The sequence below is a fragment of the Salvia miltiorrhiza genome, chromosome 8 (genome assembly GCF_028751815.1).
Source record: "Salvia miltiorrhiza cultivar Shanhuang (shh) chromosome 8, IMPLAD_Smil_shh, whole genome shotgun sequence".
NCBI lineage: Eukaryota > Viridiplantae > Streptophyta > Magnoliopsida > Lamiales > Lamiaceae > Salvia > Salvia miltiorrhiza.
The window spans coordinates 16,848,389-16,920,477 of NC_080394.1; the positions used below are offsets into that span (position 1 = coordinate 16,848,389).

At 36.2% G+C, this 72,089-nt stretch overlaps 4 protein-coding genes and 1 long non-coding RNA gene across 8 annotated transcripts; 2 read left to right on the forward strand and 3 right to left on the reverse strand.

Moving 5' to 3' along the window:
* The first annotated feature begins 14,018 nt into the window (after positions 1-14,018).
* LOC130998132 (uncharacterized) lies at positions 14,019-17,657 on the forward strand. Its single transcript, XM_057923565.1, has one exon. The coding sequence runs from the start codon at positions 14,019-14,021 to the stop codon at positions 17,655-17,657; it is 3,639 nt and encodes a 1,212-aa protein (XP_057779548.1).
* Positions 17,658-27,180: 9,523 nt separating this feature from the next.
* On the reverse strand, positions 27,181-32,906 carry LOC131001468 (uncharacterized). The gene is made up of 5 exons (XM_057927859.1): positions 32,537-32,906; positions 32,355-32,423; positions 32,149-32,231; positions 31,818-32,020; positions 27,181-27,421 (listed from the first exon to the last, which is right to left on the reverse strand). Exons 1-5 carry the CDS (start codon positions 32,863-32,865, stop codon positions 27,353-27,355), a joined length of 753 nt encoding a protein of 250 aa, XP_057783842.1. The 5' UTR covers positions 32,866-32,906; the 3' UTR covers positions 27,181-27,352.
* Positions 32,907-39,795: 6,889 nt separating this feature from the next.
* On the reverse strand, positions 39,796-41,774 carry LOC131001470 (uncharacterized). Of its 3 annotated transcripts, none has more exons than XR_009093943.1 (3): positions 41,317-41,774; positions 40,061-40,267; positions 39,796-39,981 (listed from the first exon to the last, which is right to left on the reverse strand). It is a non-coding gene; the product is annotated as an uncharacterized LOC131001470 (long non-coding RNA). The 3 variants fall into 3 exon arrangements; XR_009093942.1 differs by having other exon boundaries at positions 39,797-39,981; positions 40,061-40,236; positions 41,317-41,599; XR_009093944.1 differs by having other exon boundaries at positions 39,798-39,981; positions 40,061-40,229; positions 41,317-41,599.
* A 5,110-nt stretch (positions 41,775-46,884) lies between these two features.
* On the forward strand, positions 46,885-48,071 carry LOC131001471 (E3 ubiquitin-protein ligase RING1-like). The gene has a single exon (XM_057927860.1). It carries the CDS (start codon positions 47,261-47,263, stop codon positions 47,906-47,908), a length of 648 nt encoding a protein of 215 aa, XP_057783843.1. The 5' UTR covers positions 46,885-47,260; the 3' UTR covers positions 47,909-48,071.
* A 7,460-nt stretch (positions 48,072-55,531) lies between these two features.
* Positions 55,532-58,056, reverse strand: LOC131001472 (transcription factor bHLH94-like). 2 transcript variants are annotated; one of them, XM_057927861.1, is made up of 4 exons: positions 57,773-57,958; positions 57,266-57,644; positions 56,469-56,846; positions 55,532-55,865 (listed from the first exon to the last, which is right to left on the reverse strand). In XM_057927861.1, exons 2-4 carry the CDS (start codon positions 57,611-57,613, stop codon positions 55,770-55,772), a joined length of 822 nt encoding a protein of 273 aa, XP_057783844.1. In that variant the 5' UTR covers positions 57,614-57,644; positions 57,773-57,958; the 3' UTR covers positions 55,532-55,769. The 2 variants fall into 2 exon arrangements, with proteins under 2 accessions (XP_057783844.1, XP_057783846.1); XM_057927863.1 differs by having other exon boundaries at positions 57,266-58,056.
* Positions 58,057-72,089: the final 14,033 nt, after the last annotated feature.

Sequence of the window (72,089 nt, forward strand, 5' to 3'; positions counted from 1 at the left end):
TCGATGAATTCACAATTGAATCGTTAGTGTTGGTTGTGAATTCGAGTTTTAAAGCTCGAACTCACAACTAGTTTTGGTTGTGAATTCGAGTTTTAAAATTAGAATTCACAACCAATTTGATGAATTCACGACTGAATTGCTAATGTTAGTTGTGAATTTGAGTTTTAAATCTCGAATTCACAACCAAATCTATTGATAGTTGTGAATTCAAGTAGTCGTGAATTTGAGTTTTAAAACTTGAATTCACGACTAACAATATTTCTAATTGTAAATTCACGTGAATTTACGACTAACACTATTTTAGTTGTGAATTCAAACTTTAAAACTCAAATTCACGACTACTTGAATTTACAACCAAAATAAATCCTGGTTGTGAAATGCGCGGATTTTTTAAAAGATAATTTTTTAAATTTTTATATGCAAGGGTAAAATGGTAAGTGTGGGTGTTTTGTAATTTTTTTTAATAGGTAATTTTTAAATTACAATCATTATAAAGAAATGTTGTAATTGATTACTCTATTCCCCATTTTTGGGTCAAGTTCACGTGCATCTTGTAATTTTATAATGATTGTATCTTGCTAGTAGGGATGACAATTTATCCGCGGGTAATGGATACCCGCAAAAATCCGAACCTATTAGGATGAGTTTGAGAGACATTTGATATCCACGGATAGTTTCGTGGTTGCAATTCACTATCTATTTAGTTCGTGGGTATGAATTTGGATACTTTTTTTTTTTTTTTGATAAGGAAAGTAAATATTATAGAACGAAAAGGCACCAGTAGTACCAAGAAGATTACAAAATCATCGGGGATTCATCGTTCGACATCCACCTATGAATCCCAACTCCATCATTAACAAAACCAAAAATTCTACCCCAACTCCACACTCTAGCTTTGATTTCTCCAAACAAGTTTGCACTCTCCCATCTTTTGTTCTCAAATCTACTCTCATTACGCATTTTCCAAATAAGCCAAGTAGTACAACACCAAAGTGCCATCAAGAGCTTCTTATTTCTTTTCCGGCCACTCAAACTAGTAAAGAACTGAAAGTGCGAGGACACGTCATATGGCTGCGCCATGCTAACTCCGAGCCATTGAAAGATTGCTTCCCATACCTTTGAGGTCTTTGGACAGTGGATCAACAAGTGGTTCGTGGATTCCTGCCGATGAAAACAGGCGTTACATCCCACCTCGACTTCACACAACATCACATTTCTTCTCAAGAGATTGTCACACGTCGGAATTCTGTTCTTCAAAATTCTCCATGCGGTAAGCTTGACTTTGTTTGGAATAGGGATCTTCCACACCTTCGTACTCATATCAGTTTCCTCCACCGCCTCCGTAGTCTCGTTTGCTTGATCTTTAATAGCTTCATAAGCGGACTTGGTTGTAAAGCCTCTCCCGATGTCGCCACTCCATGTCCATCCGTCCTTGTTACCTGCACACAGATTAGTACCAGAAACAAGGCTAAGCAACTCCGAAACTCCTTCCCTCTCTCTCTCAAATAGCTCTCTTCTCCACCTTAAATCCCAACACCATCCAGTATCAGTCCATTCCCCAACTTCACAGATTGCAGCTTCTTTATTATCACTCAACTGAAAAAGTCTAGGAAAAATAAACTTCAACGGCTTTTGTCCAACCCACCACTGACTCCAGAATTTAAAGGTCTTCCCATCCCCCACCTTTGGCTTCAAATTTTGAACAAACCAAAAATTGCTCACCCCTCCCGCCGCAGAAACGATCTTCGGCCACCACCCATCTCTAAATCTACCTTTCCCCGTGTTTTCCAGACCTGTCTCTCCCCACTCAACCTCACCATAAATGGACCTAACAATTTTAGCCCAAAGCATGTCCCTTCCAGTAAGGTACCGCCACAACCATTTAACGACAAGTGCCTGATTAAACCACTCAATATTTTTAAGCCCCAAGCCTCCTTCATCTTTTGAAGCACAAAGCACCTTCCATTTCACCCAAGCAATCGCACTTTTACTATAACCCCCTCCCCACAGAAAATTACCAAGTAAAGCATTTAGAGAACTCACAATTGATTTTGGTAAACAGGTAAAAGAGAGCTGGTAAATCGGTATAGATTGAAGCACAGCCTTCACCAAGGTCACTCGGCCCGCGAGAGAGAACTTCCCATTTTTCCACGAATCGATTTTCTTTCTCACCTTCTCAACCAAGTACTTCCAATCAGCAACCTTTTTGCCCTTGCTACCCACTTTAATACCGAGGTAATTGAAAGGTAAGGAGCCTACATCACAACCCAAAACAGCCGCCATCCTCTCGATCTTATCCTCCTCGATCCCAACTCCGAAGAGACAACATTTTTTGAAATTCACGGCAAGCCCTGACAGTAGCTGGAACACTCTGAGAATCCTTTTAACTGCCACTGCATTTCTTTCATCATCCTCCATCAAGAAGACCGTGTCATCGGCGTATTGGAGGTGCGGAATTGAAATGTAATCATTTCCTACCTTTACCGGCTTAATCAGCTCCTTCTCAACAGCTCTCGTGATCAAAGAGTGGAGCCCCTCCGCTGCAATAAGAAAGAGAAATGGGGACAGCGGATCCCCCTGCCGTAATCCTCTTTCTAAACACACCTCACCAGATGGAGATCCATTCACCAAAATATTCGTCGTCGCCGAGGAGATACAACCTCGGATCCATTTCCTCCATAATGGTTCAAAATCCATTCTTTCAAGCATTAAATCCAAGAAATCCCACTCGACGGAGTCATATGCTTTCGCGAAATCCACCTTGAAGATAATCCTCCCTTTTCTCTTCTTAGTAGCCTCCGCGATTACTTCATTTAGAACCACGACCCCATCAAGGATGTAACGGCCGCCAATGAAGGCACTCTGATTATCCGAAATAACTGAATCCATGACCTGTTTCATCCTATTCGCCAAAACCTTCGCAATGACTTTGTAGAGGCTACAAATAAGTGAAATAGGCCTAAACTCCTCAGGTGAGCAAGCTCCTTCTTTTTTAGGAATGAGAACGATGAATGAAGAGTTACATCCCCGAGGGATTTTGCCATTGGAGTGAAATTCAGTCATCACCTTTAAAAAATCTTTTTTGATAATCTCCCATGACGCTTTCCAGAACTTGAGGTTAAAGCCATCCGGTCCCGGGCTCTTGTCACCGTCACAACTCCAAATGGCCTCTTTAATTTCTGATTCTGAAAAAGTTTTGATCAGCTCCGCATTATTCGCTGCAGAAACTTTCCGAGCAGTGAAATCTCCCGATATCATAGGTAGGACGCGCGGCATCTTCTTGAAGTGATTCTCGAAGAACGTTTTGACGTTCTCCTTAATGGTCTTTGGATCCTCGATCCAGCAGCCCCCAACATCAAGCCCTGCAATTTCATTCTTCTTTCTTCTCCCAACAATTGCTTTGTGATAAAAACTAGTATTCAGATCCCCCTCCTTGACCCATTTGACTTTCGCCTTTTGTTGGAGAAGACTACATTTTTCTTTGGATTTAAGGAAAATCTTTGCTCGTAATTCATTTCTCCTGATTGTCTCACTCTCCTCAAGACCAAAGGTGTCATCAAAAATGTCCAGCTCCTGAAGTTCATCCTTAAGATCTGTCAATTCGTGCTCAATGTTGCCATAAATCCTCAGATTCCACTCTTTCAACGCACTCTTCACCAATTTCAATTTCTCTTTGAACACAAAGCAGCTCCATCCTTCAATCTTAGCTTCATCCCAAGATTTCCTTACCAACGCGCAAAAATCTGGGTGGGAGAGCCAAGAATTGAGGAACCTAAAAGGTTTGGGTCCCCAGTTCTTGGTTTTTGTAGTCAGGAAGATCGGACAATGATCCGACACTGATCTCTGAAGCCCCCTTCCGACTGTGTCCGGCCATTCCTGCATCCATTTCTCGTTGACCAAAAATCTGTCTAGTTTGCTCTTACATCCTCCACCAGGTTGATACCACGTAAACTTTCTCCCCTGTGTTCTGATTTCCAGCAGATTACTTTGCCGAATAAAAGCGTCAAAAGACCTTGCATCTGCTTGATTAAAGACAGCACCTTTCCCCACCCTTTCTCCCGGATCACGCACTGCGTTGAAGTCGCCAAGAAAACACAGGCAAGAGTCTTTGTTTTGAAGAGCAATGAGCTGTAATGTATCCCACAAAGATTCCTTTTCGGTGGTTCCCATGGGCGCATACACATTAACAAAACAACAATGCAGGCCTCCTTGTAGCCAAATCCCATTAACAATAACAGCCCCCGTCACGTTCCATTTACTAGTTGCCACAAACTTATCCTTGTTCCAGACCGATAGTATTCCACCCGATCTGCCTTCTGACTCCCTCACAGCCCAATCAAAATTACTCCTCCCCCACCACTTATCACACATTGAGGAACAGAAAATTTCCATTTTGGTTTCCTGAACAAAACAAAAATCTAAAGCATTTTTCCTAACCAATTCTCCAATATCACTCTGTTTAATGGAACTCCCCAAGCCTCTAATGTTGTAAGATAAAATATTCATTAAAAACCTGTTTCAATATCACCCACGACCTTCGGATGTCCTGCCTTTGCTCTTTGCTCCTTCAATTGCTCGATCATGACCGCGTCTTGGTGATTGCTCGACAAACCCAACTTCTTGGCAAAGAGCCATGTTCTTGTATCTTCATCTCTCTCCGAATTCTCCCAATCCGCCTCAGTAGATCGCGAGCCGCTTCCATTCTTGCCCATCTCACCCTCTGATTCAATATCAGCAATGAAATTACCCCAAACTTGATGCTGATTTTCGGTGGCTTTTGATTTCTGAGTTTTCTTCCTCGAACCTCCTCCTCGTCTGTTCGTCGTTCCTTTCTTAGAAACAACCCCCGCAGTGAGAGAATCTGGTACCCTCGAGGTATCGCACTCCTCCCCCTCAAGTTCATTTTGAAATTCCTTCTCTTTCTCGTTTCTACTCCCTTCATTGATCTCTCTGCATCTAGCCTCTGGCTCATTTGAAGGCGATTTATCAGTCCCTTCGGAGGAAACCCGCTGGACTTGGCTTCCTTTATCTGTGTCAGAGTAATGTGAGAACGGGCCATTAGTTTCCACATCCTTCCCCTCGAGTTCCGAGATGCCGTTTTTTTGAGTAACCGAATCGTTTCCTTCACCGTCCTCTGTTTCCGACTCGACGATGAAAGCCTTCGCCGGAGACTGTGAGATATCTTGTAGCGAACATTCTGAGTCAGCATCTTCATCCAAAGACCACACCTCCTCCTCCGGGGAAACGAAATTATAGGGCATTTCTTCCACCCGGATTTGGAACGAAGCACCGTCAATTTTACATTTCAGTATGTTTCCGATGGAGTTGAACCCAGTAGACATCTGTATAAAAGCCACGTCCAGCCTCTCTTTCGTTCTTGTTTTTTCTTCAATTTTCAGAAGCAACCCGAACCTCGCGCTTGCCGTACTGAAGAAACGGGAATTCCAAACATGTAGCGGGACTCCGGTCCATTTAGTCCAGACAACTCTTTGATAGTTGATATCAACAGATTTCCAAGGCCTCCACCACTGCAACCAGAAGTCTCTCCATTCGTTAAGCTTATTGAGATTTTCCTCAGTCGTCTGCTCGTTGCTGCTTTGGATTAGGACCATGTTGCCACCGAGGGAGTTCAGCTTAAAACAACCTGCGCATTCACTATTTATTTCCTCTCGAACTTCCTCCCAGAGAAACTCAGATTTAATATAACCTGTAAAAGCCCCATTAAGCCAAACCAAGTCTTCTTCCGTCGTCTGGAACTGTAATGTTTCATCATCAAGTTCTTTATCATCTTTAGCACATGTAAGAGCTTCCTTAAAGGAGACACCTGCTTGCCTATTATACACCTTCATGGTGCATGGCTGTATCTGTTCCAACTTCTTTTCTTTGACGCTATTCTGCTCATTCCTTCTCTTCTCATCAACCCTTTCGAATTTATGTTTATAATCCCTTTGGAATTTAGGCTTATAAACTCTAACCTTATAACTGCTAATCCAAAGTTTGTTCAGGTCCACCAGTAAAGTCTCAGACCTCTCCACCTTTTCAAATCGAACAAAGCCGAACGGTCTTCCCCAAAGATCTCTCTTCCTTGGGCAATATACATCCACCGTCTTCGCAACCGTCTCGAACTTACGTCTGAGAAAATCAAGGCTGCAATCCTCTGGGATGTTGTTAAGAAAAGGTTGTAGTGTCATCACGTTCATTTGAACTCCAATCTCTCCTCCCATTCAAACTGCTCCGATTCCAGCTTCTTGCCTGTTTTCTCTCGACATGTTTTGGACCAATCCCTCTTCTTCTCACCACTCTTCACTCTCTCTCGCTCTCTCTAGGCTCCATTTTAGAGAAAATCACCTGTTTTATGAAGTAATCAACTACAACGAACAAACACCAATCTAACCAAACAACTGTAAGATAAGCTCTGTCCTTAAACTTTGCTAATTTCAGTTCAAGTCTTGTCCATTCGTTTCAACATGGTACATTCAATTCATTACAATTGTCCTACAATACATTCAACCCCAACAACAACCCATCTGCTTGAAAACCTTCAAGGTAATTTGCTGTCTCAAGTACTAAATTCAGTTCGCATCCATATCAACTGCACATCACCCGAGATAAGGAAGTAGAACTTAGCTTTTGAATAGGAAGGGCTGACTTGCGTATCTGGACGCTGATCTTTCATAAAGAGTCGGTAGGCCTGGCTGAATGCGCGTTCTCGCCGGACTTGAGGGCTGCGTTGGGCCTGGAGGCGTGGTCTCGCCGGAGTGGATAGTCTCGCTGGTCTGGAGTCGAAGGTATCTACCGCAGGTTTCGCCGGAGAAAGGTGTCGCCGATCTGGAGTCGAAGGCAGACTACTTCTGGGCGGCGGATCTGTGGGCGGATCTGGCTGATAACTATGCGCGGTAGGGGAGGGCTCAGCCTAGAGGACGTGGCCGGCAACGACCTCAGGGCGGCGGATCTGGACGCTGATCTTTCGTAAAGAGTCGGAAGGCCTGGCTGGAAGCGCGACCTCGCCGGACTGGAGGGCTGCGGTGGGCCTATACAGCGAGCAACCTTTGATTGGGAGACGGCGGTGGCTGACTGCAAATCCTCGGCGGTGGCTTCAAATCTAACCTCAAATCGGACTTCGAGACGGCAGTGGCTGCTGGCGTCGGACGGCGAGCGGCTGCTGGCGTCGGGCGTCGGAGGTCGGCACCTCCTCTGCAGCGGCGGCGAGGGGTTGGCGGAGGTGGATCTACACAGCGGCGGCAGATTGGTCCAAACGCGGCAGTGGCTGCTGGCGTCGAACTACGAGCGGCTGCTGGCGTCGGGCGTCGGAGGTCGGCACCTCCTCTGCAGCGGCGACGAGGGGTTGGCGGAGGTGGATCTACACAGCGGCGGCAGATTATGAATTTGGATACTTACTATCCATACCCGCGAAAATACCCGCTAATTACCCGTGAAATACCCATCAATTACCCGTTAAATTAATTAAATTTTATTTCGTGGGTATCCAATGGATAGCGGGTGGCGGATACCCGATGGGTAGCGGGTTCGTGGATACCCGACGGGTAGCGGGTATCCACGGGTGACGGGTTTGGATACCATTTAATATCCATGGATAGTTTCGTGGTTAAAAACTACTATCCATTTAGTTCGTGGATATGGATATGGATAGTCATTATCCGTACCCGTCGTACCCGATTGACATCCCTACTTGCTAGCTAGATTTGTTTCCATTACGGCCTCAACCCAAAGTTGTTCCTCATATTAATTTCTGTTATATGAAAGGCCAACCAGGCCTTCTAGCGATAATGTTAAGATATTTAAAGATTCTCATCTGTGAGTAGTTAATTTTTCTATAATTGTAAGTGGTATTGTATATTTCCACTTTTTATGTGATTGTATTTTCGTCTACATACAGTGTAACTATTTCACAATTATATGATGTTGAAGTTCCGCCTATTTACGGATTGTATAGTTGATTATATTCAAATATCTCTTATAATTCTAATTTTTAAAAATATATATCTATATATCAAAGGGAAATAATCTATCTTCCATTCTTGGTCGAGTTCGTCTCATTAAAAAGCAGACGCATGATGAGGTTGAGCCCTCGTCCCTATCTTTTGTCCCCTCCTCCAACTCAAAGGTAAAAGTAACTAAATAAAGCTTATAAATTAAAAGATCTTCCTCAATACACACGAACTTATTGTCAAGTTGTCAACATATTTTCCAAAATGATGAAGAAGATGTCCTACTTTGTTAGTGAAACTTAGCAATTTGATATCTCTTGCCACGTGAAGGACTTTTCCATCACTTTCAACTTTGGATTTGTGTCACCATTTCCACTACATCAATAGTAGGTTGCAGGCCAAAAATTATGATATTTTCAATTGCAGGAAAAAAAAACCACTCTCACACACAGATAATTGTGGGACGTTCCAAACCCTCTTAATCCCATGGACAAGAAAATCATACTCCCCCTGTTTTAATTTTCTTTTAGTATCCACTTAAAAATGACACGTGTTTTAATAAAATGGTTGAATGTATAAGTGAAATAAGAGTCTCACTTTTATGAAAGTGTTAAAGTGATTTAAGTGGATTAAGAGTCTCACCTATATTTAAGAAAAATGGAAATAATTACCAAAATATGAGACGGATTAAAATGGAAAGATGAATACTAAAAATTGGAATGATTGGAGTATTATATTAGACAAATTCTATACACAAATTGAAAAAACTATAAGGTCATCAAAAAGGATTATTTTTTCCCAATTTTGCTTCCACGAAATAATTACGTACATACTTACATATAAACACAAATGGACAAATGTATAACAGTATAAGCTTAACTTGCCTAACTTAAAGATATCAACATGATTTCAAGTAGCAAAACAAAGCAGTCAAAAAGACAAAATACTCAGGTAGGGCAGGTAACTATTCAAACTTGTTTTAATTTCTTTTTCTAAATATTACATCCTTTATCTTTTTCATAAAAAAATTGTAGGCTATTATAAATAAACATAGATTATTTAGAATACACTTTGAGTATCGGTGATACTCAAGTTTTGTAGTTGTCATTATGTAGACAAACATAATTATCTCCGCTTCTTTTTTTTCTTAAGAGGATCAAAATTAGTAGTAGATGTGTCACTTGCATGAAGTTGGAGGGACTCCCGAATTGATATTTGGATTAGGATAAAGAAGGTGTTCTTGATTGGAAATTTTTCGTCGGATGAATTCGACGAAGAATTATTGGAATTTTTGGAAGAGGAGTTAGAGGAAGACATTGTTGGAAGTGGGCATGAGTGTGAAAAATGAAAGGGAGTGTAGTATGTATTTATAGAAGACAAAAAAAGAATGGGAAAAAAAACAACACAAAAGAGCCATTGAACGGCAGAATGAAAAAGTGGAGAGAATAAAAAATTGGGCCGGTTTTTTTTTTACCGTTTCAATTTTATTTTTATTTTCTTTATTAATGAAATTAGGTTATTGGGCTTTGAATAGCACGCGCCCAACCATTTCCTCATGCGCAGCGCGAGCCAGGGGGAGATCCCGAATCGGAGGGAGGTGGCACAGTATTTGGGGGGAGGGGGGCGTGGCCTGGGTGCGCACCGACCTCCACGCCCGCAACTACGGATGCTATAAGTCCTTTATATATATATAGTCCATGCACACAAAGTTTTCAACAAATAAACCGCTTGATTGTACAATAAATAGCACTTGAATTCTAGTGTATTACATGTGATGTCCCACTTAGTTTCAAATTTTTAATTTTTATTTTCTTTTATCTTTTTTTTTTACAATCTAATTTTCATATATTTTTAGTTTAATTTTATACTCTCTGCGACCATGAATGAACTTCATATTTTTTCTTTATGGGAGGTCCACAAAAAATCTCCCTACTTATTTTTGGATTATATCCCACCACTTATAAATACTCCATTTACCTTTACAGCATGTTCTTTTTACTTGATAAATTTATAATGGAAAAATGAGTATTTAATATCAAAAGATTCTCCTTTTAAATGTCTCAATTTATTTTCTTTTCCCTCATTTCTTACAAAAAGATAATTCCATCATTTCTCATTCATTTTTTTCACTTCAAGGAGGGATAATATTATCCCCCATTTTTGGTGTGATAATATTATCCCTTCATTTTTAGTGTGATAATATTATCTCTCCTTGAAATATTAAGAGAGGAATAAAAAAGGTGAAAGTTTCTTTTGTAGTAAATGAAGGAAAATAAATGATGCATTTAAAAATGGAGAATTTTTTGTTATTCTTTATTTTCTCATAATAAATTTATCAACCAAAGATAACACACCCTTACTTTTCACTTTTTCACAACTCTCAATATTAATTACAACTCATTTTCACTACTCTCAATGCGCTCAAAGAACATTTCCTCCACTCTAATACACTCAACAATCTTTTCTTAAAATCTGTGTCACTCTATCCTGGGAAGTTCATGGACGAAGGAGGAGTGTATTCCATCCAAAGATAACACACCCTTACTAGGATTTATTCCATCCAATTAGAGTGTATAATTATATTTAGGGATAATTTCTATAAATTATCAAATTTTCACCAAAGTCCGATCTTGCATACAAACTTTAAAGTTTGGCGTGGTAAGTACTGAATTCTCGATTCAATATAAGTTTAGCATGGTAATTACTACCCTCTTGATTTTGAGCTTGCATACCAACTTTAAAGTTTTGCATTATAATCACTAAAGCATTGACTAATTTTATTTTTCTGCCAATTAGGATTTCAACCAAATTTATTGTTTATATGACTAGTATAATAATTGATGTCGTTTCTGCTGATCCTATGAAAATGAAATTATAAACGGCAGTACAATACATCTCTCTCCTCGATGAAACTTTTCTCTCAAGAACAGTAACTCACCGAAATCTTTCCCACCGAAAGCTCGTTACTTTCGGTCTGCTTTCCAACCTTCTCCGACGAAGGTCGGCGTGCCGTTTCCGTTCACGTCTGCTCTAGATCGGCAACAAGCACGACTCGGCCGCTGAATGATCTGCCAGCTCTGGTCTCGCACCAGCTCCTGCAAATTCCCGTCGATCACTCCCTCTCTCGTGACCGTCTTCTCCGGCTAGCTCAGCTCCAGTCCGGACGGCAGACTGTCTTCATCAGCCGGTGCCCCCCGGTGTGCACGAGCGTCTCCTTCCAGGTGTCTATCCGGCGGCGTTGCAAAAGAGCGCATCTCCATCGCCGCCGCTCGGACCGCTCCGCCTCCTCCGGAAGCACGCTGCTAGCCTTCATCAGTTCGGCTATCTGGCATTTAAGGTCCGCCCAGCCCGCAACAGCAGGCAGCAGGTTTGAAGACAGATCTGTGAAAATTGGAAACACTGTAGATGGTTGACTTGTATCGGTCATTGTCCAGAATCCGTTCCGGTCTTCCAGCCGGCGCCGCATCTCTACGATCCGTCAACCGCCTGTAGCCAGCGCCTCTCTCATTCCGATCATGTCCTCCGGTGATTTTTCCTCGATCGACAGGGGTGGCCTTAATCTGCCCCAAGTGTCGAACAACTTCACCAAAGCCTCTACTGACGTTGCTGGCCCAGCTTTACCAACCTCCAAGGATAACACTTGTTTGCCGAGTGTTTCAGCGCAGAAGAATCAGCAGCCGCTGCTTGGTTCTTCCTCTTCTACCGCGAAAGCTGTTGGAATGGTGTCCTCTTATGCTCATGTCACGGCCCCCCAAAGGGTCAGGAAGCCGGACTTACCGGCACATAAATTCCACGCGCTTCAACCCTTTGCTCAAGGAGGACATGGCGTGCTCAAAGTTCCTCGAGAAATCCAGAATTTTCAAGCGTCAAAATTCCAACACGCGCTTATTGGTCGTTTCATGATGAATAAGGGTGAAAAACCTAGGACCACTAGAGAACTCAAGGCGGAATTACAATCGTTGTGGGCGATTAAATCTCCTTGGTTTCTCATGCCGATGGGAAGAGGATTCTATACTTTAAAGTTCCTAGATAAGGAAGATAAGGCTACCGCTAAACGACATGTGATCTGGGATCTTCATGCAGGTTCGATACGTCTTCGTGATTGGGCTCGCTGTTTTAACCCCTATAAAGAATCGTCCTCCTTGGCTCAAGTTTGGGTGAGAGTCTATTACCTGCCGGTGGAGTTCTGGCATCCGGAGGTTCTTTCGGGCATTGGTCGATGGTTGGGACAACCGTTGAAGATTGATGGTACGTCTATTGATGATGAAGTAGCTCACTTTGCTCGTATTTTAGTGGAAATTGATCTCTCTCAACCTCTCCCGGAATTCATGACTATCGATGGAGGCGAGTATTTTTTTAACATTGAATTCAGTTATGAATATATTCCTTTATATTGCACTAAATGTAAGATAACTGGACACTCGCCGGACAAGTGTCGGTGAGGAAAAGCAGGGAAAAATGTTGAACCTGAGGCGAAGATCATTAGAGGCCCGGAATGGCAGGCTGTTGTGAAGGCCAAGAGTAAGCAGCCTCTCGATGGAGAGGTAGCATCTGACTCGGAGTCGGAAGATGGAGCTAAGGAAGCGAGTGTTACTTCGCCCAAGGAGTTTACAGGGCCGGATATTTTGGAAAATTTGTGTAACAGGAGTTCGGAGTCTAAGCACAATCAACTGGGGTCCCAGGATGGTAACAGATTCGTAATCCTCGAAAATTCCTCGATTCAAGAGGATTTGGTGACTAACAAGCAGGATACCATTATTAAGAACACAGAGGGGGACATCGACTTGAACACTGCTTCGGATGAAAATAATTATAATCAAGGAATGGGATCTCAACAACAAGAGAAGGGTTGGGAATTTGCTGCCACTAAACATATTTCTCTGGAGCATAGCATAGAACAGATGGGACATGCTACTGATAAGAGGGAATCTCAGCAGCCTCTTTCGGTGGAACTTTTCACCAAACAGCTAGGGGGCGTCAATTTAATGACGGCAGAAGGATCTATTTTGCAGGTTGATGGGGAACAACGGATAGAACAGTTGGGGGACGTCTCGAAAAAGGTGTCAGCAGTCTCGCACCAAGCTTCTCTTCAGGTGGAGCAAATGAACGAACCATGGGGGGACGTTACGGAGAATGTGGCAGCAGGCTTGATTCAGGTTTCTCTTCAAGAGGAGAGACATGGGAGGGATCGCGAAACCATTACTCAGCAGACTGCGCAGAGCACTCTTGCTCATTTTTCGGCTGACCAAACAAGCAAGGAAAAGAAAATTCTTGCTATAGAAAATGATATTAAAGTGGAGAGGTTAAAGAATGAGGTCTCAGGATCAAGCTTATCTAAACGTGGCAGAGGGCGTCCTCCCAAGATTGATCAGAATGCGCGCAATCATAATAAGGTTCTTCTTCTTCAGCAAGAAAGTATCAAAAATCGTCTCCGGAAGGCAGCTGATGCTGGGCATCAACCACTTGATTATATTGTTGATTATCAAGAGTCGGAGAGTTTGCAGGCTATGGACAACGTAGCAAACAAACGGTGGGATAAGGAAGCGGAGCTGGGGTCTTCTCAGCCCAGAATCAATCAATAATTCTTATGAATTTTTTGGTTTGGAATGTCCGAGGCTTTTCGGACGATTCTAAATCTCTTCTTAAGGAGCATTGTCGTTCCTTTTTGCCTTTACTTGTAGGCATTATTGAGCCTAAGAAAAGTCTTCAGAAAGTTCGCCAGAGCTATTGGAGATCGATTAATTTGGTCCCTCGACATCAAAATTTTCGACAGCCTCGGAGACCGAACATCTGGTTGCTCACTAGTCCGGATGTCCAGACCACGATTCTGCTCTCCTCGGATCAAGTCATTATTGCTGATTGTGTTTGGCAAACATACTTTTTTAGAGTTGTTGTTGTGCATGGTGCGAATTACCACGTTACTAGACGTGCATTGTGGACTGACCTTCTTTCTTTTGTTGATGGGAACACGGCTTCAACGCCGTTAAGGGAGCGCATGAGCGACGTAGTTTGGCGGCGCCTTTGAGAAGTTCTTGCAGCGAGTTTTGCGACTTCATCGAGGCTTCAGATATGATTGAATCTCCTTCTTCTGGCATTCGCTTTACATGGTCTGGTCGGATTTTACTTCCTCGGCATGTGGAATCTATATTGGACAGGGCGTCTTTCTCTCCTGGTTTTGCGAATTTGTGGGCTTCGATTAACACCCATGCGCTCCCAAGACTTACCTCTGATCACTCTCCCTTGATTTTCCAATGCAGCGATGAGATGGGTAAGGGGAGACGATTCAAATTCTTGAATATGTGGACTTCACACCCTAACTTTCTTGAGCGAGTAGCGTCTTCTTGGGATGCTGCGACTGACATTCGCTGTCCTATTTTTAAAATCATGTTCAAGCTCCGTCGTCTCAGAAATGACCTCAGGGCGTGGAATAAAGATGTGTTTGGGCAGGTGGATATGCAGATTAATTCTGAGCAAGTCTCGTTGCTCGACGTGCAGAACAGGATTTCTGACCATGGTTACACAGACATTCTTTTTGAGGAGGAGGTCAGTCATCAAGCTCGGTTGTCTTCTTTCCTGGCCAGGAAGAACAGTCTTTTACAACAAAAAAGTCGCGCGCACTGGCTTTCTGACGGAGACCGTAATACTTCTTTTTTCCATCGTGCTATTCGCTTTCGAAAGCAAAGTCACAGGATTGAGCACTTGAAGATTGCCGATGTTGTCTCGTATGATAGGGGGAATATTCAACAGCATATTATTGATTTCTTTTCCTCTCTTTTTAAAGATGAAAGCCCCAGTAATGTGAACTGGGATATGCTGGAAGGTATTATTGATCAATTTGTGTCTGAGGATCAGAATGGGAAGCTCACGCATATACCTGATGATGAGGAGATTATGGCTGCGGTTTTTAGCTTGGATGCGAATAGCTCGCCGGGTCCGGATGGGTATTCTGGGAAGTTTTTTCAGAGCTGTTGGAGCATTATACGACTGGATATTCTTTCTGCGGTGCGTGCTTTCTTCCTTAATTCTTATCTGCCTGCAGGCTGTAATGCTAGCATCTTAATTTTGATCCCAAAAAAGGATGTGGTGGAGACGGTGGCTGATTTGAGACCTATCATTCTGTCAAATTTCTTCTTTAAAATTATTTCCAAAATCCTCGCTTCCAGATTGGGGGAAGTGGCGGCTGTTGGGGTGTCGCCAAACCAATTTGGGTTTATTGGAGGTCGTTCGATTCATGACTGTATCATGCTTGGCTCTGAAGGTTTTAGCTGCATGAATCGCACGGGCAAACGATCGAATATGGCGTGCAAAGTGGATATTCGCAAAGCCTTTGATACTATGCGCTGGGACTTTATTCTGAACGTGCTCAGGGTTAACGGTTTCCATGGAAAGTTCATTGAATGGATTTCCATTATTTTCAGCTCCGCCCGGATTTCCATTCTTTACAACGGGCAGCTGAGTGGCTACTTCGCTTGTTCTATGGGAGTTAGGCAGGGTGATCCACTCTCTCCTATTCTTTTTGGAATTGCTGAGGATGTTTTGAGTCACTTATTTCTCAGTTGTGTGACTTCTCGTCACATTACTTCCATGGATTTCATCAGAAAGGCCTCTTATCCAACTCATTTGTTTTATGCTGATGACATCTTGATTTTCTGTAAAGCGTCGATGAAAAACGCTCGCAAAATCAAAAAAATCTTGGATTTCTATGGTGATATTTCGGGACAAATTTGTAACCCTACTAAGTCTCACGTTTTCTTCGGGAGGGGCGTTTCTTCCATTATGAAGAATCGTGTGATTAGTGAGCTTGGCTTTGCAATGGGATCTTTGCCGGTTACTTACTTGGGAGTCCCGATTTTCGCTGGGCGCATGTGTGCTTCTTACTTGATTGGTATTTATGATAAGATTGTCAATAAGTTTTCAAGTTGGAAGGGGCTACACTTTTCTATGGCTGGCAGAATTTGCTTGGTTCGTTCTGTGATACAAAGTTCGGTTACACACTCTATGATGATATATAGATGGCCTAAATCCCTCATCTATAAACTGGATAGAAAGTGCCGCAACTTTATTTGGTCGGGACATGTAAACAAAAAGCCTTCGTGCCCGGTGAGCTGGTCTAGGGTGTGCGCTTCTCGCTCGGAGGGTGGCCTCGGGGTTAGGTCTTTCTCGGCCATGAATAGAAGCTTCTTGATGAAGATGGCCTGGAAGCTTGTGCAAGGCCGAGAATTCGCCCCTGCGATCATGGCGACTCGCTACTTGTCGAATTTTGGGTATGCTAAGATGTTCTTGGCTTCTTCGCCATTCTGGACTGGCGTGAGGGAGCATGTGAACTCCTTGGTGATGGATTCTTATTCCTATATTGGCACTGGAGAACACATTTATTTCTGGCATGACGATTGGCTGGGTTACAAGTTGGCGGACAAGCTTCATATTCCGCCTTTTATGAGAGACTTCCTGCAGCAAGCTGTGAGTGATTACTTCTATGATGGTGTTTGGCATTTCACTCCGGATTTTATTATTCAGTTTCCTGATCTTGTGGTGGATATTTTGTTGCTTCCAATTGGGGAGGAGAGTGACACTCGCTTCTGGAAACCTTCTGTTAGTGGGGAGGTTTCGGCCTCTCTTGCCTATGTTTCGCAGTCTCCGCATTTTCCCAAAGTTCTTTGGGGCACTTGGATTTGGGAGCGTTTTATTCCTGATAGAAGATCTCTTATCACATGGCGGATTCTGCATTTGAAGATGCCGACTCTGGATGGTCTAATCAAAAGGGGCATGCACGGCCCCAACAGATGTGTGATGTGTGGGTTGGCTGAGGAGTCTATTGACCACTTGTTCTGGAATTGCAGTGTTATTCGGCAGACTTGGGTGGTTTTCTTTGATTGGTTTGCCAAGTCGCAAATGCTGGACTGCTTGGATATTCATACCATTTTGGCTGCTGCATGGAACACGGATTTCAGTCCGTTGGTTCGGTCCTACTGGAAAGCTGGAGTGATTAATTTTATTTGGAAAATTTGGGACTGCCGCAATCAAGTGACTTTTAATGAGGCCAGTTTCCATCCAAAATTGATTATTGGGTTCCTGAAAGTTGTGTTTAAGGAGATGGATTCCAATTTCCCTAAGCTTGGGCGTTCTCATAACTCTTGGCAGGATTATTTGGTGCTTAGGCGAATTGGGGTTGCTATGCGCGCTTTTGCGCCCCCTTTGATGATTGAGGTTCACTGGTGGCCACCGGCGGGGCAGTGGATTAAAGTCAATACTGACGGTTCGGCGCTTGGGAAACCTGGAAGCATTGCCGCGGGCGGTGTATTCCGCGATAACTGGGGTGCGGTTCGCGGTTGTTATCACTATAAAGGGGGTTCGGGGTTCGCTTTTGAAGCGGAGCTTTTCGCGATCATGCATGCCGTTCGAATTGCGAATTTTCGTGGTTGGCACTGGCTTTGGATTGAAGCAGACTCGTCTTATGTTGTCCAGCTTCTGCATTCTCGCTCTTTGAATGTTCCTTGGCGATTTCTCCCGCTATGGAAACAGACTTTAAATTGGCTTTCAAATTTTCGACTTCAGATCTCGCATATTTTTAGAGAAGGAAATAGTGTGGCGGATATTATGGCTAATCATGCCCGGATCGAAGGGTGGTGGCCCTTTGCTATTGAGGATATAAAGATTGCGGTGTCTTTAGATATGGTGACTCATAGTCGCGTTCGTTTGAAGAATTGATTACATGGGGCTGTTTTGGATTGGTCTATTGGAGTGGTTGATGCTCGGTTGGTTTACTACAGCGTCTTACCGACTGAGGTTCAACTATTTTTTCTTTTTCTTGGATGACGGCGACGGGCTCTCACCGGCCATCATCTTTGTTGCTTTGCGTGTTCTTATTTCGGTTGTGACTTTTTGAGCCGGGATTGTTTTGGGACGATGGTTAGGCCGGAGTTTCAGAAACTTTCCTTTCCGCTCTTCTGGTCGTGGTCTTTGTCTTTTGACGAGAACTCTTTTTCTTTTTCTGGTTTTTCCCACGGGGTTTTCCATGAAAAGGTTTTAATGAGTCTCGGCCCTTAGTCTGCTTTTTTGTGCTTTCAAGGGTTTCTTTGTTCTTTTTCCCCTTTTCCCATTTATAATAAAATCGCATTTTAATAAAATTGATGTCGTTTCTGCTAATTGAGTAACATGCGAGAACGACAATACCACGTAGATTATTTTGTTAGTCATGTGAGGTAATAAATTTGGTTGGAATCCAGATTGGTAGCAAAATTTAATTAAATCAATATTTCAGTTATTATCACGCCAAACATTAAAGTTTGTATGTAAAATCAGAAATTGATGAAGGTTCAAAAAATTTCTACACAATTGACACTTATTGTTATCATTTAATTTCTTTATTTGTTAATAATTTATTATCAGAGTTGATTCAAAGTTGAGATATATAATTATTTAAAATAAAAATTAAATATAATTTATAATATTATAATAAATTTTATGTTTATAAAAATTTTATTAATAATAGATATAATAATTAAAAAAAATAAGATTCGCATACAAAACTACAAGACATTGAATCTCATCTTGATGAATTGGTGTTTAGTTCAACCTTAATTTTTTTTTTCCCGCGGTGTGCCCATAAATTACTCCCTCTGTCCACCAAAAATAGTCCTAAAGGTGAATGACACGAGTTTAAATAAAGGGGTTATTGCCAGAAAATACATATACTTTGTCAATTTTTTGGTTTATATCATGACCTTATAATTTGGCCAGAAAATACATCAATTTTCAATTTAATTGGAATTATAACATGACTTTATAGTCTGGCCAGAAAATACACCAAATTTCAATTTATTCTCAATTATAACATGAACTTATTTAGATTATTTTTCATCATAGATGTATTAATATTTATTGTATTTATATTAAATTGATTGATTAAACCATTTTAGGCGCAGATCAAAGATTAAAAGAAAACGTCATAAAGAAATGTCTTGTTTTGGTTTAAATGTCCCAAATAATAACATAAGTGGGTCTTTGTATAATTATTTACAAAAGGGGTTGTTTTTTGAATTTTTAAGAATTAAGTCGTGTCAAATTTGGACAACAACGAAAGTTGGTGTATTAAAATGTAAAATCCTAACTTCGCGTCAAATATGGATTTTTGGCAAAGTTTGTGTATTTTCACGCAATTATCCCTAAATTAAAAGATCTTCCTCAATACACACGAACTTAGTGTCAACGAAGATGTCCTACTTTGTTAGTGTGCAGGTGCATATCAGAAACTTAGCAATTTGATATCTAGCCACGTGAAGGACTCTTCCATCACTTTCAACTTTGGATTTGTGTCACCATTTCCACTATATCAATAGTAGGTTGCGGGCCAAAAATTTATGATATTTTCAATTGCAGGAAAAAAAAAAAAAACAATAAAAAACCACTCTCACACACAGATAATTGTGGGACATTCCAAACCCTCTGAATCCCATAGACAAGAAAATCATACTCCCTCTGTTTTAATTTTCTTTTAGTATCCACTTAAAAATGACACGTGTTTTAATAAAATGGTTGAATGTATGAGTGAAATAAAAGTCTCACTTTTATGAAAGTGTTTAAGTGATTTAAGTGGATTAAGATGATTACTAAAAATTGGAACGAGGGGAGTATTATATTAGACAAATTCTATGCACAAATGGGAAAAACTATAAGGTCAAAAAGGATTCTTTTTTCCCAATTTTGCTTCCACGAAATAATTACGTACATACTTACATATAAACACAAATGGACACATGTATAAGCTTAACTTGCCTAACTTAAAGATATCAACATGATTTCAAGTAGCAAAACAAAGCAGTCAAAAAGACAAAATACTTAGGTAGGGCAGGTAACTATTCAAACTTGTTTTAGTTTCTTTTTCTAAATATTACATCCTTTATCTTTTTCATAAAAAAATTGTAGGCTATAAAAAATAAACATAGATTATTTAGAATACACTTTGTTGAGTATCGGTGATACTCAAGTTTTGTAGTTATCATTATGTAGACAAACATAATTATCTCCGCTTCTTTTTTTTCCTTAAGAGGATCAAAATTAGTAGTAGATGTCACTTGCATGAAGTTGGAGGCAAGATGCATGAAAAAAAAACTCCGGAATTGATATTTGGATTAGGATAAAGAAGGTGTTCTTGATTGGGAATTTTTCGTCGGATGAATTCGGCGAAGAATTATTGGAATTTTTGGAAGAGGAGTTGGAGGAAGACATTGTTGGAAGTGGGCATAAGTGTGAAAAATGAAAGGGAATGTAGTATGTATTTATAGAAGATAAAAAAGAAGGAAAAAAAAAAACAACACAAAAGAGCCATTGAACGGCAGAATGGAAAAGTGGAGAGAATAAAAAATTCGGCCGTTTTTTTTTACCGTTTCAATTTTATTTTCGTTTTTTTATTAATGACATTAGGTTATTGGGCTGTGACTAGCACGCGCCCAACCATTTCCTCATGTGCAGCGCGAGCCAGGGGGAGATCCCGGATCGGAGGGAGGGGGCACAGTATTTGGGGAGGAGGGGGGCGTGGCCTGGGTGCGCACCGACCTCCGCGCCCGCCACTACGGATGCTATAAATAGTCCAAGCACACAAAGTTTTCAACAAATAAACCGCTTGATTGTACAATAAATAGCACTTGAATTCTAGTGTACTACATTTGATGTCCCACTTAGTTTCAAATTTTAATTTTTATTTTCTTTTATCTTTCTTTTTTTTACAATCTAATTTTCATATATTTTTAGTTTAATTTTATACTCTCTGCGTCCATGAATGAACTTCATATTTTTTCTTTATGGGAGGTCCACAAAAAATCTCCCTACTTATTTTTGGATTATATCCCACCACTTATAAATACTCCATTTACCTTTACGGCGTGTTCTTTTTGCTTGATAAATTTATAATGGAAAAATGAGTAATTAATAACAAAAGATTCTCCTTTTAAATGTCTCAATTTATTTTCTTTTCCTTCATTTCTTACAAAAAGATAATTCTATCATTTCTCATTCATTTTTTTCACTTCAAGGAGGGATAATATATATCCCCCCACTTTTGGTGTGATAATATTATCCCTTCATTTTTAGTGTGATAATATTATCTCTCCTTGAAATAAAAAGAGAGGAATAAAAAAGGTGAAAGTTTCTTTTGTAGTAAATGAAGGAAAATAAATGATGCATTTAAAAATGGAGATTTTTTTGTTATTCTTTATTTTCTCATAATAAATTTATCAACCAAAGATATCGCACCCTTACTTTTCACTTTTTCACCACTCTCAATATTAATTACAACTCATTTTCACTACTCTCAATGCGCTCAAAGAACATTTCATCCACTCTCAATACACTCAACAATCTTTTCTTAAAATCTGTGTCACTCTCTCCTGGGAAGTTCATGGACGAAGGAGGAGTAATTATTAACTAGGATTTATTCCATCCAATTAGAGTGTATAATTATTTTTAGGGATAATTTCTATAAATTATCGATTTTTCACCAAAGTCCGATCTTGCATACAAACTTTAAAGTTTGGCGTGGTAAGTACTGAATTCTTGATTCAATATAAGTTTAGCATGGTAATTACTACCCTCTTGATTCTGAGCTTGCATACCAACTTTAAAGTTTTGCATTATAATCATTGAAGCATTGATTAATTTTATTTTTCTACCAATTAAGATTTCAACCAAACTTCTTGCTGATATGACTAGTATAATAATTGATGTCGTTTATGCTAACCGAGTACCACGCGAGAACGACAATGCCACGTCAATTATTTTGTTAGTCATGTGAGCTAATAAATTTGGTTGGAATCCAGATTGGTAGCAAAATTTAATTAAATCAATATTTCAGTTATTATCACGCCAAACATTAAAGTTTGTATGTAAAATCAGAAATTGATGAAGGTTCAAAAATTTCTACACAATTGACACTTATTGTTATCATTTAATTTCTTTATTTGTTAATAATTTATTATTAGAGTTGATTCAAAGTTGAGATATATAATTATTTAAAATAAAAATTAAATATAATTTATAATATTATAATAAATTTTATGTTTATAAAAATTTTATTAAAATCATAGATATAATAAAAAATAATAATAATAAGATTCGCATACAAAAATACAAGACATTGAATCTCATCTTGATGAATTGGTGTTTAGTTCAACCTTAATTTTTTTTTCCACGGTGTGCCCATAAATTACTCCATCTGTTCACCAAAAAATAGTCCTAAAGGTGAATGACACGAGTTTAAATAAAAATGATTATCGTATTAGACCCACTTAAAAAGAAGTTTCCAAAATGGTTAATTATATTGTGAGTGGAGTAGGGCCCATCATGTGATAAATAGTTTTCAAAAATAAAAATGAACTAATTTCTGTGTACATCCCAAAATAGTAAAAATAGACTATTTTTTTTGGACGGAGAGAGTATTATATTCCAACACTTTTCATTTATTATATTTAAGTTGTTAATTTTAAACTCACATGAATGTATTTTTGGGGAAACCAATACACTATATTCATTTAACGTAGATTACAAAAATATACTCCCTACGTCCCATAAGAATGTATAGGAATAAAAATATATCAATCCAGGATGTATAGGAATAGGAATAGTAATCGGTTCCTTGATAGTTGTTGTAATTGGCCAGAACAAATAAAAATATAAGCAACAGTAAATGTGCCTTCCGAACTTGTTTATCTATTTGAAACTCGTATAACAAAGTAGAAGGCAAAACACAGTAATTAAAGGTGGCACTTGTCTTCGGGTCGAGTAGGGAGCATCAATGTCGACCCCCTTTGCGTTCGAATATGCTCCCCTATTTATAAAGGCGTAGTAAACGCTAGGGCTTGGCCCATGCATCTGGTCCTACAGCTTAACAAATAAAGTTGACGGATTTTGTTTTCTTCTACGTATCGTTGAGACATCTCCATACTTTGGCAAGTCCTTGCTCTAGATCTTCCTAAATTAAGAAAGGAAATGTATCTTGCCTTCTTTTTCAGTCAGTTGATGGAGTGCGCCGATTTGCCCAGTTTCCGCCCAAAGTCCGCAGCTCTCTTTTGCGTCGCCTTCACCTTCTGTCTTCACCCCGAATCAAATCCATATCTTCTCCTTAGGCTCCGCGCTTGAATACGATTGGATCCCGCATGGTACTTGGTATGGGCAAAAGGTGCACGAATGTTGTGCTTATGAATGATTTCAAATCCTTGCCTCTCTTGCGAAATGCAACTTGTTCTGCCCAACATCCTACCTGCATGCCATGTGCCCCAAGATTTGTCATCAAATAGAGAATAATAACACAAAAGAAAAAAATTCGATCTAGACTTAAACATAGAATCAAAAATAGCATGAAAAACATGCTTGTCACTTACACATTTCTAACATATTCATACTTGTGTAAAACATATCACAAAAAATCAAGCAAAACCAACAACATCTAAGAGTATTTAAATTTATTCGCTATAAAATATGTGTATTTATAAAAGATGATATTTTTTTTCTATACAACTTAAGAGTCAAGTTTTTTCTACCTAGTAAACACTATAAATATTCTTCAATTCACTCGAATTTAGGGTCAACGTCTTTTCCAAAATGATTTAGAAGATGTGCGCCAGTTTGTTAGTGTGTAGGTGCACGTCAAAACTTAGGCAATTAATATCTTTTGCCATGTGAAGGACTTTTCCACTACTTTCAATTTCAACTATGAATTAGTGTCACCAATTCCACTATCAATTAATAAAATAAATATAATAGATTTTTCTTTGGAAATAAAATAAATAAAATAGTTAACTATATCGTAGTGTGTTAAAATCGCGAAATGCATCAAACATTTATGAAATGGAGTGTTTGGGCCTTAGTGATACTTAGTGTTATTACTCAAGTATTTGTACTGATGAGGCTTTTTACTTTTTGAGGCTCGACCCATTAGATTTAGTTCCAAATAACTGAACTACGTTATAGTTGGGTTTATTATTATTATTAATTCAAAATTTACAACTAAACAATGTCAAATCGACAATAAATATGGAGCTTGTGTGTGCAATTAAAACACCACACTAACATTTTGAACTTCGTTTGCGAAGAAATCGAACTTTTTACGGACTAGTCTTTTTTTATGCGCCGCTTTACCCTAAAAGCAAAATGAGCTTTGCTCTTCTGGGTGCTAGGCGCTCCCGCAGGCACCAAGCGGCAGACTATGATACGCGGAAGAAATAAAAAGGCTTTTCAGCTTGATCCGATGAAGAGGGGATTTCAAACAAAGAGAGGGTTATAGCCCTACCAATATGTAGAGTAGCTCGGTAATGAATAGCCCAGCCTCCCTTACCATATTTGTGAAATGAAGCAACCGAAACCCTATTTTCTTTGCTCTTTGTGAACCTATGAATAATGTTATCATGCAATTAAAATACCAACAATGTTATCAGTTACAAATGTATTTTTCATGATCGCGCGCGATGTGAAATTTTAAAAATTATTAAATCTTTAAAAATATATATTTACTATTTTTTTATTTTAAAAAGGCATAGAAAGTTTATGTGTACACTTTGGGATAAGTAGGTGGATGAAATAGAAATAATATTATGTTTTCAAAACGAGAAATCAAATATCATTATAAATAAAGGAAAAGAATCATATTGAAAACTTTCCGTACCCACTTCCTATAAACAAAACTGATACTCAAATTTGTAAGTATTATAAAATCATCAAATTTTTGCTGAAAATGAACGCCTCAATTTGTGAATTGTGTACAATATAAATATTTTAATACCCATATATATACGATTAATAAGTTTTTACAAAAATAATGTCTCCCAGTGTATCATAGTCCATAGATGCTTAAAAAAAATAAAAAATCAAAGAAGATATCTGCAACTGCAAGTGAAAGCAATGAGCAAACAGAGCGCTATAGCTCCACAGCATTTCTTGCCACAACTTCCCTCCTCAGAATCTCTCCTTTCTCTCTCTAACATCAAAACTCGAATCTCAAGCAGATTAAGCCACTGCCTATGGGCGAAAAGAATCATGGAGTCGTCCACGAGCATTCCCGACAGCGCCTCATTGAAGTCGGACAAGATCCTGAGCTGCCTCTCCGCCTCCGCCGCGCGTGTCTGGGAGCGATGCAGAGCCTTGAGAATCTCCAACTTGTCGTCTTCATTATGTTGGTAAATCGATGACATCAAGACGAGCTTCGTAGGAGGAGGTAAATCGCAGTTTTGCATTAGATTGGGTGCTGCCATTGGTGAGTGATTCTGATATTAATTTCAGCCGTTGTTCAATTTGTGTGTTTATAATTACAAGATCATGGAGTAAGATATATTAGGTGCTTAGATATGCGAAATTGAATGCCTTTTCTTGCCGCTACATTGGCTTCCCTTCCAAGGAAAGCAAGGAATTAATTGTGTAAACTAAAGTAACTTGCTTGTGAAATGATCTCGGAAAAAAAAAAATTGTGTAAACTAAAGTTAAAATTGTTTATTATTCGTTCAAAAAAAAAAATTGTTTATTATTGCGCAAAATTTGGAGAGTAATTCAACATTATGTTTTAAGTAATTTGTTTAGCTTGAAATTTGTGCTTTAGCAATGAAAAAAATTAAATAGGCATGTTATAAAACATTTTGTATATTTTACAAAACTAAATTTATCTATTATATTCTTATTATATATATATATCCACTTGAAAATATCAATAATATTTTTATTTAGATTAATTTTTAAGAATAATTTAGTAATTAGAGAGAAATGAAGCTACATAGAAAGAAAAAGAAAAATTAAAAAAAAATCTTGAAAAACACAGGCTGCAGGCTCACGGACTGTGCCTCTTTAAAATCTTTTTGACAAAAATAACACCAAAGAAGAAAAAGAATACCCATATAAGTAAATAAATAAATGAAACAGGGAACAAAATTTTGAATAACAACAGAGTCAAGACAAGGTAAATAATAATTCTTATAAATAAATTAATCTTCAAAATTGTGATAAGATTGATCTCTTCTTTTACATATAAGATTTATCATTTAAATTCAATTATTTTATGTGCATCATAAATGGAAAAACGCAACCGAGCTATTTTCCTTTCTAATGTACAACTCCAACTCGTGTTGGTCGTTCCCAATTAGAGGTGGCCCGACCCGGCCCAGCCCATTGCCAAATTTTGATTGGGCTGCTAATTAGCAAGCTCATTGTGGTCCAGCCAAATCCACCTATTAATTTGTTTTCTTTAAATTCTATTTAAATTAAATTAATTAGTATCAATTAAATTATCAATTCACAAATAGAGTTATAAATAAAATAAGAATCATATTATTGTATGTAAAACATAACTATAAATAAATGAATACTCGATAATAGTTGTTTACTAAACAACACTTCTAAATATTTAAACAAATCAAAGTCTTAATAGTAAATTGTAAATATCATCAACAAACTAAAGATTCAACATCAACGACATTTGAGTTGTATAATCGTATTTCTCCATCTTCTTGCACATCTATATTATAATAAAAAATACAAATGTTAAATAGTTTAATACTCTCTCCGTCCCACTTCAATAGACTCATTTTCCTTTTTAGGTAAAAAAGTTGTACTTAATTAGTGTGTAACTTTCCTACTAAAAAATAAGTTTTCTTAATCTCCGTTCCAAAAAGAAATGAGCCTATTGGAGTGGGACGGAGGGAGTAAAAATTAATCACAATTGAAAAATAAGTATATTAAATTATAAGTACAAACATTAGTAGTTTAATGAGTGATTCTAATTTTGATTAATTTTTTTATTGTATAATTAATTAAAAAAATGGGTCAACCAAAAGGCCCTAAAACGTCAGGGTTAAGCCCAATCAGCCCAGCGAGCCGATTAAGCGGGCTTTTTAGGCCCAATTTTTTTTGGACTTCTAATTTAGCAAGTCCAACCCCACCCTAAACTTGGGCCGGTCTATTGGGCAAGGTCGATATTGCCACCTCTATTTCCAATAGAAAATACTCCATTTCATTTTTCTTGTTCTATTTTTTTCGGCACATGGATTTTAAAAAAATGTAAATTAATTAAAAATGGTAGGTTTCATATCGATCGAAGTCTTAATTATAATTTTTTATAAAATCGGGCAAGAAGAATGAGACGGTTCAAAGATGAAAATGAGACGAAAGAATGTGTGTGTGCATGTGTTGGGGGGGGGGGGATCATTTGTTGGTCGTTTCATGAGTCAAAATGTCAAATTATTATTTGGTCGTTTCATGAGTCAACTTATGAATAATAATTGATTCTTGAGCAGATAAATTATGTGCTAGCCGAATTCAAGTTGAACAACATAATAACTCGCAAAAATAATTAAATGAAAAAGAAAAAAAGGAAGAGAAAAGAGAGAAGAGTGTTTAAGTCGGTTATTTTATAAATCTTGATCGAGTGGCTACTTGTTCGATTGGACTTTACCAGCTTGTAGCCGCTTTGCTTCTATCTCTTCCTCCATTTGTTTTACCTGCAAAAAATAGTAAAAATAACATTCTAACGTCAATAAATTTTATTTTATTGATTTGGTATTAGTTATTTACTTGGATGATTTATTTCATAACTATGCGCACGATCGATTGGCAACGGGGCAGGAAGAAAGTTTAATGTCGTGTCCAATACTCACTCAAATAAAAATATCAATTGCAGTTTTGACAATTTAAAGGGAGTACTGATAGCTGACTTAAAAAAAGGGGATAGATATATAGCTACTTAAAAGAAATCATCAGCATGTGGTTTCTTAATTGCTTATTCAATAGTGAATCATCGAACTCGATCCATCATTCAAGGGTATTTACCTTGCACGATTAATAAAATGTATAATTAAATATTTTTATCTTTAAATTAAGATTAATTTAATTTTACATTTTTAATTGGATATGTATCAAATAAAACTATCTCAAATCATAGAAGCTATGAAAATCCTTGAGATATTTCAAATTTTCAATATATCTTAGTAAATAAAGATGGGGCATGCACGGCGACATCATTAGTGCCGAGCACAACGAGGAGGCCTATTGATCATAAAGCAGGAAAGCGAGACGAAGGGAAGGACAAGAAGGTGAAGTCCTCCACTGACGGGGACAAGGTCAAATACTTCAATGAAATGGACCGCGTCGCAAAAAGCATCAAGCTCTTCAACAACCCTCAACGGAAAGATCTCGATTTTCAAATTCTCACACAACAAAAAAACGCCTGAATATCGGCGAAATTACCGGCGGCGAACTTCCCGCCGGTAATTACCGGCGGCCCAACGACGCCAAAACAAGGCGGGTCGTTTTTTTCGTTTACCGGCGGCATTTTCGCCGCCGCTAATTAGCAGAGGCGAGCCGCCGGTATTTATAAAATAATTTAATTTAACTTTAAATTTATATAATTTGCAGATTACCGGCGGCATTGCCGTCGGTAATTAGCGGCAGCAAAATACCGCCGGTAATTCTGTCATTAAATATTTACAGATCCCCTTTCAAGCACAGATCAAATTCCCCTCAAACCCCCCCCTCCCTCCCCCCTCCCTGCCGCACCTCCAACCCCAGTCGCCGCCGCCGAGCCACCGCCGCCGGCCAACCACCCTGCAGGTATTATTTCTCTCTCTTTCTCTTTAATTATCTCTCACTTTCAAATCTCATTTTATTTCTTTAACATTTCAGTTGAACGACGCCGCGCCGCTGCCGACACTACAAGAAAATGCGGCTCTAACGACCGAAATTTCGGTCGTTAAAACCCAAAAATCGGTCGTTAATATTTTTAACGACCGTTTTTTTCGGTCGTTGTTTGCATCGTCGCCCGAGTTTTAACGACCGTTTTTTCGGTTGTTAAATTTAACGACCGATTTTTTATTTTTAACGACCGAAATTTCGGTCGTTAAAAAGACAAAAAAAAATAAAAAATATAAAAAAAAAATTATTTTTTTTATTTTTTTAAATAACGACCGAAATTTTATTTTTAACGTTCGAAAATTCGGTCGTTAAAAATTAATAAAAAAAATATTTTTTTTTTCGAAAAAAATATTTTTATTATTATTTTTTTTTATATCTTTGTATCCCACAAGTATTTTTAGTGTATTTCTAATGTATTTTGACCTTAATTGCATGCCATTTGACGAACTTCCCAGTAGGCCACCCATCTTACTTGTGCTTTAAGTCAAGCACGCTTAACCTTGAAGATCCTTTCGAGTAGTCACCAATAGAGAACACTCGTATTATTGATATATATAGTACCTATTAATTCATTTAAACTCTAATTCAATATAAAATATCATTAATCATTCATAACCTTATAATATGTCGAGATAATAACTAAGATTTGTGGTGTCGGCGAAACATTGACGATAAATATACGATCGAATTTAAAATAATAAAAAAATAATATTATCGTAATTAAAAAAAGAAAAGAAAATATGAGTATGAAAAATAACAATCAAATATACAACAAAATCAATATTAAATCAACTAATCAATATTAACAAAATTAATATTTGAAAAATAATTTTATTATTTTAAAATAATAAAATTATTAATATTTTGAAAATAATGAATCTAATAATTTAGAAAATCTAATAAGTCTAATAATTTATTATTATTTGCAAATAATATCACATTTTTATTAATAATCAATATTATCTATTTTTATAGAATAATATTATGAAAATAACAATCATTTTCAAAATATTCTCTATAATTTGAAAAAAATAATTAAATAGAAAATTAATAAAAAATAATTAAATATTTATATATAATCAAAAAATAAAAATAAATAAAAATAAAAATGAAATTTAAGATTTTTAAAATTGAAAAAATAAAATTAACGACCGATTATTCGGTCGTTAATAAATAAAATAAATAAATAAAAAAATAAAAAAAATAAAAAATAAATAAAAATAATTTTAACGACCGAAAAAATCGGTCTTTAAAAAAAATATTTTTTTATTTAAAAAATATTAAAAAAATAATAAAAATATAAAAAATTAAAAAATAATTAAAAAATAATATTAACGACCGAATAATTCGGTCGTTAAAAAAAATTATTTTTTTTTAAAAAAATTATTTTTTTTTAAAAAAAATTATTTTTTTTACAAAAAATATTTTTTTAAAAAATATATATATATATATATATATATATTAACGACCGAATTTTTGGTCGTTAAAATTAAAAAAATAATTAAAATATAAAAAAATAATTTTTACGACTGAAAATTCGATCGTTAAAAAAAATTAAATAAAAAATATTAAAAAAATAATTAGCGACCGAATTTTCGGTCGTTAAAAAATAAAAATAAATAAAAAATAAAATCGGTCGTTAAACGGTCGTAAATCGGTCTTTAAGGCCGCAAAATTAACGTCCGAAATTTTCGGTCGTTAATTTCGGTCGTTAAACGCGTGTTTTCTTGTAGTGCGACACCGCCATCGCCACCGCTCCACCGCCGGCCACTACCGTACGCTTTCGTTCTCGTTATTTGAATTATTTATTAATTATTTTGTTAGATTAAAATTAATATTAATTAGATTAATTTTAATTAATTTATAATATTTGAAGTATGATTAATTAATTTAAAATTTGTTTTTTAATATTATTTTGTTAGAATCTAACTAATGTTAATTTGATTAATTTTAATTAATTTATAATATGTGAAGTATGATTAATTTTAATTAGTTAAATTAATTTTAAATTTGTTTTTACAATCTAATTAATAATTTGTTGGAGTTTGATTAATTTTAAATTAAAGTTCGATTAATTATAAAGCATGATTAAATTAATTTTAAGTATGAATTTGTTAGAGATTTATTTATGTTAAATAATTTTGTTAAATGAAGTATGATTAATTGAATTTTAAGTATGCTAGTATGTGTTTATCATGAAATGATATGATATTATATATTGTGGGATAGATTTAATCAATTTCTTAAGGATCTTCTCCCTTTGGGATAGAAATTGATTATTTCTTAAGGATCTTCTCCCAACAAATGATTGTTTTAAATTTTATTACTTTATTTTTTATTGCTTTATATGTATTGTATTATTGCTTCGACATTGGGGGGCCGGGTAGACCTAGTATAGGCTTAGTAAATTAGGACCACTATGGTCACTATAGCTGCTGGTAGAGTCGAGCACTTGGTAGTTAGGATAGTGGGGTTATCAACGATTTTTTTGTAGCGTCAACGCAGACAAATCAAATATGGATGCGTGAGAATCGACAATGCACAATCACTGCTCGAGGAAGTCATGAAGCGTAAGGACTATTGGTGTAATTTTATTTTAATTAATGCAATATTTTTTTTATTATTATAATTTTATTTTAATTATTTTATTTTATTTTATTTTAATTAATGTAATGTTGAAATTTTTAATCTTTATGAAAATGAAAATTTTAAAGCTCCTTTTTTTTAATAAAAATTTTTAAAGCTTCTTATTATAGAGCGAGGCTCACCCCTTTAGAGCCCTCAAAGGGGCTTCCACCACTAAATCGAAGTCCAATAACAACATTCGAAGTAGTCCTTTTTTTTTTTTTTAGAGCTGCTAAAAATATTAATAGAAGGTAGTTGGGGTCTTTAATTTTCACTCACATGTGATGGGCTGAGGGGTCATAAAGACTTGGAAAAATGGCGGTTTAAATTAAAACAGATGGTCGGGTCAATTATATACTAATGTTTGTTATGCATTTTACAATTATAAGAGTATGCCCTATTTATACTTTTGTGAATGTATTAAGACATGATTAATGTAAGAATTAAAACGATGATCAAGTTCAAGAAATCAAACAATTTTAGCTGTCCAGTTTTTCTTAACAAGTAGTAATAATGAATTGAAGAAATTGAGAAAATCTAACGTAGAAAATATTAGTGTGGAGAAGAAGAGTTGAATGGTACCTTGTTTACAGCATCTTCAGCTTTTTTAGCTTCATTGGCTGCCTTCTTAGCTAGTTCATCGAATGACTCCAGGGCTTCCCTCAGCTTCGAATCTTCTGGAAGCTTCTCCTCCACCTCCTCCACGATCTTCTCCGCCCTCTCCGCCACCTCCTCCACCATCTCCGCCACCTCCTCCACCACTTCTACCGCTTTGTCGATCTTGCCTATATACATAACATCCACCAACATACACATAATTAATTAATTACATCGAACTGCCCCGCCCCCATCTTTACTTTACTCAAAAAGTCAACTAAAATATATATAAGATTGCGAGAAAAAATTGCCCAACTTTTGAGGATTGCGAATAGGCCTCCTTTGTATCCTACAGCTGGTAAAATTACTGTCAGCAGTATTCCGATCAACCATTTCTTCCTGCAAATTAACACAAAACAAATTAAAGAAAAGTTTATTAGGGTTTTCTTAAATCAAACACACACACACACACACACACACACAAAATAAATAAATAAATAAATGAAGGAGATGATGAAGCACCATGAAGACGAAGGATTGTTTGGAGAAGCTGAGGATCTGACTTGTACACTGCGTGGCCTCGAAATACCTCTGAATTGGATAATTCCATCAAACCAAACGCGCCATATATAATTAGCAGTTACGTATGATATATATTTCACAGTATAAAAGAAATAATTTAAAATATGAGATCCATGGCTCACGTTGAAATGATCCCATATTTAGCACTAGACTTCAAGAAATCACGAGTTTGATCGAATTTTGGGGCACGTTTGATCGGAGGCAGGGGATGAAACTGCGACGAATTTCGAGTATTTCTGCAACTGACATGGCTGCAGCTTAAGTAGTAGTAGCTTGGTGAAGAACTTAAAATTTTAGCTGACATTTTATTTTTTCTTGTATCGAATTTGGATTTGCTGACCTCTTTATTGATTACTAAAGGGTCTTTGATGAATAGAATGTGTGATGAAATTGTTGGTGTGAAGTTGGTTTGTGTACAATAATTGAGATGTCTAACTATGATAGGGAACATATTATATATTCTGTCATTTTCTTGGTTTAATTTACTGAAACTTCTATAGATGGATCTGAATGAATTGTTTGCATTTAAAATCACGTGTTCTTCTGGTGTGAATTCGCGGACGGGCTTCGGGGGCCCGTCAATGATCATCCGGCCCATATGGTACATCCACACTACCGGGCTCCCGCAATCCGTGATCGAATCAATCCAGCAGTTTTATAATCTTGTGGTTCAATAAAGTAGTATTCTCACCCTTTCTAAAAATTATGGTCTAAAGGAAATTATATGAGTTCTAAGAAAAAAAATATAATTGTATTTTAAGTGAAGATTGACTTTAACATCTTTTTGTAAATAGTGAATGGAGAAGTTTGTGAGGTCATTTTCAGAGAAAAAAAGACCACAATTTTAAGGGACGTACCAATATGGTAACAAAACCACAATTTTTAGGGATGAAGAGATTATGTTAGAAAATAACACACATGAAAAAAAAAGAAAAAAAGAAACAACAACAAACTAAACTGATTGCAAGATAAATTTGTCATTCTTTTCTCAAATAGAAATAACTAGTTCAGTAAAGTATTTAGAACATGTACAATGGGGCTCGAGCCCACCCTCAACGAGCCCCATAGTGTTGTCGCGCCCTCGAGCTAGGCATGAAGGTGCATGCCAGTTAAAAAAAATCGATTTTAAATTCGATGTTTGTTTGTTTAATTTTTTTTTCTTTCTAAAATAGCGGTTGCGACGATAGATTGTGTGTTTATTACTATTTTCATCTGTCCACAAAGTAATCATTGTACAAATCACTATTACATACTTCATCCGTCCATAAAGATTGTGTGTTTATTACTATTTTCGTCCGTCCATATTTTTCCTTTTTTAGAAACCTTCTTTATACTTTAAACGACATTTACACTCAATATTTTACAAAATATTCACCATTTACTTTTACAATTTGGTGGCCCAATACTATCATTTAACACTAAAATCATACTCCCTCCGTCCACTAATTCAAGGCCTAGGAGGCAAAATACGGGTTTTAAGAAAAAATGTATTTTTATTAGTTGAGTGGATAAAGGGATCCACAAAGTGTATTATTTATTAGTTGAGTGGAGAAAGGGACCCACAAAGTATATTGTTTATTAGTTTAGTGGAGAACAATTATATTGTTTATTAGGACCCACAATTAAAAAATGAATAAAAACTTACTAAAAATATATAGGCCTTGAGTTGGTGGACGGACTAAAAAGGCAAGTAGGCCTTGAATTAGTGGACGGAGGGAGTATCATTTAACTTTTTTTATTAAAACACGTGTCATCCACTCCACCACATACTCTTTGTGGACGGAGAGAGTATTAGATACAAATAAATATTCAAAAATAATTGAGTATATTTAGTAGATAATGTGGAAAATGGTAAACAACATTCAAAAGATGTATAGTTTAACAAATGCCTCTATATAATTTACAATTATAATCAAAAGGGTTAATTGCGTGTAATATCACAAACTTTGAAGAAAATTCATTTTCCCCACAAACTTTAAAAAATCCACAAATTATCAAATACTTTCAAAACTGTTCAAACTCCGCTTGTCAACTATTATTATTATTACAAATCTACCCTGTATTCATACAAATTATATAAAGACTCCCACATATGTTCAATATTCGTACAAAATTAAAAAAGAACCCCAACATGAAATTATTTTAGGCAAAATTACCCTCATGAGTTCTCTACAATTATAAAGCAATTTTATAAAATCACAAATATGGCCCAACATGTTTCTATATCACTTCAAAATTAATCTAAACATAAACCAACTTTATACCTTTAGTCGAAAACCGCTTCTGGAGTCAGTTCTTGTTGCGTTTTACAGACCGTCTGCCCATCCGAGGCTCTGTCCAACCACGCAATCGCAAGAGATGGTTGCAACCTTCTTCCTTCAGCAGTAACTTTCGAATTATCCAGAAGCTATCACCCTTGTTTTACGGATAAATCCAACCACACACTCCCAAGAGATGGTTAAGCGATGATTTCTTCTGAAAATTTTAAGTCTCAACGTATAATACTTTGTTGGAAAATGAAAGAAAAATATGTACTTAACCGGAAAGTTGAGCTAAAACTGAACGTTTATGGAGGAATTATAAAATACTTAATTTATTACGTAATATCTCCCTCAGGGAGGAGACCAACGTGTCTAGCTACTCATTAGTAGCAAATACTTGTATATATAAAATTAAAAGAACTAAAACTAAAACTGAAAAATTTGAAAACTAAAATTTCAAAAATACAAAGATAGGTTTCTAGAGAGAGTGTGTGTGTAATGTGAAGTTGGGTTGATTCTTCCGATCCTCTTTTTCTCTAGAGCTCGCCTTTTATAGAGGTCTGATGCCTTCTATAATTCTTAGTGGCTGGCTTCGGATTCCCTTTCTTCGTGGTCAACTCATGGATGTGATTGCCACCTTCTTTTGTCGTCCATTATTGTTGACACAACTTAATGCCTTCACATGGGACTTGATGGGCAGGACCCTTCTTTTATCTCTTTGTGATAATTGCTGGTAGGGGCCGACTGCTTTTTCCTCCACTCAACTTTGTTGTATGCTTTTGGTAAGTGGTTTTCCTGTTGTTTTACCCCACTTTTGTTATTTTCTTCAAGTGTGGTGATCCGTCCTTTTCTTCCACCCACTCTTGTCGTCTTCTTTTTGGTGAGTGGATCTCCTGTTGCGAGTCACATGACTTCCTTTTCTTTATCGGGCATCTTACTTTTTTGGTGCCCGTGGTGCTCGTCCACGCAGAGTCTTGTGCTCCTCATACTCGTCGGACCGAAACTTTTTCTTATCGGGTTTCAGAAGGAAACCTTTGGCAAACTCCGGTTATTTCTGCGTGGGACATTCCATGCAGACGTGCTCATTCCAATGGCCCAAGTGAGCCATATTGCAAAACTTGCGACGAACCTCTTTGCTCCCTGCGATTTTGTTTTGCCAAAGTGTTAGCATTTTTTCTTCAAATGCTTTCTCGGCATACTTGGTAGTAGTTCCTGTCATGGTGTTTAGCAGGAATGATCCCAAACTCGAATTCTGAGAGAACTTGAATCTGTACTTTACTTTGTCCATCTTTGTGAGACAGACCCATAATCCTCATGCTTGCCTTGTGGAAATTTGATCTTCCGTAAATGTGGTGACAATAGAGGACTGATGATCGGGAGCTTTGATCCAGTTCAAGGCTTGATTGTCGGGCCATCGAAGCTTTATGAAATGAAAAGCCTCGTGGTTGCCCTTCCCTGCAGGTTCTGGTGCTGCACAGAAGAAATACAGTTCCAAAACATCCCCTCGTTTGAGGGACTCGCTATTTGCACAGGCGTCATAGACTATTTCTTGGATCCACCTCGGTAGACCCTTGATTTCGTTGAACGCTGGGAAAATAGTATAAACTGAGGCCAATGCCCCAAATTCATACCATTCCTTGACATCTTGTGGAGGCCAATGCCCAAAATTCATACCATTCCTTGACATCTTGTGGATTGGCTCTCGTGGTCATCCACACTCGAGGATATTTTTCTCCGACATCAACTCGGCTATTTCTCGGATTAATGCCACTTCTTATGTTGAGTTTCTTCCATCTGGACTGGTATACCTGCCAACTTGGAGATACTTCAAAAAAGTCAGTATCGGTCTTAGATTTGCCTGTCGTTTGCCTAAGGCTGATCTCTTCTTCTTTTACCCCAGAGGTGGTGGATTAACATGATGATTCAGGGTGTGACCCATTTTCATCATCTTTTTCTTGAGTTTCCGGCTTGGAAGCTATAGCCTCAGAACTTGTACTAGGGGTACTTGAATCCCCCACTACAAGTAATCCGTCCTGTACGGTAATGTCTACTTTAATCAGAGGTTCTCTGATTGCGCGAAGGAGTGGCCTGTGGATTGCATCATGAAGATCGATCATCTTCTTAAGGCAGACTTGTATTCGGTCAGATACCTTGGCTTCGTCAGCCGACTGTATCCTTCCTGCTTGTTTGGCATGGAGTACATGTACACTCTTGCCATTCTTGTAGTAGCATTTTCGTATTTTCACGGAGCTGCCCCTAACTTGTTGTGATGGCTTCAACCTCAGTTGGCTCCATCTCTTGTTAGGAAATCTGCAAGAACATTATCATCATATTTCAAAACGACAATATCAAAGATATAATATTGACATTCAGCTTGCCATCTTAATAATCTAGCCTTTTCAGGTTTAGATTCAATTTTCTTGGTTAAGAAAGCTTTAACGTTAGTGTTATCAACTTTCAAAACAAATTTCTTAGCAAGTAGAAATAGCGGCCATTTTTTAAACGCTTTTCTGACTGCATAGAACTCTTTCTCATTGATGTGCCATTGCACAGCTTCACTATCGGAGAAGAGGCCACTGCAGTATCTGCACGGTTCTTCTCCATATGGGGTGATCTTGGTATGGATGGCTGCCCATCAGAAATCACTCGCATCTGTGTAAAGGACCAGGTCGTCCTCATCTTGTGGTATTGAAAGCTTTGGGAGATTCTTTCAAATCTCTTTCAGCTTCTTCATACCCTCACGATGTCCTCCTTTCCAGATGAATGGGACATCTTTCTTTAGTAAGGGACTAAAGATTTTTCTGTGTTCTGCAAGGTTTTTAATGAACATCCCTGTAAAGTTGATAACTCATAGAAAGCTTTGGAGCTGCTTCTTTTCTTTGAGATCCTCTGAGAAATTCTGGACCTTTTCCACAATATGTTCCTGTAGAATTATCCCCGTCTCATCGATCTCAATCCCCATAAATTCCATCTTCTGAGTTGCCACGACTGCCTTCTTTTCAGACAACACCAATTCTTCCTGTTGGCAAACATCTGCAAAAATCTCCAAATGTTTGACATGTTCATGAATATCTTTTGATGCAATTAAAATGTCATCAATATAGACAAACATGAATGAGGAATAATCATTGAATAGATTATCCATCTTTCTTTGGAATATCTGGGGTGCATTAGCTAGCCCCATCGGCATGACATTCTAGACGTAATGTCCTTGTGGAGTTGAGAAGGTTGTGAACTTCTTACTCCCTTCCTCCATGCGAATCTGGTAAAACTCTGACTTGCAATTAAACTTTGAGAATACCTTAGCATTGTTCTCGGCTTGGGATGAAATACCCATCAAACTCTAGAATGTCATTAATTTCTTTGTAATTAATAACCAATCTAGGTTTACCTCTTTTGATCTCACCATGATTTCTTACCAAAAATCCGAAACTACTGTAAGGCGAGTTTCTTGGCTCGATCAATCGCAAATCAAGATGTTCCTTGATTATGCTTTTCATACCTTGCTGATCTTGAGTGTTCATCAGGATTGGTCTGAATCGCACAAATTCATGCTCCTTGCCGGTTTTAACCTTCAAGGTTGCTTTGAGTTGGTTCTTGTCCCACCATGCCAAAGGATCCTCATGATAGCATTTCTGGATTCTCCTTTTGACGTCGGCTATGAACACTTGTTCTTCTTTCCTAATATCTTTGTGTGATATTAAGGAGTCTTTAAGGATTTGAGTTTCTTCTTCAGAGAGATCTGGAAACTCCTTGATTCTGCATTTGAGCAGAACATCTTCAAACCTTCGTTGATCCTTCATCTGTGGACGCCGAAGTTTGCCGTTATTATCACCATGCTTGCTGCGAAAGCTGACTTGCATGATTCGATTGAATGCTCCTTCGAGTCTTTTCACAATGATTTTGTGGTCACATTGGTTGTGAACACAAGCCTTCTGGCTTCATTGTCCTGTGTAAACCTCTTGAAGGTTTACAGAAAATTATTTCCCAGCAATATATTTGCCCTCGTATCATGGAAATAGATTGGTGGAGTCTTGACCTTGTACCAAGGTGTTTGTCCTGCTCATCCGATCAATATTTTTGTCTGTTTTACTCTTTTTGATAGAAACAAAATCTTCTTGGAAAAATCCATTCCCGTAATTCGAGGTAGTTCTTCTTCAACGTCTGTTGGAAAGACCCCTCGTTTTGCTGTGCAGATTCCTGCACCTGAATCAATGTAGGCAGCAAAATATTCTGCCTTAAATTTCTCGTATAACATCCCAATAGAGATGTAAATTGAGAATGGACTTGTCATTCGACCAGCAATTTTTTTTTCTGTCGATTGTAACTTTCATTCATCATTCTTTCCTTGACCACGGTAAATATTTGTCAAGGAAATTTCATCCAAGTATTAGGACATCAACTTCTTGTCCGGCTTTGCCTTCGATTTCGATCTCAAAGCCTCCAACCTTCAAAGTCCCGAAATATCGGTTGCTTTTTGGATTTCTCAAGTAATACAACGTATTGCAGGGGAACTGATTCTCCATCTTAGTTGTATCAAATCTTGTGGCAACATCTCTCACTACTACAAAAACGCTCATAGATAACGGATAAAATCCGTTATCTATGACCCCAAAAAACCGATAAGTATAGTGGTGATATCTATGATACAGTCATACATAACGGTTTTTTTACCGTTATGTATAATAGTATAGATAACGGTACGATGCTCATACGTAACGGTACATAACCGTTATCTATAATAGTTATACATAACGATTTTTCACCGTTATGTATTAAGATTTTACCGTTATGTATTAGAATTTTTTTTTGTTTTTTATCATCATAGTTAACAGTTTTTTGTACTTTTTATAACGATTTAAGCCGTTATCTTTGTAAGAAATACATAACGGTAGGAACCGTTATGTTTTAATATTTTTACCGTTATGTATTAGAGATATATTTATTTTTTTTCATCATAGTTAACAGTTTTTTGTACTTTTTATAACGGTTTTAACCGTTATCTTTATTATTTAATATTTAATATTTTTTTTCAATTTTCTGTTATTTATCTCAAGAAATAAATAAATAATTTATAAACAATAAAATGATAAAATCATCAATAACATAAATTATATATAACACAAAACCTTCATACATTATCATCCAAAACCTTCATACATAATGTTTTGAGCCTAACTCAAAAAAAAAAAAAAAAAAAAAAAGAAACTTCACAGAAGCACCTTCATGCTCCAACTTTGATGAGTTTCAGCTGCTCCTTCATACATAGTGGGTATGACTTTTGAGCATATCTCCCTCATCTGCTCCTTTATACCAAAACATAAAATCAAACAACTTAACATTCAAGGAATCTGAATTGTCATCAAGCAAACAGAAAAAGCCTACCTGTTAATAGTTGGTCTATTTGGCGGCCTCATGCCAAAAACTGAAAAATCCAAAGACATTGGAGCGTGCTCACTCCTCTCCCCAGCTGCCTGCCTTGTCTCATTGCCATGGTCATCCATCTTGATCATATTGTTTGGCGCCAAACAGAAGCTCAGGAGCTCTGTACCATCTAGATACTACACGGTTCAATACGATTTGCTATAAAACCTTGTATAAACAATTAACACAAAGGTCGGAGTAAGACATACGAGTAGGGTCGGAGTAAGACATACGATTCTATAATTTTTTTTAGAATGAAGGTATTATTTCCTCATCATGGTTTTCATCATATTTTACTTGCACACGCTATTATAGGTCATAACACAATCTTCTATATAGTATATTCAACAATTCAAAAATACAATATATGGAGGTAATCACAACACAATAGCTCTTTCGACATCTAACTCAGCTAATAATTCACAGTTATATACATACATATGCATTCAGTTAACAATTTAAAAAGTAACTCAACAACTTTCCAGTGACTCCAAACAAATTACAACCAAAATTATTCGACTAACCTGGCTTGAAGAAAATAGACAATCCAAGAAAAGGGCAATATGATCACAAAGGTAACATTCACCTTAAATACTTCGATTGTTTCAATCAATGCTATGCTAATCTACTATTACAAAATGAAAACTACAGAGAAGCAGAAAGCAAAAATTGCATGTCTATTTAACAGATGTTCATTCAAATGTCTCAAGTGGCAGTTCCAACTATCCCTCCATGTCTATTTAACACAAGAATCTGCTTCCAATATTTAGAAGTATAAGATGCTGGATTATCCAACTATCCCTCCATGACTCAAGTACACTACTTCTCTTTTTGGTAACCAAGAATATCCTTCCCAGCATGTACAAACATGCACCAACCAAGAAGGTATAGAAGTTGTTTATAAAAGTTTTTTTGCAATATTAAACAAAGGAAACAGAACATCAGCCAGCATTTCATCCAGAGTAGGTGCTGTCAAATACAATCGAAGCATGTGAAATATACAGAAGTCAAGTAAATATAAATTATGGAGAACATAAATGAGGCAACAACTAAAGTGGGAGGATTAGAGTAAAAGATTTCAGCAAGTTTCAGCGTTAGATAGCATCGAACATAATGATGCATGATTCAGGATTATATATATAGATAGATTTTTTAGAGCAGTGAATAAACAAATAGATGAGAACACATTCAATTGGAAATGAATATGAAAAACTAACCGGAAACTGAAAATGTTAGCTGTTTTCCACTGACCAGCGTCGGCGTGCGAACTTGAGTGGCTTAAAGGGAGGGTTGTGACTGGTATGGGTTAGGCGTCGTATATTGTTCATTTCCTAATTCATTTAATTTATAAATATTATAACCTGCTTAGTCAAAATTATAATAGAATAGAGATATATGTAACAACTGCACCGTAAAAAATTGATAAACATAACAATTAGCATTGTAAAAATTCATCTGATGTGAAACTCAGAACTTAAGCGTTATAAAAATAAAACCAACCCCTCAACAAGTGAAAAAAATGCTTTGGCACTTCTGACCACTTAAGTGCCCTATTCTTTTCTTTTATAGATAGTGGAGTAATTAGTCATTGTTTTATGTGGAGGATAGTCAACAAGGGCAAATTGTTAGTGTGTACTCTAGAATATTGTTTCAAAGAGTTAGCATCATTCAAAATCCTCAACCATTGAGATGGAGTGAAAACAAGAAGACCTTTCCTTTTCTCCAAACCACCAGAACAAGCATGCAATAATCAATGTACAGAAAGATTAGCAGAACTGACCTGCAGAAGCTCCAAAGATAGAACGCGAGTTTTGCTCATCATTATCCTCCCTCATTGAAATATATCCACCTTTGCAAAGGCTTCATCGACTATTATCCACTTAGCTAACAAGATAAGCTTCAGATAAATTAGGGAAATGGGGGAAAAAATCAGCAAAAAGTAGACATTAATGCATTGCAAAAGCACCACAAATTATCCAGTAACTAACCAAAAAACCAAACTTTCAAATCTCACAACTCAATATCTTTAGGGCTATAGATTTGGGGGTGGGTGAGAGGGTAAAAGGTGATGAGAGAGAGGGAGAGGCGAGGGGTAGGGGCTAGGGGGTCTGGGCAGAGAGGTGATAGGAGAGAGAGACGAACGTAACCACCGCGCCGGAGGCGATGAGAACCGGCGAAACTGCCTGAGAAGGAAGAACGAGAGTGAGAGGGGCGGGAGAGCTTAAGATGAGGGAAAGAGAGGAAAAAATTTATACCAACAATTATTTACTTTAATTTATTTAAGTGCTATTTAAAAATAATAATAATAATACATAACAGTTTTGAGGCGCTCATATATAACAGTTAAAACAACCGTTATAAAAAGACGCTAATAGATAACAGTTGTCTTAACGGTTCGATAATACCGTTATGTATGCAACTAATAGATAACGCTCATACATAACGGATTCACTAAAACCGTTATCTATTTCCATGGACAACAGTACATAGATAACGGTTTTTTGTCAAAACCGTTATCTTTTCAAAAAATGCGCTCATACATAACGGTTTTCTAAAAAAACCGTTATGTATGAAGTGTTATGTATGTGTAATTTTGTAGTAGTGTCTCCATCCTTCGGGGCATTTTAGTTTGATTTTCACTCTTATACCCTGGAATGGTGCTTCTTGGATTGTTTTTCTCTCGTATCATTGCGAGAAACTCATTTCCAAAGGTCTAGACGTTAGCCTTTCTCCTTGGAACGATAGCCTTCCTATTCCCATTCTGAGACTTTGCTCGTGCTCCAGCACCTGTTTGTCTCTGACTTGGATATCGATCTTCCTAATTCTTGGGATCTCGACTCGCTCGAGGCTGATTGTCTTGGCTACTTCCTTGAATATTTCTGGTATTTCGATGAATTTTTTTTCCAAAAATAAATCCGTATGATGGGAATTGGATAGGAATACGATACTTGATATGTAATCGAGTATGGCCTATTCCTCCCTTCAACAGCTCCTTTATTTTATAGTCCTGATAGAGTGTCAGGGCTATGTTGAAGTCCGTGTCTTGGATATTATAAGAGATTTGTGGGTACAATTCGGTTATAATTTGCTTAGCGTAGAGATTTCTGAGAACTCTCCCAGAATTGTATCTCTAGGATTTGTAATCCTCTTATCGCATATTGCAATATCAATTGGTAAATCAATTCCTTTTGAAAGTGCGGATTCGATTACCAGTTGGATTGCTCCAATATGAATCCATTTCATCGTTGCTGCGACTGATGGCTTCATCTTCGCGAGGTCTCATAGCACATCTTTGGCCGTAATCAATTGGATTTCCACTTGATTACCCGTTAACTCGATTGGAAGCGACATCTCCCGGCTTGTAATACCGAAATGTACATGATGCTTCCTTCTGAATGGTATCAAACTTTGCATAGCTTGATCTATTCTTCCTCTTGAGAATCTCTGGTATAATTGTATACTCAGGTTTTTGTTCCTAATTTTATCCACCATCTTCTGCTGTGGGATCAGGGAATGGCTGGAATATCCCTCCTGATCTTTACGTTGGATGTGGATAATTTCTTCCTTCTCAGTCTGACTTGTCTCCGGAGGATCCATCAGACATGTCTGAATCTTCAGAACCGAAGATTTCTTCTTATTCGTATATACTCTCATCAGAGGATATATCTTCAAACTGATACACTGGTATAAGTTCTTGGTTGTAGATGGCATCTTTGATATCTGATGTGGATTCGAATATCTTTATCCCTCTTTTCTCGTTGTCAGGGTAATTGGTTGATATATGCCCCTTTGCACCGCACGTCCAACAGTTGTAATTAAGGCTATCAAAACGGGATGCGGGTATCGGGTACCCGATACCTGTGATAAACGGGAACCGGGTCGGGATCGGGAATCAGGATTTGAAATTTGTCGGGTATCGGGTATACCCAGATACCCTCATATATTATTAATATAATATAAATTTTATATTTTTATTAATTTTTAATAATAGTAATGAGTAAAACTTAAATTTCTACCCTAAAATCACTATAGTACAGATGTGAAAACATAAAATTTCTACCCCAAACTCCCGCCGTCCGAGCCAATCTGCCTCCCAACTCCTACCCACTCGCCGTGAACATTAATCCAAATGTGAACATTAATCCAATCACTACAGTACAACTAAAATGTGAGTGGTGAATAATCACTACAGTACAAACGTCAACATTAATCCAAAATTTGGATTCCAAATGTGAGTGGTGAACCTAAAATTTAATAGGATAATAAAAGAAAAAGAAAGGGTAAAAATCAAAAAATCAAAAATTGCCTAAATATACGCAGGTATGCGGGTACCCTAATACCCGCGCTGGGTACCCGCGTCGGGTATTAGGGTACTCGACACTACGGTCGGGTCGGGTATCATATTTTCCAAAATGTCGGGGTCGGGTACCCGCATTTTCGGGTAGGGTACCCGATCCGCCCCGATTTGACACCTCTAGTTGTAATCCTTGAAACTTTTATTTGTTTTGGCTTGAGTACGCTTGAAAATTTTTCTCACCGGAGTTCGTTTTTGAGATGGAAACCGACTTCTTGATGGTCCACTCCTCTGGCCTGACTTGTAGGAACGAGCCTTCTGCTTGGACCACATGGTTTTAGGTTTCCACGAACCTCGCCTTGCTCTTAGTTCTTTGGCGGTGGGCTGGAACCTGTTCTTCTTTCTTTGATAAGGGACTCCCCCTCCGATTTCTGTTGGAAGGTCAATGTTGTCACATATCAAAGGAGTTCATTGGTTGATCCGTCTTAATTTCTTGAGATTCTTTTGGATCGCAGCTTGCTGGCACCATTCTGACATCTTTCGGTGGACATCAGACATCATTCTCCCAATACTGTTGATGGGGTATGTCCCTGGTGACTTGTATTGACGGATGAATATTTTTCTCCATGGACTTGAAAACTTCAGAAAGAAGAGTTCCATGGCAAATTTTTCATCTACGTTCCCTGCATTAAAATATAGAGCGCAGAGGCGTAGAAATTCGTCCAATGCCTTGGGCTCTAAAATAACTAGTTTTAAGCTCAAGAATGCTTCACAAAATTTCCTTCGCTTCTCCTCTCCTGCTTCGTTGTAAAATCCTTTTCTAAGGAAGTGATCCTTGATTGCTATTGTCGCAATCCTGACGATCTCTAGGGAAGAATCATTTTTAAACAATTCATTCTTGTGTTGGATAGCTGTGTTTTTCCAGTATTGCTTCGTCATTCCGGAAAAACTTGCCTCAAAGATTCTGATGAATTCTTCCTTGTTATACTCAATTGTCGTAATGGCAACTTTCATTGAGGATGCCCATTCATCAATGAGCATCTCCCAATCTTGGAATTTTGCTCCATCAAGATTGAGAATCAATCCAAATGGGTGGATTGATTCCAATATAACCTTCCCAACGGGGTTATCCTGTCTCTTTAGTCTTGGTCTCCTTCTTTTGGAACTAGGACCATATGAATGCTCATAGTTTTGGGGACCCAACTTGCTGACTCCACTGGTGGTGGTACCTCACGTGGTGGATCTCCTTGTGGTGGCACCTCGACCTTTGGCGCGAGATCTCTTCGGTTCATCTTCAGATCTACCATGTTGAGGTTAGCAAAAGATTCGGCTAACTCTTGTAGATCATCCAGCTTGATTCTTTCCAGGTTATTCATGATTTTCCCTTTTAAGAATCTGGCTGCCGCCTCATGCAATTTTTTATCATTTGCGTCGAGTGGTAAAGGATAGGTTGGATCGTTGGACCATGTATTGTTCTGAATTCTTTCTGAACATGGTTTTCGCCTTTCGATCTCCTCCACCATCTTCTTGATATCACGCAAGAGCTAGAGTCAGGATTTCCTCTTGCTTGGTTGATATCTGGCTCATTTTCATGGGAATGTCATATAGCTTGTTGCCATAAAATGCCACTATCTTTTGAATCTCCCGTAATTCTATTTTTCGGAAAAATCTGGCTTAATTGGCCGGTACGTCCAGTAAGCGGTACTGGCCTTGTCCTTCTGTTCCATCAGTCGTGAGACGAATGGATGTCAGCTCTGGCTTGTTCAACCGCTGCTCTGGTCTTGGCGATTTCTAATAGGTGGTCATGATAGGATCTAATACTCATGATGACATCACGAATAATATTCTCGTCTTTCCCTCGACGAATATTCATTACGAGGACTCGATTGTTCCATTTGAGCTCGTCTAGTAGACGAGTGGTTTCTCTTTCCAGATGTTGGAGAGACTTCCTGTATGTCATACATCTCGGACAAGTGTTCGGATCCATAATTTTTAAATGGAGTCTCCTCCCACATGAGTTAATTACAAAATAAATTAAATACTCCCTCCGTCCACCAATTAAAGGCGTATATGAAAAAACACGGATTTTAAGAAAAATTGTATTTTTATTAGTTGAGTGGAGAAAGGGTCCCACTTTTTAAGAAAAAATGTATTTTTATTAGTTGAGTGGAGAAAGGGTCCCACTTTTTTGTAAAGAATCTTTGACTTTTTTGATTAAATAATGAATAAAAACTTACCAAAAATAGGTAGGCCTTGTTTTTGTGGACGGACCAAAAAGGTAAGTAGGCCTTGAATTGGTGGACGGAGGGAGTATAATATAATTCCTCAATAAAAACCCGCTCTGATACCATTTTAGGCGAGAGCGTGGTTGAGTGTGATGTGTATGTTTTATAATTATAAAAGAACAAATTCATTAGGGTATTTTGATTAAAAAAAATCAAAAGGTAGGGTTGTTGTGTAATATATTATGTAAAGGGGTTAATTCTGAATATTCCAGATTTAATGGGATCTGTTTTTGAATAATCAAGAATTAAATCAAGGGCAATTTGAACATAGATCAAAGTATTTGATATAATTTGAATTTTCTAAAGTTTATGGGGAAAATGGATTCTGAACAAAGCTCGTGATATTACACGCAATTAACCCTAATCAAAATTAGGTAATTTTGAGAGTGGAACACCCTATGTCGGAAAGTCAAGTTCTCGCGACCTAGGGAGTACGCAAACGCGTTACAACTAAAGAGAAATTGAGTCTCACATTCCAAACCACTAGGAAATTTCCACCGTAATTTCCTTTCCATTTGCGGAAGAGAATGTATTTGTGAGCACAAAACTCAGCATCCCCATTTCTTGAATATCTATCACAAAATGGGCAGAAAGATTTTATCAGAAGCCGATATCTGCGGCCCGTGCTACCGGAAGCATCCAGTGTCGACATCATTAGTGTTGTCCCTCGGGATTGCCGGCGCCGCTCTTCTGATCCTGTCGTACTTAGCGCTGCGCAGATGCGTGTGGCGGCGGCGGAGGGGATCTCCGGCGCCGATGACTTACAGCAATAGAGAAGAACTGGCGGGGCCCGTGATTGATCATCCCATATGGTACATCCGCACTACGGGGCTCCCGCAATCCCTGATCGAATCAATCCAGCAGATGAAGTACAAGAAAGGGGAGGGATTGATCGGAACGAGTGATTGCTCTGTCTGCCTGAGCGAGTTCGTGGACGGCGAGACCCTCCGCCTTCTGCCTAAATGCAGACACGCCTTCCACGTGGCCTGCATCGACACGTGGCTCGGGTCGCACACCAACTGCCCTCTCTGCCGCGCCTCCATTCTCGATGATGGAGAAGAAGGAAGTGGAGAAATTAGTGATGAAATGGAGCGTGTGAGTGTGAGGAGGTCTGTTTCACTGGATATCTCCTCTGCCGTCAATAATAATACTTTTGAAGCGAACAAGGCTTTTTCGAGCAAGAGATCGGTCTCCATGAGTGGTTGTGGGTCGTCGTCGATATTAGTTTGATTGGAGACATTCAGCTGCTCTGTTTTTCTTTCGGATGAAAAGTGGAATATCTTGGATTTCTAGTACTGTAATGTAGTGGCAGTGTCAGCGATTCCGTGTTTGTAAATAAATTGAGGTGTGCAATTTTGCTCTAAAGGTCCCCCCAAAAAAGAAAAAAAAGAAAGAATAGATATATATATAAGCAGTAAACTTGTGTTATATATATAAAAGAGCTAAGAGAGAAATAAAATAAAATAAAATATATTGTCTTAATAATTGAATCTAGTAGAAAGTCAATTATTACTTTTCTATAAATATTTACTATAATATTTTACAATGATTTGTTATATTAGTTTGTTAAATTTATGATATTTTTATCTTATTTTTCTCTCTTAATTATTTTTTAATGTTGGATTTGAGCCAATCTTGTGGTTCAATAAAATAGTCATTAACATCAAATGAGTCATGTTTAAAACCTGATTTATAGTGAAGAAAAAGGTAAGACTTGTATCAACCAATACAATCAAAATCAAATATATTAAAATATCAATTTAATTGGAAAAAAAATACAAGTACGAAGAAGCATAAAAAAGTTCTTAAAAAGGTCTTATTTGCTATTATAAAGACTTATATTTGCTATTATGAAAAGTCTTATTTGTATATAACAAAAGTCTTAATTTTTCTTTTGCAAAATCACATTTAGGAAAAGTAAAATTCTTAGTTGTTTTTAAGCGAAGCCACATTTACGAACAACGAAAATTTTATTTGCTTTTGAGCAGAGTCACATTTAGAAACAATAAAAATCTTATTTGCTCTTGAGCAGAGTTACATTTAGAAACAGTGAGTGAAAGTCTTACTTGCTCTAGAGCTTATATTTAGAAACAGTGAAAATATTACTTGCTTTAGAGCAATGACATTAAGTAATAACGAAAGTCAATTGAGCACAATCACAATAAAGAACAACGAAAGTCAATTGAGTAGAGTCACATTTACAAATAATGAAAGTTTTATTTGCTCTTGAGCAGAGTTACATTTAGGAACAATGAAAATCTTACTTGCTCTAGAGCAATCACATAAAGTAATAACGAAAGTCACATTAAGCAGAGTCACATTTAAAAACATTGAAAGTCTTATTAAGCAAAGCCACTAATGTGTATATTTTAGTTGTTCATATTCTTGGATTATTTTAATTTAATATACACAATTAGGTGATTTTTGATGCAGGAATTAAAGAGTTTGATGTCGATGGAGTCAAGAACAAAGAAGTAGAAAATGAAGAGATTTTTGGTACAATTTTTGAAGAGCCCGTGAGATACAAGGAGAAGAAAAGTTGTTGAAATTAATCTTGATACAAGAATATTATTATATTAAATTTATATTAGTGCCTAATAATTAGATTAGTATATCTTTACGGCCCATTATTGAAAGGTTAGGAGTTTGGCCTTTTTAATAATGCTTTGTCCATGAATTGGAAGATATTATTTTACGGGCATTAGGGAAACTTAGAGATAGACGAGCACTTTGGATGCGAGTTTGGGAGGCAAGACGGAAGTTTGGCGGCTGCAAGGAGAATTTCCGATCTATTGAATTTCTTTCATACTTTGTATTTTCGTTTTTAGTTAGAGTTGTCGCAGTTTGAGTTCACGTACTTCTAGTAACATTGTTCTATTTTATATATTTCAGTTTGTTTGATGAATTATTATGTTTTCTTTGTTTGATTTTATTGTGTTTTATTTCAATAGCATGAGTAGCTAATTTTCTTGATTCAGTGAGAATAGTGAAGCACTAGTCTAAAATCTGTGAAACTTAATTGTTCGTTTAATTGATTCAATTGGATTTTGATTTGTTCCTTGAGCAAAGTGTTTTAATCTGGTTTTCTTGAGCCTGATCACCTTAGGTTAATTCAGATTAGTGTCAATTATTGACGAAGCTATCGTACCGGTAGTAGGGAATAAATTGGTAGATGAATTATTACTTGCGTTTCTTGGGTAATTTGTCTAAATTGGGCTCTTTCATCTTAATGTTATTGAAACATTAAATTTAGGTCTGACGTCTACAACTAGATTGTGTTTTAATAAGGGAAATAGTTAGCTCTGGCGTCTACAACTGACTATCGATAAAATAAGTGAAATTAGGGTATCTCCGCTGCATTCACGGTATTCTAAAATTGGTTGCTCCATGAGAATTAATTTATCTTTGCGTCTATGATCAGAGTGATGACTAGTGTGGATTATTCGAAACCGAGTCCATTTTATTCTTGATTTATCTCGTATTTGCTATTTTAGTTTATTTGTTATTTTTTCTTAGTTTATAATCAATCTCTCAATTTAAGGTGTGGTGTTTACACCAAACTTAATTTTTAGGAATTTGAATGCTTTTACCCGTTTTCTGTGGTTCGACCTTACTTATTACTATACTAATTTAATTTTTGGTAAGATTGCAGGAATTATTTGATGGTAGACGACGATCACCAGTCACATTTATGATAAAAAATCAGACTAAATAGAGTAGAGCATGGCAAGCAATTCCAAAAACATTTGGCAGGTATCCTTACATTACATGAATTCAGAGCAAATAACATTATGGACAAATCAAAATCAAATAACAAAAACAAAAAGCAAAAAAACAAAACAGCAACAACCAACTCATTATTGAGATGCATTTGAATCATCCATGTCCACAAATCTTGTGTAATTCTTTATTCTTCTATTCCGAATAACAATAAAGTCCAGAGTGGAATCAAGCAAATTTCTTCAAGAATCGGTCGATGCTATATTTTTTTGTTAATCATCGCGCTGCATCACGCTGCCAAGCCGTTGGTACAATATCGTTTCTTTATCGCACCAAGTGCGCCTCAAAAAGAAAATTGAAGTAGTTAAAAAAGAAAAGAAAAAAGTGATAGAGATTAGAAAAGTTTGGGCTTATAACTTTTGACATTGCTCTTGTAATACCGTTGGGCTGAGTTCAAATGGGCCAAAACGTAGTTAGGCTAAACGTTTATCACAAGTTCTGTATGTTCACATGAGGTGTATGGTCTCAAAAGGTCCCACAAAAGTCCATTAAGCAACTAATTAAGCAATATACTTAATTGATAGCAAGATTAATCTTTTCTCAAAAAAGAAAAGAAAAAAGTGATTGTAAGATTAATCTTCATTTAAGCATTTGATTCTATATATGGGAATTTAAATTAACAAAAAATAATATTTAAACATAATGAGAAAAGCTTTTAATTATCTCTGTCCATTAAGTCAAAATTTAAACGCTGGATTGAGACATTAATGATTACATCATATTATAAAACAAAATGGAAAATAAAAACTTTATGCCAAAACTTTACGACTTTTAGTCGTACGTGTCCAAAATAGGCAAATCGATTGCTTAGTCATATATTTTATTTTTCGTCGTTGCGTAAAAATGATGTCTAATAGAGCAGTATAATTTTTTTTAATAGCACAGTATAATCTTACATCGACATGCTTTATTAATTAATAATGAAATTTCAGATATTATGTAGTTAAAAATCCGATATTAATTTTAGACATGCATTTACATTCTAAATTCCCAAATAGTACGTCGCAAGATTGCTTTGAGTCGTTTGTGTATATGATGAGATAGAGGATCAAAGAGACATGCATGTGACAGATTGACAGCTGGTTATCATATCATTTAAAAGTGAGTGTCACAAGCTACTCATCTTAACAATTTAATAATTTAGTTGGCAGCTAAATACTTTACTGAGGCACTGTGACGATTAAGTATGTTATGCTGATTATTCGAATTTAACTACTAATGAATTTCTTGATCATCAATTTGAAAAAACTCATCCGATCCGATCTTTCAGTTAAATGGGCTGAGTTTGACAATTTCATCAATCTGAGTTTGAATAAGATAGTATTTGACCCATTAAAACTATAAATATATTTAAATTTGAGCTTGATCGAGCATGTTCGTGCACCTCGATTGTGACACTATTTTAGTGATATTAATTAAGAGATGTATCATAAAATTTGTTACATGCATCTTTTGTGTAACAAAATATAGTGACATTCTATATATTTTGCTACATATAAAAATATAAATAAATTTATTTTACTTACAAAAATTGACACACCCTCAAATATCATTATATTTTGTGACATGCTTTCATTTTTATGACACATACACTACAAGAAATTGGGCGATTAGCAACGGAATTTTCCGTTGTTAATTTCGATCACCGACGGCCGCCGTGTGTCGCTGTAAAAGTGATCGGTAAAAAAATTACCGACGGAATTTCGCATCCGTCGCTAATTACCGACGGACCGTCCATAGAAAAGCACACGACGATGCCGGCGTCGTCTGAAATCAGCGACGAAAATGACCGTCGATATTAGCGACGGAATTCATTTCCGTCGCTATTTTTTTTACGAAAAATAATAAAAATAATTTTTTTTTATATCAATCTAGCTTTATTCTCCACAAGTATTTTGGTATTTCTAATGTATTTTGAACTTAATTGCATACGTTAAGACGAACTTCCCAGCGGGTCACCATCTTAGTTGTGCTCTAATTCAAGCATGCTTAACCTTGAAGTTCTTTTCGAGTGGTCACCAGTATAGAACACGCGTATTATTGATATAACTATCATCTATTAATTCATTTAAACTCTATTTTAATATACAATATCATTTATTCATAACCTTAGAATATGCTGAAGTCATATCTAAGACTTGTGGTGCCGACGAAAGAATGACGGTAAATATACGATCGAATTTAAAATAATATAAAATATTAATATTATAGTTAGTTAAAAAATATATACTCCCTCCGTCCCTGAAATAAGTTCATCTTTTTTCATTTTGGGACGTCCCCCAAATAAGTTCATCTTTCTTTCTTTCTATTTTTGGACAACTACCCCACCACTAATAATGCTTTATTTATTCTTACTTTTCACTTTTTCACCACTCTCAATACTAATTATAACACTTTTTCACCTTTTTTACTAATTATAACATATTTTTTTCCACTATCAATACATTTTACCATTTTTCTTAAAATTCGTGCCGTCTCCAAAAAGGAACTATTTTGGGGACAGAGGGAGTATTATATTATTGTTGAAAATAACAATAAATTTAAAATATTCTCAGTAATTTCAAAATAAGAATAAATTAGAATATTAATTAAAAAATAATAAAAATATTTAAAAAAAAATAAAAATAACAAAAAAAATTAAAAATATTTACCGACGGATTATTAATTAAAAAATAAAAAAATTAAAAAATAAATAATATTTAACGACGGAATAATATTTTCCTGTCGCTAATAATTCCGTCGATATTCCGTCGGTAAATTTAAAAAATAATTAAAAAATAAATTAAAAATAATAAATAGTACTAATATTTGACGACGGATTATTTTTCGTCGCTATTCCGTCGGTAAAATTTTGAAAACATCTTCGTTGAAATTTCACCGTTGTTCCGTCGGTGATTACCAACGGATTATTTTCCGTCGGTGTCCGATATATTTTTTTGTAGTGATATAATACCTACCCATCATAAAATATCACAATTTTACTTAGTTACATTTCTTAGGGTCAATTTTCAATATATATATATATATATATATATATATATATATATATATATATATAGCACTATTATAATATTTTGTTGTGGTGTACTTGTTGAATATGTTGGTGAATTTGTTTGCGAGACTACTACATCGAGTCTGGCTTGCGAGCTTTATTCTTATAAATTCATGGGATACATTTTTATTTTTTTGATGTAGTAAATTACTTTTAGTTTAATATCTCATATATATATATATATATATATATATATATACTAGTGTACCTCCCGCGCTATGCGCGGCAAATATAATTTTAGACTCGCGTAATATTGAGTTGGGTATTAAACTATGGTAAATTTATAAAAAAGTGTAGAAAATCAAGCTAAGAGCTAAGAACAAAGAAATTGAGTGAGCAAAAAATATGAAAAAGAAGATAGCATTTGTTTATTTGATTTCCTCTTATAGAAGGACTTGTTTACATTTAATATTAGTAATTTTATACCAAATTTATTATTTGCAAAGTGATCTAATATTATAATATAACCTAAGTAATTCATATAAAAAATATAACATGCGTCTATATCTAGGTATAATGTCACTAAATTTCAACATTCTTTGAAAAGCTAATTGTTGAACAATTAATAACCATCTTAAAAAAATCACCATCTTCTCTACTTTGAAAAGGTAAATGTTTGTAAATATTTTCATTGACATATTAATTTATAATTATTTTAATATTAGTTTATTTAAATAAATTACTGACCTATGCAATAAAAATGGATCAAATATTATCATATTGATAATGTTACAAACATATTTTTAAAATTAATTATAATTAAATTATATAAAAAATTATGGAGGTTGTAATCGTGAATTCACATGCAACTTCAACATTAACATGTCATTGTTGCATCAAAAGTTAAAGTTACAGTTACAGATCCTATTGTATACAAATTATTATTATATTTTTATATATACATTGAAATTCATGTATCTAATAATTTACTCTTTGTAGCTAAAACTAAAATTACATAGTATGATTAACACATTTACAAAGAAAGAACGAAATATAAATAGATTACACATATTCATAAAGAGAATGTGATATATAAATACAATCGAACGTTAAAAAAAAAGGGCAAAGAATGAAAACGGAAATAGTAAAAAAATTGAATAACTCGAATCTTAAAGTGAAAGAAAAGAATTTGAATGATAGAATATAAATGTTTTTTTTTTCAAATGCTCATAATATATTTGTTTATTTTCTATACGTTTTATCTCAAATCAAAAGTATTTTGTTAATTTTTGTATGTAAGATGTATATTGTATTTTTTTAAAGAATAAAATATTAAGGAAAGAGGAAACATATGTTTTGGATTTAGAAAAAAGAAATAGAATTAAAAAAACTCACTCCTAAAATAAAAGCTGTCAATATGTACATCTTTTTTGTTGTTGAGAGAATTACATTTTTACAAATCACTAATTAGAAAAGAAATTGAATGAAAAAAAAAAAAAAAACGGTTGTTGCTTTTATACGTGTACAGTTTTTTTTTTCTTCTTCTTTTTTTTAAAAAGTGTAGTCAACATTTTATAATTTTTCACTCCAATTCCAATTATATCCTTGCAATTGAATTAAATTACATTTACTTTGCTTTTTATATATATAAAGATATAGACATTTTACTAATCAATCAATTTGGTGCAGACAGAAGATGATGATGGTGATATGAATATCTACATCATTTCTTTGCTGAAAACTTTGATAATCATAAAAAATATTTTTTTTTTGTCAATGATATATATGGTTGGAAGATTGAATTATATATCCGACGGAGATAATTTCAAAAAATTCCAAAAGTCCAAGTTCGAAAAATTCCACAAAAAGCCAAACAAGATTTTCAAGCACATCCGGAAAAAGGAAAGAAAACGAATGTGAAAATGAAAATCCGCGACGCCTTGTAATTATTCGAGCAGCAGGTCTGAATCGTTCGTATATTAAATCCCGAAAATCGGTAATATTTGGCAGTTATGTTGTCACTGCCTTGATTCGTACGCACACATATGTAGTGAAATAGAATAAACCCCACAGCCACACTAATATAGTTGGCAGATCCACATTAAATTAATCAAACATGTTCCAGAACAAGCTATATATTTATCATATATAGTACAGAAATATTCCTACACAAAGTATTATTTAAAAAGTAAGTTCTACCTAAATTTGTAAATGCGAAAAAGGAGGTAATGATTTGACAATAACAAGTTGGATTAATTGCCTACTAATTAAATTTTTGGACAAGATTACTATCTCCGGGCAGTTGTGTTGGGGGTTGTCTTAGCTACAAATTGACTCTTCTTGGATCATTCCCACTATATCATGCACAGTTGTGGCTATCTCATTTACTGTAGTAAACTGACATTCAACCTCCACCTGCAATAAAATTACACATAGGTAAATAATAATCAAATAAAAAAATCATATCATGAGACGTACTAATATTTAATAATTTAGATTCAAATGATGAACTAACTAAATTAAGTTTTAGATGAAGTTATCATTTTGTTTACATAGTGGTAGATTTAATCGAATCTACTAAGAAAACTATCACAATTAAAATTGGATTCATTTACAAAAAGAAAAAAGAAAAAGGGTGAGACTATTTCACCAGAAAATTCAGTTTTTTTTTTTTCCAATTAATGATTAGTGATTATGACCGATTGTTCCATACTTATTAAATCTGTCTAGACTGTCTCGTAAAAGACTTGGTCTCAAAATTGAGACAGTATTTTTTCTAAATTCATCAACCAATCGAAGATAGGATTTGTAATTTGTCCTAATGATGTACTAGAGATTTGTAGTGCCCAAATAAAATATGTCCGTGACTCACATTGATTCTGTTTTACATTTTACTATGTCATGTGTGACACATGCATTTGTTCTATCCAAAAGCATCTAGTTATTGAAATTAATATTTGTAATAATCAAGGCTCCACAAATAACATAACAAGGGCAAAGGTGTAATTTCAGACTTACCTTTACACTGAGAGAGTAGAGAACTGACTGATCAACGGTTGTGATGTTGAGATGGAGAATTGTAAGGCCTATAGACTGAAATCCGGCCACTAATTTGAGTAGCTGCTTCGGCCGCCTCTTTGTCGATAGCTTGATGTTTGCATGACTCTCCACCATCATCACCTCGATGTCGGCTATGCTCGACCGCCGCTCCGCCACCGCGTCCACGGCGGCCGACGTGGTGGTGCTCGGACAAGTTGAGTATTGTGGGAAGGTGAAAAACTTGGAGAATAGCTTTTCATTTGGCTGCTGCTGATTATTTGCTTCAAGAAATTGTTGGAGTTGTTCGAGTTCCTTCACAAAATTTATTGCGCCCCCAACTATTGATGCCTGATCACCCTATATATATTATTTAAGGAAATTAAAAGATCAAGATTTTTAAGAAACATATGAAAATTAAATTTCAACATGAACTAGCTTAATAAAGTAATAGTAATATATAACTAAAGTAGTACATAGAACCAAGGTTAATTTTAGTTAAGTGAAATAATTAGTTACTCAATTGATGATAATTAAAGCTAAATGTTTTTGAGTTATAATGTGTAGCATTTTCTCGATAAGTTGTGCATAGTTTTGGTATTCAATTTTCTAGACTTTACTATGCGGTGTTTTAACACAAAAAAGTTACATGCATGCATAGATTAATACATCCTTTTCGAAATTATATTTGTAAAAGATATGTGGTGGGGCATAGTATATTAATAATTTAGAGGCGGATAAAATAATATTTAAAATAGAGGATGTGGCAATTAACGTACCCTTTGCGTATAGGAAGGGGGCATTATGGAGCGGAGAACGGCGAGGTAGTCGTTCATCTGTCTCCGGCGGTTCCTCTCGACGGCGATATGAGTCATCCTTTGGTTCTCCATTTCCTCCTTATTCTTGGTGGGCTTCACGCGCCGTCTCTTCCGGCGGCACTTCCCCGTGGGAGAGCCGCAAGTCTCCGGGGAAGAGATGGCGGCCTGAGCGGCTGAAGAAGGCGGAGACTCCCAATATTCTCCATAAATTTCAACATTTCGAGGGTTTGGTTTCTCTTCTTCCATATTGTAAGTGTAGTCTTTGCAGGAGTAAATAAATGGATCGTGTTGAACAGTGAGAGCTGCCATATCTCTCGATCTTGGCTTTTGCGCGTGTGAGCTACACGTAGGAAGGGGGGGAATATGTGAAGAGGGAAGGTCGGGTCCTCCATTTAAAGAGCTTATTAATCAGAAAAATACAGTATAAAACAAGTTGCATCAATCACCACATTCGCTACAGAAACTCACACGTGAGGCTTCGCTTCGTCTTGTATGTGTCCTTCCTTCCCTTACTTGCATTTCGAGAGAGAGAGAGAGAGAGAGAGATTCTTATGCATTATTATAAGGGAGAGAATTATAAGATATTAATGCTTGATTGATTGCGGTGTAAACCAGTAAGCGCGTGGCCTAGCTACTTGCTTCTACGTGCCTACTTAGTTAAACAATGATAATGATTGAGCATTTATTTATTCTCTTGGTATGTTACTTTTATAACGATGATGAAAAAATTATGTTAGTTAAGTAAGCAACTCACCAAATTAACAACTCTTTCTTTTTCCATTAAATTTCTGAATAATTTATTTTGTAGCGGAAACTTTATGCACCTCTACATTTCATGAATATTTGGCAACGCAAATTGGATGTGTCATATATAATTACACGATGTATGCATACACCGAAATTGCATATTACGATAATGATCCACGTTACTTTTCTTTTTCCGATGTTGAATTACAATTCAAGACCTGCCATGATAAGAGTGCATTTTGGCACATTAAAGGGTATTTGGTTGTCATCTTGTGCATAAAAAAAAAACAATATTTTACATATTTTTGTAAAAGAAATTAACGATGCAGAAAAAAGAGAAACACAAAGTCGAAGTCGGTCAGTAAAAAATGTCGTTGCGTGTGGAAGGAATCCTGTGATAAAACAAACAGACACAAACAAACTCAAATATGCAAAACCCTTTTTATATATGATAGAGACCAATAGCATTTTCCGAAGACTCTGTCGACTATGTTTTATTGCGGTTTATATATATATATAGACAGTGGCGGAGCCGGAAATTTAATTAGGGGGTGAATTTGTATGGGGTCGGGTAATCCCCGTTTTTTTATTGGACATTTCGTATATTTTAGGTATTTTTTTTAAATTAAATTACAAGTATAATAGTAATAATAACGAACAACATTTTCATAAATTATAGTTTCAATGCACTACAACTTTTTTTGGGGACATGCATACTGTACATTTTAGGCATTTTTTATTAAAAGAAAAACATAATAATAATAAGGGTTAATTTGTTATAAATTCACCAACTTTCGCCGATTTTGAATTTAGACACGAGCTTTCAAATCTGCCTGACAATACTCAACTTTTGCACCTATTTTCATTTTTGGCCCGTCGAAATTTTCCAGCCAAATACGTGGCACAACTTATCCGACGTGTGCATTTCTTGTCTGACTTGTATAGTCAGAATATTGACACGACTTTTTTTTAAATAAAAAATGCCCTCATTTTGGGTAATTTAACCCAAATTACTTAATCCATTTCATTTTCACGAAACAAAAAAATGAAGCCTAACAATCTAATCCTACCTTCTCAAACTCAAACATCGAGCCCCACAATCTTCTTCACCCAAATTCCTTCAAACCCTAGTTTTCCATCTCTACAATGAATTCGTCGCCGATAAGTGGCTCACTCGAGACTTTCGACGACATTGTAGAGACGGCGACTCACACGGAAGAAATTCCATTTTATTCCTCGATTTGGGATTTGTCGAGCCACGAGGAATCGAAAACGGTGGTACCTGAAACTCCACCGATCCATGACTTTTCTTCCTTGGTGGTGCCTAAAAATCCCCTGATCCATGGCTTTTCTTCCTCGATGGTGTCTAAAATTCCATCGATCCATGTCGATTCTTCGTTGGTGGTGCATAAGACTCAATATGCAAGTTTGTCATTTTTGCAACATAGAAGAAGCCATTGAACAATTTGTTTTTGTCCTCTATGGTGAATTCCCTCGTTTTCCTTCAAGCAACCATTTTGAAGACAAGTTCTCTTTCTGGTTTTCTTTTTCTTTTGAAGTATCTCATGGCCGGATTTGCGTTGGACCAGAAGGTCCTCATCGCCGCTTCAATCTGGTGGTGGCAAAGTGGTGGAGAAGCTTTCATTTTCCACAGAGTTTGAGTTGAAGGAGAAGAGGAATGTGTGAGTCGAATGAGAAGATGAATTAGGGCTCATTTAGTTTTTAATTTGAAATTTGGACAAAAACGACGTAGTTTTACTGAGTCCAAAACGGTGTAGTATCATTCACCGGACATTTGAGCCACGTTGGATTTTCCGGTTGCCACGTCAGAAGAAATTTTAAGTTGGATGAAATTCGGGCCAAAAATTAAAATGGGTGCAAAGGTTGAGTATTGTCAGGCAGATTTGAAAGCTCGTGTCTAAATTCAAAATCGGCGAAAGTTGGTGAATTTATAGCAAATTAAACCTAATAATAATAACGAATAACATTTACATAGATTATATAGTTTTAAATAACATAATTTACATTAAATTAAATATATATGGGGATATAACAAGTAAATCAACTTTTATAAGACAAAGTTCTTTTATAATTGGTATAAACATATATATATATATATATATATATATATATTATATTTATTTAAAAAATTCAAAATTTGGGAGGGCGCTCCAACTCCCCTTATATAGGGGTGGGTTTCAGTAAGATTACTTTCGTGGAATAGTAAGACTAATGAATAATGTAATTATAGTGATGAATAAGACAGTATTTAGTATTGAATAACGATATTCACAAAATTTGTAAAAATCTTGCTCCCTACAGAATTTGAACCTAGGTAAATTTTTTCCCCTCAAAATAAATATCAATCATAGGATACATTAAATCAACATCTACAAATCAATTTAAGATCTACGGTTGATTCATAACCATGTTGGATGAATTTGTGGTCCTGAGTTCGAATCCCAAAGGTCGCAAAAATTTGTTTTTCACAATTCGTAACTTTGTTGGATGAATTCATACGTGTTCTACATAAAATTCGTACATTAAAAAATATTTTTATTTTTATTTTAAAAAGTGTTTTCACGGTAGCCCTTCCCTATATATTTTGTTCGTAAGTGTTTTTATTCATAAGTGTTTTTTATTTTAAGAAGTGTTTTCAATAGAGAACACTAAATATTCAAAGAACAGAGAACATTGAACATGTCAGTAATTTTCTTTAAACATTAGATGTTCGTAACAGTTATTTCGTTGAACATGGGCGTGAATAAACATTGAATTTTTGGGGGTTATGAGATTCGACCCCTATATGTTCATCGCCATGTTCAACGAAATGACTGTTACGGACATTTAATGTTTAAGGAGAATTACTGACATATTCAATATTCTCTGTTCTTTGAATATTTGTTGTTCTCCATAGAACCTAACCCTATATATATAGGGTTCACATCCATTGAGATTTCCCCTTAGAGATAGATTTAAGATTAAATCCCATCCTTTCAATATTAGTGATCTAATGGTTCAGAACCAAAAATTAAAATCTCGGTCATTACTCCCTTCCAATCGAACTGGATTTTCGTACTTATGTTCATGATAATAACATACTATGTTCATAAAATCAATTTTAAAATTCATAATTAAAACGTCCTACTTGTTTGCGTTATAATTTGTCGTGCAAGATAATTACATATATTCATGAGAATTTTGAACTTGTCTTCATGATAATAACATGTTATGTTATTAAAATTCATTGCATTATAATTTGTCGTGCAAGGTAATTACATATGTTCATGAGAATTTTGAACTTGTGTTCATGATAATAACATGCTATGTTCATAAAATAAATACGCTGATTGTATAAGCATGATTATAGGTAACAGTTCGTAAAAAGTGGATTAATTATAGATTGTCAGATTAAGGGATTTACATGGATGGGATTTGATCTCAATTCTACAAATATATGGAAATCTCAATTGAACCTCTCTCTCTCTCTCTCTCTCTTATAAAGTGCGAGATTTTTAACAAATACGTTTGTTCATCAAAATTATTGACATATTCATCAAAATTATAGATATGTTCAACGTTTCGCAATTTTGCAAAATATTTAATTTTTCAATTGAACCTCTCTCTATATATATAGAGTGTGATTTAATTGAGATTTCTATTTTTTATAAGAAATAAAAATAATGAATAAATCAATAAAATTAATGAATAAATTTATATAACTCATGAATAGCCGTATCCAATTAATATGGTGAAAATCTCTCTCCTTCAGGATTCGAATCAAAACAAAAATATCTATTTATAAAAATTATTAACTTATTCATATGTATTTACACACATTCGCATTCATAATTCACAATACATTTGGCATTTTTAATGGAACCTTTCAATATATATATATATTTCCTTGAATCATTATACTAGTTTGGAGCATACCAAGATTTGAATAAAAACATTCTTTCAGGGATTATTCCCATACTATAAAATGACATAGTCCTGCCATTCTTACATGTGCCCAGGAATCATTTTTACGAGATCTAGATTCTCGAATATATTCTTTCCTGCAGTACTAGATTATGAAGATCATAGCACAAAAAAATACGAACTCCATCGATATACAAACGCTCGCGCCAGTATTTTTGTTGTCTTTTTTTTTTCTATTGATGATGGATTATTTCTTGAAGATGAACCTTAGATTATTCCTCTAGCTATTAAATTAATTCTTTGTTTTTTTGCCTTCATTGCAAATGGGATCCTACTATTCAAACAATCGTATTTTATCTCCTATTTTAACAGTTGGAATGCTCGCGTTTATTTTGAAAACCACGGTGGATCCAGGGGGTTGGGGCGAAGTGGCATCACCCTCCCCAAATTTTAATTTTGTAAAATTATATATATATATATATATATATATATATATATATATATATATATATAGGGAGAGGTTCAGGAAAGAACCATAAATAAAAGAAGACCGGAGAACTATTTTCAGCCATTCGATCATCAAGATCTACGGTGGATGCATCATCTTGTTGGATGAATGCAGATCCTGGGTTCGAATCCTGAAGGGAGCATTTTTTATTTTTATTTTTTTGAGTGCATTAATTTTAACAGCAGATGCATTAATTTTTACAGTGAATGCATTAGATTTGATGGTTCTCCCGTTCTCACAAATAATGTAGTTCTCTCTAGAACCACACCCTATATATATTACTGAAATAGAAATTTTATTAAAAAGAAAAGAAAAAAGAGAGACCAGAGACAAAGGAAACAAGCAAAAGCACCCGCAAGAAACCCCGGGTAACCAAAAAAAGAAACCAAGACTAAGAGAACATTTTAAGAGGGTCGTCCTCGTCTAAAACATCGTCATCTTCATCGTCCAACAAATCGCCCCATTTTTTAGAGGCCACAACCGACATAGCATGGGCTGCATCGGTAGAGTTAGAGGAGTTGATCACAAAGTTTTGCAGAATCTGTCCTCTAGACTGAGCATACTTCACTTTATTCAGGAACTCCACAGGCGAAGAAGTGTCAAGACCTGGGCCCTGCATATCATCACGGCGTGCTGAGTTTTGGAAATCCGAGGACATGCCATTCATTATGATACGACGGAGCCTGTGCTTGATAGAAGAATCAGAAACTCTCCCCTTCTTGTTGATAGCCCCTTTCGGACGCCCTCGTCTACGAGAAATGGGTCCTGTCGGTCCCAGTCAAAGTTAGCAAATCGTTGTTGTCAGTCATCACAGCAAGCGGCTGAACAACCAAAGGTGCAGAAGTCCTCTCGTGTTCCTGGTCCACTACCTCAATTTGGCTCTTTTCGTCATCTGACTCAAGCTGTTCCATATCCTTTCTATCCTGATTGTCCTGATAGATGCAAGCATCTGAAGCTCGGCCTCCATCAGATGGCGGCTTTTCCATGTTATCATCACAAACAAGTCTATGTTCATCTTGCAACTCTAGAGAAACCAACACAGCAAAGGGATTGGATGAGGTAGGAGAGTCTGAAGAAGAGTTCAGTTTCTGTCCAACCTCAGCAAAAGCCTTTCCAGCCCTTGCTGGAGATTCCTGATTTCCGGTGTATGGACGAGGATGAACCCTGTGGTCATCTACCTTGGACTGACCACGTTCCCGGCCCTGATGTTCCGTAAAGCCCTTCTCGGTCGTGTTTGTTTTCCTCCTTCCGCATTCGTTAGAAATATGTCCCACAACCTTGCAAACCGAGCAGTAATAAGGCAAATTCTCATATACAAACTTGACAGTAAAATCAATGTCGCCACACTTAATATCTAAAGCCTCAGGAATATCAGCCGAAACATCTAACTCAACAAGAATTCTAGCAAAGTGACCCACATGAGCCTGTGCAGACTGACCATCAATCAAGATAGGCGTACCCACTTCTCGTGCGACCCCGGAAAGAACCTCTGGGTGCCAATATTCATGTGGCAAGTTAAAGATTCTAATCCATACGTGAACAAGGGTAGAATTCGCTTTGTAGGGATCAAAATTCGGCACCCAAGCCTGGAGATGGAGTATACCTGAGCGTAGACGCCAAGTCATTTTAGCGAAGGCCGCTGCCCTATCCTCGTCGGTGGCGAAATTAAAAGTGAAGTAACCTTTTCCGAGAGGATGAATCGACCAACCAACAGACGGTTTCCAAAGCTGCTGAAGTTCCTGCCAAAGATCCGCTGCAAACCGAGGTGACTCACCTTTGCGGAGGATCAGCCGGCCGTAAACCGCATGGGCGAAACGCCGGACTTGTCGTTGGTGGAAAGAAGGCTCTAAAACAAGGCAACGTTTGAGATCCACCAACTCTGGCCGGAGGATTGTAAAGTCATGAGCGGGGACGTCCCTAGGCTTGGAAACTTGCTCTGTCGGACTGCCATCCCTAGCTTTCAGTTTATCTGCAAAAGAGGCCGGCGACACCTTCGAAGCAGACGGTGGACTGACCACATTCGGATGGGCAGTCCCGATCGAGCGAGGTGGGATCAGGCCCTTAGGACCATCGGCCTGAGTAGAGACACCGACAGTATGGGCAGTCATCACCGCAGCGATTTCCGGGAACGAAACATCAGCAGTAACTCTAGCATTCTCCGCCGAACTATCTGTGACAGTGATGCTCGGAGGCATCGTGATCCCAGACTCGGGGAAGAGAAGCGCCGTCATTACTGTCGTAGAGTTCATTGTCGTCTGATCAGTAGTGGTGAAATCCCTAGTAGAACTGTGGAGTGGCGATGATGATCGACTGACAGGAGCAAAGTTATTAGACACAATCGGGTAATTTTGGAGGGGAGGCTGGAGCGATGCCATTTCTCACAAACGGAGGCAATCTGTGACGACGTCGCCGCTTTCCTTCGACGCAGCTTTGAGCCGCGAACGTCGAGGCCGCGCGACGTCTATGGCGTCGCTGCTCTCAAGCTGCGGCGAGGTTGCTCCGAGTGCCGGGCTGACGGGCACAGCAGCAGCGAACTGAGACGGCCGGTGTGCAGCGAGCAACGCCGGGCTGGTGGCGCGGCGAACTCGCTGCTGCCCGGCGATGAGGCGGGAGCACCGCTGCTGGACGACTGCTGCTGGATCGGCGATGAGGCTGATCGGCGATGAGGCTGTATCTCCTGCTGGATTTCTCGAGCTCCGCCACGCCGAGCTCCGGACTGGAGGCGCTGCTTGAAAAGTCGTCGCTGAACAGTAAATGTTCGACTGCTGCTTGATCTCTCCGCCACGCCGAGCTCCGACTAGAGGCGCTGCTGGATCGGCGATGAGTCGGATAGGGCGGATCGGCGATGGGCGAAACGCCTGCGTGCGAAGTCGCTGAGTTCTGGGAAATCAGATGGGCGATGGGAAATCAGATGGGCGGAAATCAGATCGGCGATGGGCGAAACATCTGATCGGCGATGGGAAATCAAATCAGATCGGCGATGGGAAATCAAATCAGATCGGCGATGGAAAAACCATCAATTATCGTCAAGCCCCCCTCGTGAAAGAGAGTCACTCAAAACCATCCACCACACCCTATATATATATATATATATATATATATATATATATATATATATATATATGAGCTACATACCTTATGTGAGCTCTTTATATGAGCACCACTTATATATATAGGTAAAGGGAATATGAACAAATCGAACTTTGATTTTTATGTAATTTATAAAATTAATGATCTCAATAACAATATATGAAGTATTAGAATAAAAATAAATGCCTAAAACAAAAAAGCTAACGCTAACGAGAGCTAAATATGAGTGGTGCTTATGTAAGGTGCTCACATAAGGTATGTAGCATAACATTTCTATATATATATATATATATAGAAAGAGAGAGAGAGAGAGAGAGGGGGAGAGAGAGAGAGAGAGAGAGTTAGGTTCTAGTGATATTATTATTTTTCGTGACAAGTGAGACTAATGAATAAGATAGTATATAGTATTGCATAATAATATTTAAAAAATTAGTAAAAATTTTGCTCCCACCAAAGTTCAATTCCTGATAAAAAAAATTACAAATCAATCTAAGATCTCACTATATATGAGAAATCTCATAGGAATAATTCCATATATATATATATATATATATATATATATATATATATATATATATATATATATATATATATATATATATATATATATAGGGGCGCGCTCCAGTGAGACCCCCTATTTTTCGTGTAACATGAGTACAATGAATAAGACATATAATACTAATGAATAAAACGTATATCTAATGAACAAGATGTATATACTGATGAAAAATAAAATTTAAAAAAATCGTAATGAATAAGACATATATACTGATGAACAGGGCCGTATATACTGATGAACAATGCAGTATATACTGATGAATAACAAAATTTAAAATATTCTGCTCCCTCCAGGATTCGAACCCTGCGAAAAAAAATCACCCTCCAGACACAATATCAGCCATAGGATTGATAAAATAAACGCACCAGATCGTGCCCTAGATCTCACTAAAATTAGGGGGTCTCATTGGAGCGGCCCCCTATATATATATATATATATATATATATATATATATATATATATATATATATATATATATATGGAAGCGTTCAATGGAGAGCACTAAATATTCAAAGAACAGAGAATATTGAATATGTCAGTAATTCCCTTTGCACATTAAACGTTCGTAACAGTCATTTCGTTGAACATGGGTGTGAATAAACATTGAATTTTTGGAGGTTATAGGATTTGACCCCCTATATGTTCAACGAAATAACTGTTACGAACGTTTAACGTTCAAGGGGCATTACTGACATGTTCAATGTTCTATGTTCTTTGAATATTTGTTGTTCTCCATATAACCTAACCCATATATATATAAATGGGGATGACTAGCTTAAAAACAACTATTAGAGTATAAAATATGAACAAATCTATACCAATGATCTACCCATAATTTAATGGTTGAGATTTAATCTTTGAAAAATTGTATGTAAATGTATGAATCATGTGTAGAACATGTCTGAATTCGCTGTGTAAATGTATGAATTGCGAAATTAAATTTTTATTTGATTCCTTTGGGATTCGAACTCAGGGCCATGAATTCATCCAACAAGGTGATAAATCAACCATAGATCTTGATGATCTAATGGTTGAAAATAGTTCTTATTTTATATTTTAAGAAATTTTTTATTTTAGCCATATATATATATATATATATATAAAGAGGGGGAGAGAGAGAGAGAGAGCAAATGGATTCAGTGAAAATGAATATCCTTCGTGAGAAAATTGAGGATGCATCAACAAATTAATAAAATTCATGAACAAATCAATGTACGACATGAACAACCTCATTCAGCTAATATGCTTATTTATGTGTTACATTTCTTTTTTATAGATTTCATTGATTTATTTTGTACGTTATTCTCACCGGATATATATATATATATATATATATATATATATAGGGAGAGGTTCAAGAAAGAACCATAAATAAAAAAAGAACGGAGAACCATTTTCAGTCATTCGATTATCAAGATCTATGGTGGATGTATCATCTTGTTGGATGAATACAGATCCTGGGTTCGAATCCTGAAGGAAGCAATTTTTTTTTTTTTTTGGAGTGCATTAATTTTAACAGCGAATGCATCAATTTTTACAGTGAATGCATTAGATTTGATGGTTCTCACGTTCTCACAAATAATATAGTTCTCTCTAGAACCACACCCTATATATATATATATATATATATATATATATATATATATATATATATATATATATATATATATAGGGGTGGATCCATGAATTCTTGTCAGGGGAGTCCCTATATGGGGGTTCAGGGCGGTAGACCCCATTTTTTTTTTTTGGATACAATATATTGTACTCCTTCCGTCCCACTTCAAATGTCTTGTTTATTTTCAGCACGGTTATTTAGGAATATGTTAATTAGATTATTAAGTGGTGCAGTGTAGAGTTGAAAAGGTGATGTGGACCCAAATATTTTTACTTTTTGAGGCTAATTTTTTCCATAAAGGGAAACAAAATATTTGAAGTGGGACAACTCAAAAAGGAAAACAAGACACTTGAAGTGGGACGAAGGTTGTAATAAATAAATAATTATTTTTTTGTCATCGGTTCAACCACAATAATAAAATCGTACTCCCTCCATCCCATAAGAATGTGCCCTTATTTATATTTTGGGACGTCCCACAAGAGTGTACATTTGCCATTTTTGAACATTAGCCCACCACTAACTCCTTATTTCTTACTCTTATTTTATAATAAAAAAAATTACTTCTTCAACTCCCAATGCGCTCATCTGATATTTTATTAAAACCAGTGTCACCAAAAGTGATGCACACTCTTGTGGGACGGAAAGAGTAAAATATTTTCATTCATTAAATGTCTATTACATTGCAAATAAACTATGAATAGATATTTGCTGAAGCCGAACTAGTCGTTTATGTTTGAGAAATCAATGATTATTGATTTCGACGTGTACTTATTTATTAAAAACGTTGCAAGATCTTTTTGTTATCAATTGTTGAGAAAATATCATTCTCAATGTACACGACCAAACTGTCATTCATCCATTCATCTTTCATACGATTTCGCAAATCGGTCTTAACAATCTTCATTGCGGAAAATTCTCTCAACAACGGTAGTAGCTACGGCTAAAACCAATGTCAACTCAATCATTCGATAAATTAATTGAAAATTAAATGATTACAACCTTAGAAATATTTAACAACAACCCATAATCATTTTTTTTCCAAAAATGAAGGTTTCTATAGTGAAGGGTACGGTGAAAATTGCGTCTAAAACCTTATAAAACTTGAAATTTCGTCTTTTCCCGTGGTCACTTGAGAACGTGGAAAAGAAAAGTGGGACCCACAGTCATGGCCCGCGGCCGCAGGGCATGATTGTAGGACCTCCATGAACTCGCTCGGTTTGGATAGTGGCCCGGTGTAACGCCAACAGCAGAAGTAAGAAGTGATCGTCGTTGCACAAGGCACGAACAAAGAGTGAATCCTATTAAGATTTTGAAGCGGAGGGGTACTGAAACACACCAGAAAGAGAGAGATTCCAAAAATATGCAGATAGAAGATTGCATATTCGAGGAGAGCTTAAATGATTTGATAGGTGCTACTCATACCAACAAGATTCATTTTCTTTTCTGATGACCACGTACGTAAAAGAAACTTGAAGGTTAAGCATCCTTGGCTTTGAATAATTTCATGATGGACCTCCTGTGAAGTTTCTCAAATAATGTGTGAATAAAGACAAATTATATTATAAAAGAATCGTATTGATCTGTGACGACAATTTTCAAATCTGAAATTGACTTGTTAGAAGCAGTCAATCCTTACTGCTGCTGGGAGTAGGGGTGTAATCGAACCGAGCCGAACCGAATAGTGGTGTGCTCAAGTTTGGTTTGTTTAGTATCGAATCGAATCCCGAACTTTACTTACCGAATACTTTGAGGCTCACGAGCCTAATCGAGCCTATACGAACTTTCTAAATTTATATTTATATTCAAAATATTGATTATTTTATTTTAAAAATAAATTATTTATTTAAAATAATAAATATATTAATTATTTTCTTATGACAAATAAAATTAATTAGAGATTTAATACAATTATTATTAATTTTAGTGGATAAATATAAGTTGTATATACTAATAATTTATATTTTTCAAGTTGAATCACTTGACGAACATGTTCACGAGCTAACGAGCCGAATACTACTAAGCTCAAGTTTGGTTTGTTTATTTATCGAGCTTTTCTAAACGAACTTGAACGAGCTTTTTTCGAACCGAGCTCCGAATAGTTCGCGAGCGGCTTGGTTTGTTTACACCCCTAGCTGGGAGTGACCGCGGGTGATCATACTCGTTAATTTCTCATATAGATCCTAGTATTATACCAAATTTTCATCATTTATTTATTAAATTATTAATTTAATATGTTGTGATTAATTAAATGCGGCCATATATAATAGAAAAAAGCAAAACCTAAAAAAATTAATGTGTTGTGACTAAAACTCATGCAACAATTAAACTTAGACTTCGGAAATTGTTCCAGAATATCATCTATTTCTCGACTAGATCCCCATATTTCACTAGCTTTATTTATTTATTTATTAATGTGTTAGTTTAATTGTTGTGGTTAAAAAATAATCATAAAAAGAACGTTATTAAAAAGGAACTATATGAGTTTTAATAAAAATGATTAATGTATTGTGAGTTAATTTCACTTAAAAAATATTAATGATAATTAATTGTATTGTGAGTGAAGAAAAATGACCCACCATATAATAGAAAGTTTTCAAAAATAAAAAAAGAGACTAATTTATTTTAATGGATATTTCAAAATGGTAAAAAATGACTATTTTTTGTGGAAGGATGTATACTCTATATATTCAAGTATATATAGTACTCCATTTGTCCACAAAGAGTAGGGGTGTAAACGAACTAAACCGCTCGCGAACTATTCGGGGCTCGGCTCGAAAGAAGCTCGATAGAAATTCGCTCATTTTCTAAACGAGCCAAACTCGAGCCCGAATCCAAGCTCGATAAAATTATCGAGCCGAACTCGAGCCTGTGCATGTTCGGCTCGTGAGCGCGCGAACATATTCGGCTCGAACCTATTCGCGAGCCTATTCGTGAATATGTTTGCGAATAGGCTCACGAATATGTTCACGAATAGGCTCGCGAATAGGTTCATTAAATAATAATTTTATATATTTTATTTGTTAAATATTTTTTAAATAATAAAAATAATACTCATAATTAAAAAAAACACTACTAACTTGATAAATTATCTATTTGTTAAAAATAAATTATAAATTATGATTCATAAATAGTCTAGTAATATATGAACAAATATATTTTTTTTTAATGAAACCTTAATATATAAATAATTCGAACCGAGCTCAAATTCGAGCTGAGCTCGAGATAAACGAATAATTAACGAGCCGAATTCGAACCAAACTCGAGCTTGGTATTATATAAGCGAGCCGAGCTCAAGCTCATTTTTAGGCTCGAATTCGAGCTCGAGCCGAACCAAATCTTCACGAACCGAGCCCGAGCCTAGAGGTATTCGGCTCGGCTCGGTTCGTATCCAGGCTGGGCCGGTCCTGTATCTCACAGGGCCCTAAACAAAAATTAAAAAATAGGCCCTTATAATTTTTTTTATTTCGATAAAACAACAATAATATATTAAGACAAACTTTTTCAACCAATTATTCAAAAGAGTTTTCAATCAAAAGAGAAGAAAAGATAAGTTATTAAGAATTCAACATTAACGGTATGATCTAAATGAAGAAAAGAACTTTCATAAGACTATGTAAATAAATACTTTATAATATGGTTCACCATAGTAGCAGTATTGAATGCAATCTGTCCTCACAATATCTAACCAAAACACAATTTCTTGTATATCTAGCAAGGATAAAAAGGACAAAAATATTAGAATTTTAGAAAAAATAAATAATATGAAATATTGATAGAACATACAATAAAAATTAGTTCAAAATAAAGATATGTTTCTTACTTTATCTAAATACAACACGTATTACAGTTTTAGAGGCAAATGTATTTATCAAGTTTGTAATCTAACTGATCAACCAATTTTCTTTCAATTGATAACATAACCAAACCATTCAACCCGTCTTGCGATATAGTTGATCGTAGATTCACTTTTTTTTAGAATATCTTTTCAGTTACTGCATATATTTTTGGAATACTATTTGTTAAACAAAAATAATTATATATATATATATATATATATATATATATATATATAATTGGGCCCCCAAAAATTTGGGGCCCTATGCGGCAGCATGTTGAGCATGCCCTTAGGTAACAAAGAGTATGTGGTGGAGGGGAGGGCATGCACGTGCTTTAATAAAACAGTTGAAAGATGTGATTTTAGTGTTAAAATATAATATTGGGCCCACCAAATTATAAAAGTAAAGGGGTGAGTTGTAAATATTGAGTGTGAATGAGGTTTAAAGTATAAATGAGGTTTCTAACAAAAGAAAACACATAATCTTTGTGGACAAACGAAAATAGT

Bases quoted from the DNA above. Each gene is read 5' to 3' on its own strand.
- LOC131001468 (XM_057927859.1), bottom strand. From the start codon at position 32,865: ATGTTCCCTATCATAGTTAGACATCTCAATTATTGTACACAAACCAAC. The intron at 32,424-32,536 runs GTGAGCCATGGA...TATCCAATTCAG, and splicing joins AAATATGGGATCATTTCAAC to AGGTATTTCGAGGCCACGCA. The intron at 27,422-31,817 runs GTACCATTCAAC...TATTTTTTGCAG, and splicing joins CTGAAGATGCTGTAAACAAG to GTAAAACAAATGGAGGAAGA.
- LOC131001472 (XM_057927863.1), bottom strand. From the start codon at position 57,613: ATGGCAGCTCTCACTGTTCAACACGATCCATTTATTTACTCCTGCAAA. The intron at 56,847-57,265 runs GTACGTTAATTG...TAATATATATAG, and splicing joins CCCCTTCCTATACGCAAAGG to GGTGATCAGGCATCAATAGT. The intron at 55,866-56,468 runs GTAAGTCTGAAA...ATTTTATTGCAG, and splicing joins TCTACTCTCTCAGTGTAAAG to GTGGAGGTTGAATGTCAGTT.
- LOC131001471 (XM_057927860.1), top strand. From the start codon at position 47,261: ATGGGCAGAAAGATTTTATCAGAAGCCGATATCTGCGGCCCGTGCTAC.
- LOC130998132 (XM_057923565.1), top strand. From the start codon at position 14,019: ATGATTGAATCTCCTTCTTCTGGCATTCGCTTTACATGGTCTGGTCGG.